Here is a 72,089-nt window from a genome sequence, read left to right on the forward strand (position 1 = left end):
CTATTTAATGTGCATTTTGCTAATAGAATGAGAACCAAGTTCACATTAAAATATCCATAACACATTAAACTTCATGACAGGAGAGGCACCAATACATTCTCATCAGATGCTAGAAGCTGAGTAGATAGCACAACAAGGTGCCATTTGTTAATATTTATTAGTGAAGGAGAAAATGTTTGTGTAAATTAACTGCTCCAGATGGCATCAGACTCCCTTATTCCACTTGTCTCATCAGGACAAGACAGACAAAAAGCCCTTTGAACACAAGTTTTTTCAGCTTCTTACACTAGCAAAAAAACCCCAAATCTTCCAGCCAGTAGAAAGTAATATTTGAACAACTATCTGTCCTAGGATTTATGTTTTACAGAGGTGTACAGCAAACAATGTTTCATGAGTACTGCATCTGGTTAGGGAACCTATTCTCGGCATTTCAAAATTAGTCACCAAATGGCACAACACACTGCGGTAGACTTCAGTGAGAAGTAGCATGGTCCCCCACGCAAATCACTGAGCTGCAGCTACAGCATTATGAATCTCATTCCATTCCATTTAATTATTGCATGGACTTCAGCAAGTTATTTTAAATCTCTCCTTTTATTTCTGCTCACACATTTCTTTATACACACTGTAGAGGTGGCAGGGTAGGTGGGTAAAGGGTAATATAATGGTAGATAATGTTTCTACCAGGAATAAGGTTTCACTTCTGGAAAAAAAAAAAAAAAAAGCTGTCAAAGTGTAGCCTTTGTAGAATGGGAACTGCTGTCAAAGCACATTAACATATACCAGCAGTGTGCCTTGCAGTTCCAAATTTTTGGTACTGTGTTTATTCACAGTACTCCTCTTTCCCTCAGGTTTAGGTGTGCTCATTAAGAACAGGGTCCAGGGTTTTTGCTGTTCCTTATCCTGGGCATAGGATCTTAGAATAAGACAGATAAAATAAGCTTGACCCAGGTAAGACAAATTGTCCTAAAAATGGCAAAACCCAAGTCCTGCATAAAAAATCTACCTCCTACCAGACTGCAAAGCTTCTCTGAAGCATAGAAACCTTAAAGCTGTTTTAAAATGAAAATTTCTAGAGACCAGGACATGTTTTTCCTCTGATTCATACTTTGAAATAGCTTTATTGTTTCATTTCGGAACTCTCCCCTTGCCAATCCCTGGCCAAAAAGCCAGATTGAGGCAGGCATCCAGTGCACAGTATTTCAACACAGAGAGTTAAATCCCATGTGTTCATGACAATTACTAGTAAAGTGTCATATCTGCCCCTGAAAATAAGTGTACTGCCATTCACAGGATAGCACAGAAAGCTTTAGTGTTCAAAGAAAAATATTTTTTCCCAAACAGCAAAACAGATCTTAACACAAAGTATTAATTATTTTACAGCCTAAATTATAATTTATCTGAAAACCTTTTAGAACACATTTTATTTAATAGGGAAACAAATAAGCCATCTCTCCACTTCTGCATTTTACTCACACTTGCAGACCCAAAACAACAGCAGAAAAGCCAAGTGTAAGACTGTTAATTAGTTGGACATGTGTTTTTCACTTGATCTGAATTTAGACAAGAATGCACCATTTTCTCTTTTTATGCCAGAGTACATTTTGTCCATATCATTGCAGTGCCAACACAAACACACTCTTAAGTATCACTTAAGAGGGAAATTACATGCAACTTTAATTTCCATGCACCTTTCAAAAGCACAACTAAACCAGAAAACACCACAGCAACAGGAACACAAACCATACAGCCAAGAAAAAACACCTAGCCCCTAGCTATTTATAAACATAATAACGCTTGAGCACTAAGAAGCAAAAAAGTCTGTATCTAAATGCAGGTACCAGCTGAATATCATAAAATGGCCATCGCTAGAGATATCAGCATAATTTTTCATAGGACATAAGTACATAAATGGCTTAAAATTATTGTTTCTCCTCTTGCAATCTTTTTTTTTTTTTTTCTAAGTCAACACAACAAAAATAGTCCCCATATCTCACCATCACACTTTTCTAAGCAATGAGGCTTTCAAGGGAGTGAATAAAAATTTTTCAGGCTCACAAGTTCAGAAGGTGCAGGGCTATCTGCCTTTTCTCCTTAACTAATCAACATGAACAGCTTGGGGCAATCAAGTTTCCTACAGATAAGGAAAGAAGTGAGTGGATACAGGAGTTTGGTTGCCCTTGCTAGTTCCTAGAAGAGGTGCTTTCAACAGCTAGTACTCAAGGTTCATGTTGCCCCTGAGAACATGATATTTGGATGTACTTACCCTCTCTATCATTGCAAAGGTGTTTAGTTTTATCTATTTCTATCCATTTACCACAAACAAGTACTTTTTGTCTCTTTTCTGTGCCCTCCCCAGAACTCTTCCATGTGACACTGAAAGTACCTGGTTGTAGTTCAGAAGAACAGATTAAATCATCCTCCTGAGCCCAACAGCTCTACGGTAACAGTGGAGAAGCAGCATGGGCAGGGAGGCTACTTACAGGTAGAAAACCCAAAGGGATGATTTCCCAAAATAGCCACTGATGGGACAAGCACAGGTTGGAAACGTATGTTGTTCTCCAGTGGCTGGAGTTCATCAAGGTTTTGTTATTATTTCTTACAACAGCAGCATTCTGGGGATATATGACTTAGTGGTACCATCTTCTCCTAATACCAAAAGCTAAGGAGAAAACCCCAATCTCCAGTTGCATACAGTAGCTTGGACAAGTGCAAGACCCAGCCCCAGCTGCTGTTCTTCCTCTCTGTTCTGGAGCACAATAGGCACAGGGAGAATGCATCTAGGATAGGTCAAAACAGGTACTTTGGATGAGTCAAGATCCAAAAGCAGAAGAGGTGTCCTGAGTATAATGTTGGGATACTTTTGGACATTTTTGGACATACTATTTTGGACATAATAATCACTTTGGTAGTATCATGGTCTCTGGTGACAGGGTCAACTTCATAGTCCTTCGGGCTTCCCCATGTTATTCTTTCATTATTTTACGAACATTTTGGTTAAAAGTTGTTATGGCTGTGCCACCACACATATGGTAGAGGCTGGTGTGTGACACAATGAACTGCTGTGTTGTGCTGGACTCTGAGCAAGAAAAAGTCACCATTACCACTGTCTCCATGCAGTAAAAAAAGGCTTCCTCACAGAAGTGAGCAGATACTGCTGCCCTGAGGCTTGCTTTCGCTGCCGAGCCCTGTAACATTCATGAGACAACAATATTCCACCATGAAGTGCAGCACAAGCATCTGCAAGGACTTAATTAGAAGCAAGGTGCTATCCGGGGCAGCACTGATTCAGCCATGCCTTCAGACTTCACAGATTCTGCCTTTGACAGAAAGTCCCAAAAGCGTCCAATTTTTCCATCTTGGCACAAGTATTTAATCTAGACTGATTTCTCCACTCTAGCACTTATTCCACTTTCCATCAAACTGATTTAGCAAATTACAGTATATATGATAAATCTGGTTCTTCTATTGCACATTAGAAAAAAAAAAACAACCAACAACTAAAAGGATTTTCATGGTAATTATTGTATGATTAAAGTATCTAGCTTAATCACCAAACTACATTTACCTCCTCAAGAACAATATTCCTCCTGGTAGAGGATAGTAACTACACACATAAGACTTGCTTTCTTTTCTTTCCTCCTCATGCAATGTCCTGACCAGTGATATGCAAAATCTCTTCCTGCAAAAGTAAGGTAAGGTCTACGGTTTAAAGACACCTCCTTTAAATTACTGCTTTCCCCAGGCATGCTTCAAAAATTATGTGGTAATAAGATATAACTGGTAAAGTTCACTGAACAGCTTCTTAGGGATGGGTTCTGGGGATCCAGAATATTTGAAGTCTCTTCAGAAACTCCTCCAGCTCTGTGTAGATTCAATGGAGTCTTGTTTTCCCACAGTTACATTTGCTTAATAACAAAATCTGAGATTTGACTTCAACAACTGAAACAAAACTGCTTGTGTTAAAGGAGGGGAAAAGCACTTTAAACTTCTTTCTAGTCTGAAGGTTCGGTGACGTCAGGGGGGGAAATGCCAGTGTAAGCTTGTTTCCTCTGAAACCGTTCTCTAGCAATATGAATAGGCCAAATTTTACTAATATCAGTATATTAGTCAAGAGTATAAGTATACCTTTTAACTACTTGTGTATTTTGGAGACTGCATCTGTTAATGCTGTAAGGATCTTCTGGTCCTAGTAAGCTGTAATTTAACGTAAATTACCAATTTACAATGTGCTTGAGTTCATGTTTTCCAAACAGCAAAAAAGATTAAAGTCAAATAATTCATTTTGTCCTAATGTTAGTCTGTGTTATCATGTAGTACTCCTCAACCACTTACATATTACATAAATATGTAGCTGTAAGCTTAAAACAAGAGATTAAAATAGTTCTCAAATTTATTTAATAGCAGAAAGCTCTCCAACCATAAATTTTTGATCTATTTAAAGAGTAGCATGTTCTTTCTTACAGGGGTAGCATTCTTTTGAATCAGAGCTCCTTTTAAAGCAATCAAAGAGCTCAAACTTAATCAGAGCTCCTCTTCTGCAGTGGTGGTAGAAAACAGTCCACCAGGGTCCTGCTTTACAGGAACATAAAATAGTCTGGGCTAGCCCTCTACCATATGAAACTCCATTTGGGCTTAAATGAAGTTCTACAAATAAGCAGAAAACTTTCCATTCCTATTAAATGCAAGTTCCTGTCCCATCCATGCCAGACAGTACTGGAACTTTCTGTATTTCACATCCAGAAACAGCACTTCTCTACAGGCAGATCTGGTGCAGCGCATCTGAAACAAAGTTCCTTCTGCAGTCTATAGGAAAACACTTCAACAAGCACTTGAAGATCTGAAAGGCAGGTGACTGTGATGACTTCAACTGTGATTAGCTATTTGCATAATTAGCTTTACTGATCATAATCAATTTATGCAAAAAACAGTGTCCTGGATGTCACAGTTGCTCCAGGGATAGTCTATGTGGGCATTGAAGGGTCAAGTACACATTCCTGTTTCCAGGAAAGACTAAAATCAGGGTTGTTCATTAGGGTGAGGTTCACTGAGACACTAATCACAAAAATAACTTCAGGTCTGGCCTCACAGGTCCCATCCACAGCTCTGTGTGAGGTCCTGATGCTTCATCTGGGACATGGTTATAGTGTAAGGTGATTACCAAGTGTGGCCTCATGGAGCATCACTGCCCAAAGCCACCAGCATAGCTAATGCACCATCTCCCATCATAGTAATTTGTACTTGATGTCTGCTTAGCTAACTGCTCCACTAACTTCAGGTGTTTGCATAACTGCACTGGTTACAGAGGCCACATGATTCCCTCAGGACAGCTGACAAAGTCCTGCTCATACAGGAGGGAAAAAAAATAATAATTAAAAACATCTTAATGAGATCAAACCTCAGGGCGTTTCCCAGTCCAGTCTCTTTTACGACTGCTAAACATGACAAGATCATAGAATAGGAACACAGAATCATAGAATAGTTGCTTCTAGGAGGCGATCATGGAATGCATTGCTTCTAGGAGAATCTGCTCCATGATCTTCCCAGGCACAGACCCAAGACCCTAGGGTCCTCCTTTCTATCCTTTTGAAAATGGATGCAATGTTTCCCTTTTCCCAGTCACCAGAGACTTCACCTGACTGCCATGAATTTTCAAATATAACAGAGAGTGGCTTAGAAATACATCAGCCAATTCCCTCAGGACTCAGGGATGCATCTTATCAGGTCCTGTAGACTTATGCATGTTCGGGTTCCTCAGGCGGTCACGAACCTGACCTTCTCTTGCAGTGGGAGGGACTTTGCTCGCCTAGCCTCTGTCTTGCAGTTCATCCACTCAAGAGGTGTGGGAAGAGATTGCCAGTGAAGACTGAGGCAAAAATGTTGTTGAGTACCTCAGCCTTCTCCTCTTCCATTGTTACCATTTGCCAGTCATGATCATTGGGGGTACACTTTCTTTGACCTTCCTTTCTGGTGGACATACCTATAGAAACCCTTCTTATTATTCGTGTCCCTTGCCAAGTTCAGCTCCAGCTGTGCCTTGGCCTTCCTGACCCTATCCCTACACAACTGGGCAGCATTCCTATAGTCTTCCCAGGATACCTGTCTCTGCTTCCACTGCCAGTATCTTTCTTTCTTGCCCTTTAGTTTGACCAGCAGGTCTCAACTTATTTATGCTGGTCTCTTGCCTTCCTTTCCTGATTTCTTACACCTGGGGACCAGGAGCTCTTGCACTCTATGGAAAGAATCCTTAAAGATCTGCCAGCTCTGTTCTTCTCCCTTGTCCCTGAGGTCGGTTTCCCAATGGGTCCTATTGACTAACTCCTTCAACAGATGGAAGTTTGCTTTCTTAAAATTCATGGTCCTGGCTTTACTCTTTGCCTGTCCCACATCCCTCAGGACTGCAAACTCCATCAAATTGCTTGATGCAATGATGCATGACCACTGCAGCCCAGGCTGCCTCTGATCTTGACATAACCAATTAGCTTACTTGTATTGGTGGCCAGCAGGTCCAGTAACACATCCCTTCTGGTAGGTCTGTCTATTACGTGGCTCAAGAAAGTATCCTCAATGCATTCCGGGAGTTTCCTGGATTGCTTACAACTCGCTGTGCTACTTTTCCAGCAGATGTCGGGGTCCTGAAGTCCTCCAGCAGGGTGAGAGGCTGCAAGCACAATGCCTCCTGTTGCTGGAGTAAGAAGGCTTCATCAACAGGCTTCCCTTGATAAGTGACCTGTAGTAGACACCATCCACAAGGTTTCCTTTGTTGCCCTGGTCTCCAGTTCTTACCCATGACCTTTCAGCTTGTTCATGGTTATTCTTCAGAGAGGGGTCTTCACACTTTGTCCATTTCTTGCCATAGAGATCAATTCCTCCACCCCCCCTTCGTCATCTGTCTCTTCTGAACAGCTGGTCACCATTGATAGCCATGCTCCAGTCATGGGATTTGCCCCACCAAGTTTCAGTAATGGCAACTAGATCTTAGCTTTCTAGCAGCACAGTGGGTTCCAACTTCTCCTGCTTGTTTGAAGATTGTAATGGGAAGGTGATTCACCTTTCTGGGAATGGTCTCTACCTGCCAAGGAGAAGTCCATCAGGACCTAGTGAGGTGGAAAGACCTGTGTCAGTGACTGGAACTCTCGACAACAGGCTGGAGAGAGTAGTCCAGCACTTCCTACTTCCTTATTTATTCTCTGAGAACTCACAGGTCCATGAGAACTCACAGGTCCACGTTCATCTTTCCAAGCATTATCCTTTCAGGTCAGTGGTGGTGAGAAAGGAACTTATGTCCTTGGTGTGTAACAAGACCCTTCTCCCTTCCCCTCCAGCCAGGACAAGCACGGAGGACAGCCTGTCTCTAGCTGCCCTGCAGTTTCACTTGGAGGCAGCATGAAAAATCCTCTCAGACACTGGCATGGGAGTTTTGCTCAGAGCTGTATTGACAGCAGATCTAGGGTGAGGAGGAGTTTCCCCTGGGTCACCTTGGAAGGGAGCATAAGAAGGATCAGCAACGTAGTGTGGCTAAGATATTGCAGCATGTTTTGCCCTGGAGGGAGCAGATTCACAATATCTGTGGCATATTAATCTCTCTGGATTCTGCACAAGGCTCACCCTACAGTATCCTAAGGCCTGAAATAGCTTATTCCTGCTTCAGTCTCCTGTTTCGACATAAGGCACATGAGGAAAAGTTCACAAGGTGCATCAGACACGGAGGTGCTCTTAGAGGTACCTTGCCATTCTCGCTGGTGACACTCCTTTCCAACTCTTCATACACTACTGGTCGTTAAACCTTAAGGCATCAAAGAAAATAAGAAAGGGAGGGTGAAGTTTCTGGGGCTTGTTTGGATTGGCCTTCTCAAAGCAAACAGTAAGAAAGAAGTAACTTGATACAGAATTCAGTTACATTCCTGGAAAATAGAAACCACTTAACTATTTTACAGGGCGGCTGTTCCACATTTTGCAGAAGTTTAGCCCTAATATCTATGGTAGTAATGGCAAACACTGCCTTGTAAGCAAGTCTATCAACTCCAAGAGAATAGAACAACACCACATTATCTTCTAAAACCATCAAGGAAAGCAAGAGTCTCTTATATTTGCTTGAACACAGGCAAACACTTCTCTTTATTTAACATAGATCTAGTCTTACAGTCCAATTGTGAATGCCTTCCTGGAGAACACTATGTGCTATTCAGGACACAGAGCTCCTTAAAAGTTTAACAAAAACCTTTTTCATGGATTTTTTTCTTTGACTGAAAACTCCCTGCTGGGGGCCATAAAGGTTTGGTGGGTGGATAAAATGCTCAATGCAAAAGAAAATGCTAAACATGTGAAAGCAAGAGATAGACAAGTTTCCAATTTGTCTTACAAAATTCTCAACATGTCACCCATTTAACCTCCAAAATATTCGAGGGATTTGCTTATTCATAGTCCCCATGCTTTTCTACAGCTTTTTCCCAGTTGGCACTGATTTAACTTATAAATTTAAATACTTAGCTTCAACCTACATGCACAAACACAACTCCCAAATGAATAAAGAGCACATGTCTTCAAGGGCAAAGCAAGTGGGATGAACTGTCCTAACACAACAATGCAAGCTTCTGCATTTTCCTCCAGTCTGGGGTCCCAGCTAAATTTGATACCTTGACAAAAACATAATCTACCAAAACAAGTCCAAGGTTTTCTGCTCCTTGAGTTGAACTGATGCATGAGAAGACGTTCAGAAAGAACTAGGTCTGTACAGTTTGCAGTGAGGCTTGGAGGGACAAGGCAGGGAAGATCTTCCTCTCTCAAGGATGAAGCAGTTTCTTCGGCTGTCTGGTAGAACTGCACTGTCCCCGTGTGGATATAGGTGTAAGTAGCTTTGTGTCACACTGCAGTAACATTTCTCTCATTATCCATAGGAACACGTCTGCCAGCACTAGGTACCTTCACAGCACTATAGCTGAATCCGTGCAAGATATTGGGACAGAAAACACATGTAACACAACAACCCCGCTCTTACAATTGTGAAAATACAACCTGTGTGTGAACCAGCCTTTACTTGCTGGGATTAGCAAATCACAAAGAGAAAGTGATTATTACTATTGCACAATAATTCCTAGATGTGTCACTGAAAATGAACACCAAAGCTCCTTTGAGGACTGCTTTGAGGCCATATGAGAGGTTTTGTACTCATACTGCTTTGTATGTGCCAAAACTAACTGTGTGAGTGCAGGAACAGTAGTGAAACCTCTCAAGAAAATAAGTACACATCTTGCTAATGGCACTAGGAGAAGTAATTCATCATGCGTTGTTCTTGTCTTCCCTTCTGGTGAGGATGCTACCTTCCACTTTTTTTAACTGTTTACTTTTTCTTCTTCTTTGTTCAAAAACTGGCATACTTTGGTTAGATGCTTGGTGAGACGTGTGCACAGAATTGAATTTTGATGTAATGTGTTTGTCTCAGTAGCCCCAAGATGCACATTTTTATGCTAAGAATGTCCAAAATTTTGTTTACTCTTTGCTCTGTTGCACTTAAGAGGGTATCAGTCTCTGCAGGACCCATGAAGCAGTCCTGCTCAGCAGAGGTAATAAAAAGCCAGACAGCTCTGTTCTGATTTAACACATTCCAAGAGGTGTTATTTTCATTTCTGTATATGGGATGGTAAAGAGGAAGGAGACAGAAATGTGTGGGTTTATGTGGCTTTGTTATTTTAAATACTCCATGCTACATCATCTCAAGATTTCCTTGTTTCTAGCATGCTGACATTTCACTACCTACAGTGAACAGGAAATCAGCAAGAATTATTCTGTTTACTTTTAGATATGGAACACACATTGCTCATACTTGAATGGCAGCATCATAAAAACATGTGGTAGTTGCAAAGTTTGACTGCGCCTTATGAACATTGACCTCAGCCTTTTTAATGACAACTATATGCTATCGACTGCATGTCACTAGACTGGCATTTAGCCAGGATGTGTTACAAAATGAATGGGAGCCGGAGAAGGAGAGTGGAGACAATCATTCCCCAGTGTTTTCAAGATTGGTACCCGTGTCTTCTGAGATAAAATACAGCTCAAAAGTGATACATTTTGAGGTGCAGGATGAAAGTGGAGAAATAAAGAACAAAGCACCCCAAACACTGAAAAATTAATATAGAATGCATACATGATTTGAAGACTGACTCCTGCATTGCAAAGTCTCTGTGTTAACCCTATTGCTAGCTAGATAGTCATTACTCAGAAAACTGATAGTAGCTGGTATTATAAGGGTCTGTTTCCTCTGCTCTTCTAAATATAGCACAGCTGAAGACGGAATGGCATGTAACATCTCTATTCCGGAGGATGTGGCTGCTATGTATCTTTCCTTATTGTGCAAAAGAAATCCACATCTGAGAAGTCATTCTGGAGATTCATAATTGTATCCAGATGATCACAATTTGGGGTCTGATTTTTCCTGTCTTCACAATACATAGTACTTTAGTCGTTCCTTAGGATTATACTTCTGGCGTTCACAGTCAAGAGTCCAGGCATCTACAAACTGAATTAAATCTCAGCTCAAGAGTAGATCTGCAAAAGTGCCAAATTTGGTTTCTAAACTTTCATCTCTACTTGTGATTTTCAACCATAAACCAATCCACCGTGATTTTCTACCCAAGATGATAGATATACTAGATGATGAACCTAGTGAGTTAAACACTTGGTCCAAGTTCCTATTTCAAATCAAGTGAAACAAGGATTTGAATGCAGGCTATGTGTACCTAGTTTGAGTGCATCATCTATCAAAAGACCAACATATCTTCACCTGTGTTCTTGGCTGCACAAATCTTGGATGCACAGATGCTGTTTGGGAGCTCAGGGTCTTGGTGCTGTAAGCATGAGAACAGTGAGCTTGGGAATCCTGCACCAGAGCCTTCATCAACTGGCATTGTGAGCAGATACACCAAGAGGGGGTCACATCTTTCTATGTCAGCCCACTGGCAGAAAATTTAATACCTATAAATTAAGGAGAAGTTAATAATACTGTTTCTGAGAAAGTAATTGTTGACTAAATATTAGAATTCCACATTCAGCTACCCACTCTGGCTCTACCTACTCTGGCTTGGACATAAAAGAGCATACACAGAGTACAGATGCTGAAGTGCTAGGAGCACTGCACATCTATTGAAACAGGGTTAAGAAATCATCTCTAAAACCTAGCACCACAGTCTTGCTACAGGATATCCTGTTTCAGATGACGCACTGGTGCTGCTAAGTCATGGCAACACTGTGCTAAAGTGCCACCCTTCTTTTACAAAGGGAAGGTTGCATTCCTTTAAAAACTACTTAAGAGACACCTAATACAGTATGGTTTGCTTTTATTATTCCAACTGTGTTTTCTCCGATTGAATGACAGCAAAATTCTGACCAAGAGGAAAGGCTCAACACTGCTGATTTGGGTGATAACGTAGGATCCATTGGGCAGTGGTTTAATTCACCATCTTTTCCTAGTGACCTTTTGTGTGCTCCCAGATTACGTTCTTAAACCTTCCTTTCCTACAGCTCCTTTTATATAAACTTCAGTGTTGCCATTTACCTGTGTATACTGATGATTACCCACTATCCTTCTCTGAACACACATATACAGGCAGATGAGCACTCAAATACTACCATAGTGGAGGCTATTTGGGAGCTTACATAAAATTGGTGTAAGCAAGAGAAGACGCCTCTTGTCCTTTGCATAAAGCATGCCCTGCAGGACTATGGGAAACACTGGCAGGAAAAGTGATACTTCGCTTTAAATTCTTTAGTTATTTTAAATATATGCAACCTGAGGATAATTTGCTGCTGATGGAGCTATTTTTAATTGGTGCGATGGTGGCAATATTGGACTATTAATCCAGTGTCAGGAATAGCTGTTGTTCCTGTAGATAATAGGAAGAAAGGCCCCACAAGAGTCTACAATACAAGACTGCTGGTACACACAGCTGTTTAGGTACTGGAGTCTTTCTGAAGTGCAAACTAACAAGAATTCACTAAAACAATGTGTTTAAACTAGATTTGCAGAGGGGAAAAAAACATGGGGTTTGCAACACAGAAAAAAATACTTCTATATAGGACTGCTAATTCATTGCATTCCCTGGGAGCTTGGACCTCATGGCTGAACGGTTTCAAGAGAAACAACTGTGGGAGTAATAAAAAAAAGTATTTTTTAAATACTTCCAAAGAAACTGTATTCCAAAAAATGAGTGGGAAGGTGTCCAATATCAGTTACCTAGATGGGCAGAGTGGAGCCAGCAAAAGAGAATAAAAGGGGCTTAGAGAAGTTACAAGCCCAATTTGAAGTGGCAGAGACTGCAACAGCAGCAGCAGGCATCTCGAGGCTCCTGCAGCAGCCGGTGCACCCATGGGCAGCTGCGGTGCTGAGGGATGCCAGGGAACTTTGCTACTGGTGAAAAGGAGTCATATAAAGCTACAGCAGAGATCATTTACTGACAGAGTCCTTGGCTCCAGAATGGACTCATGTGAGCCTCCTTTCCTACTGGGACATCATTGAAAAGCAGATGTGGGAGCAGATGATCTGCTCCCTGTATTGAAACAGCTGCCTCAGCCCCTATCCCTGCTACTTGGTTTGATCACTTCCTTCAGACATGTCCCATATATAAAATGCAGTTAGTGTTAAAAAGAAAACTGTAACACTGGTGGAGACTTTGTGTCTTTCCTTCTACACTCCCCCCAACTGGAAACCCCATACTGGAGAGAAATCGAAACGGTGGCAGTTCTCTTCACAACTGACTTTGACATGAAGATTTCAGTTAAAGAGGACAAAAATGCTGCACACTGTTGACACAAGCAGAGGAAATAAGAATAAGAACAAAACAGGCAAGGGACCATTTTGGTTATACAAGCATACAGGCTGAAGTACAGGCAGGAGAATAAATGAGGAGACAGGACAAAGAATGGGAAGGTTAAAGCAAAACAACGCAACCATGTGAGACAGAGTCATTTAAGAATTCTGCAGCCTGTTTGCAAAAAGAAGAAGGATAAGAAGAAGATCCTGGGAATGACACTATAGTCCATTAATTTCTTTCTAATAAATCTGTTGTGTTGAAAGTCACCTCTTCTTTGCCTTTAAATTCAGCCTTCATCTGCTTCCTGCAGCATCCAATATTAATTAAAATAAAAAAAGTATGTGACACAAGAACACGGGGGAGAAAGGAGGGCAAATTTTGATTATAAATTTTTTAATCCCTCCCACAAGTTGTTTGGAGGCCTTCACTTGCATCAATACCAATCTTCTTGCAGAAGAAATAACTATGTTTGCTTCATCTCTAAGTCCTAATTGCTGTAAAAGGATTTTAAAAGGTGTTCCTTTTGAAGTGTGCGTTTACATTTTGGAAAAGAGTAACTCCTGTGCATAGCCCCAGTAAAACAGCTAATCTTCCAAGCAGCTAGTCAGATAAATTCTGTTAAATCCCTTGGCAACACCTAGAAGCCCCAGTAACAAATGAGCGTGAAACCGCTACTACTAGAAATGCACAGAGCCCAAAACCAGTCTCTTTTCCTTACAATTTGAGTCTGCATTGTAGATTGCAGGCATTGCTCAGTATGTTTCTTTCTATTTTTCCAAGCACCTAGAAGAAAAGGTTAAATTGAGGATGATGGAACTTCTGCCATTTGTCAGTGCAGTCCCTAAAGAGCAGGGGGCTTTGGCTGTCCAGAGCATCTGGTGTGCCTGATCACCTCAGCCAAGGAATACAGTACTATTTTCGAGCTCTTCTGTATCACTTTCACACAGGATAAGACAATTCACTGGAGTGCAGGGCAGCAATTCCTGTGCCCTCCGATGTGCCAGTCCCCAGGAGGTTACAGTTCAGACTGAAGTGTGGGACAGTGGGAAGAGTGAAGCTGGTATGCAAGACAGGGCATTCTCCTACAAAGATCTTTTTCTTTCTAATCATGTTTTATCTTCTCTGCTCCTTTCTTCTTCTGCAGGACATCTATAGAGCAGTATACTTTCCACACGCTGCTGAATTCATTTAGGCAATCAGTTTTCTTGTCTCTGCACTGTTTTGGTTGCTGCTAGAGGTAGAAAGGCCAAAAGGCCATGAGAAAAATTACTCTCACAACATTTCAAGCATTGCTAAAACAAAAATGTATTTACATTTTTGAAAATACTTACCCTTTTAAGATGTCTAGTCTGATTTTGGGGGCCTAAGTTACATAAGTCAGTCAGGGATATTTTTGTCCATTCTCTTCTCTTAATACTAACATGGAGAACAACTCCCTTTTGCTGTATGCCACATTTATCTAGTCAATACAAGTACAAAGCGGAGCAAAACTGAATGAGAATGACTGAGTTTTCTACTAGTTTCAAATTGGTCTTAAAGCAAGACAGCTGCTGAAAGGCAGTGAGAAGCCAAATATATGGGGATCTGTTCATACTCCTTAGTATCTCTGTGCCATGTTTAACCTTGAAGGTCCAAAAATCATATAAAAGCAAGATACTTATGCTTACTAAAACTTGTACAAAGAAACTTTTATACTTACAGATACAATATAAAAATTAGGTGAAGTAAGGTAGGGGAACTGCCACAGGGAAAGGAGAAAATAAGAGTTCTGGTCACAGTTCTGTTCTTCCCCACTGCAAATTTGATCCTTTTCCATAAAATTTGTTAAAGGCATTCTCAAAGAGCAATATGTTATTCATTATGTACCCTGTGACCTCCTGCCATGTCCCCTTTAACAGAAAGCTTTCACCAAAGAGGCAATTTAATTTTCTAAAGCCATTTACTTTTTTTACACTCCCTAAAATGAAGCATGTTGTTTTAGGCACATTGGTGCAAAGTCTGGATCTGTTTATTAGACTGAAATTAAACATTTCAAGTCTGCACAAATAAAACTATTTCAAGTTTTGGCAATGACTTTGGATGAATAGGAAGGGGTTTCCTAACCACAAAAAATGTACAAGTAGTTACTTTAATCTTCTATAAAGTCAGAAGCAGTTTGTGTGTTGTAAGAAAAGCCACTGCTGGCAGATGAATAATTGTTTAGTTCCCTCATCTGTAATTACAAGCATGATTCAAACAAAATGTGACCATGTCTAAAGGCCGAAAATGTAATAACTGAAAATTTCTGAAGGATCACATTTACTCAGTTTTAAAGCCTGCAAGTTTCCCTGACAGAAAACCCCTTGAAAGTGCATAGGTGGGGTAGAGATGCAGATAGGTTAGGCATCCCAGCATGCAGCCGATTGCATGTGCCATTGAGGTGACATGTGTGGGTTTCCCAGGGACGCAGCCACCCCAGCACCAACAAGCCTCACCAGATGCCTGGTCTGGGCAGGGAGGAGCATCTGGGGCTGCACGCAGAGACTTCCTGGGAGGAAATGGGGACCAGATGAGTAGTGCAGAAGAAACCAGGAAATTGAACAATAAAGTTAATATCATTGATGATGACGGCACAGATAGGCCACCCGCTCTGCTCCTTGGGTGCACTTCAGCAACAGGTGGAAGCCAAGGGGAGGAAAGGAGGAGCTGAAGGAGGCTCTCCTTTGGAAGAGGCTCTCCTCTTTCACACATGGTAAATGATTTCCAGGTCTGCCCTGAAGGCAGAAAAGAAACATCATGGTGGACAGGTCTGGACCCTGACTGCAGGAGTCTGGGACACCTCTAAGGTGTCTTGAAGGAGAGGCTGAGGAAGTGGAAGATATAGAACATCTAGGCTTAGATTAAAATCGTAGTTTACATTTTATTTTATCTGCTTTCAGTCCTGTAAATAAAGCCTGACTTCAAATCTCATTGGAAACCTTTTCTGCTTTCTTTTACTCTCAAGGACACTCTTGTAAATCCAACAGTGGATTGTCTCCATGTGGAGCAGATGGAGGGGACAACATAGCAGGGGGAAACACAGACCACTCAGAAGGAGCTGCACACAGGACATGCATTGCGGGAGGCTTAGGGCCAGGGGAAGGTTGCCTGCCAGCCTGCCATGGACCACTGTGCTGCAGTCCATGTACTACAAGAGTCTGAATTGCTCCCTGCAAGGAGTAATTGGCTGAGAGAGAGCCTAGGGCCCTCAAAGACCCCCAACACCACAGCCACACTCATCTTCTCTTATCAAAGAGAAGTATAAGACCAATGGACTTAGCTCTGAACATGTATTAGGGAAAACTGAGCCCATGCATTTCTCACACATACGTGCTTCCCCACACTGTCTACACTAGTAGGTTTTGAAGAAGAGAAAGCCTATAGCTGGCATTCAGGAAAGAAAACCTAGCTTAAAAGTGACTCAGGTGGCTTTCCTTTTTATTAAAGCTACAGAATAGCCTAGAAAAAGTGGAACATGTTTGAACACCAGAGGCAACCCTCTGTCCCATAAGCCCTTTCTGAAGTCCATGTGATCATCTGCTTATTCCGTGTAGATATACCACCTCTCTCAGTGAGCTCCAGCCTAAAGCAGAGACAATTCTTTCTATTGCATGACTGTTCCCCTGGGATATAAATGCTAAACCTCTCCCAGTGCTGTATGACAGTGCAGGGGTGGGAGTAGGGGTGTAAAAAAGTAAAACAAAGACTGTAAAGCTTGTTGAGGTTCTGTTTTACAGAAAATCTGTCTTTCTCTACATTTGAGGCTTGGAGGAGGTCAGATTACTACTTCCAGGCTAAGCTAGCCAAAAATATTGATAATTCAATATGAAACAGGCTTTCTTTTATGGTAAGGTCAAATACACAGCACTTTTGTGTTCCCAAGAAGCAGACACAAGAAGTGACTTCAGATTTGTAGATGCTCACTGATATGTTATGTGATTTAGCATCAGAAATATAAGCTGAACCCATAGCAGCTGGATGCAAAGCTAATAGTCCTGTTCTATCTGCCAGAGTGGTTCAGAGACATGGAAGTCAATTGGCCTTCACCTTCCAGAAACCCAGAGCATCTGATGTGTGCTAGAGTTTGGAGAGGTATCATAGGGCTATAAGCAGATCTGAGCAGGCCACTGCCTTTGGGAGGAAATAGACCAGGAGATCCCCCAGCTCAAGACAGAAGTACTCAGCTTTTCTCTTGACTACACAGAAGGTTACATCGATCACTGTAATGCAGTAACAATAAGCCAATAGATATGTAATTTTATATTTTAGTAAAAGTGGGGAATATGATTCCAGAAGAGTTATTTCTCCTAATGTCCACATGATGGTATCTCAGGCCACATGACTTGGCCCAAAGGCCCACAGCAGCATGTGTCACAGTGCAGCCATCAGTCAGCCTGTCTGTAGCATTCAAGACATTGCCAAAACAGAAGCAAGCCCAGTGGAGAGACACCAGGATGCTCAGAGCACAAGCCCTGCAAGGCAGGACTGTCCAGCCTGGATAAGGCAAGGCTTCAGGGGGACATTATTGTTGTCACCAGCCACCTAATGGAGAGTGGAGAGATGATGGAGTCAGATTCTTCTCATACATGCTCAGTGGAAAGACAAAATGCAATAGACACAAGCTAGAACAAACTCTGACTTGATATAAGGGGAGGAAACTGCACCCTGAGAATGGCCAAATGCTGAAACAGATGCTGTACATCTCCATCTGTGGAGATATTCAAAACCCAGCCAGACATACCATGAATAACCTGCTTCAACTGGACATGCTCTGAGTGGGAATTTGCATTAGAAACCCCCAGAAGTCCCTTCCAACTTTCATGACTATGACCCCATTCTGGAATTCTGAACATAACTGTTTCCACTAAAGTAATAAAATCACCAATACCTGTAAAGCAAATCATTCAACCATCATTCACTTCACTCCACTGGTACTTAGACTACTTTCCATCACCCTTTTTTCTGTCTAGCCTTTAAGGTCTTTAGAATAAGAGTAATGAGGCATTTCCAGTTATACTGTGCTTACTAAGAATTTTAAATTTATCTCCTCTCTGATATTGTATAAAGTTGTTAATCCCAGTATTTTTTGTATCTTTTCTCCTTATTTGTGGGTTCTTTAACTTTCAAGTCCATCAGAAAGACATCTCCACTCCTAGCTGTGAGATAAGCTTAAAATCACACACGTGTACATGCACCAGTAAAGAAATGGAAGATCATCTTCCATAGGTAGGAAGGGTGATAAGTGTTGATTGCAGGTTTCATTGTTGCATACAATTGACTTGGAATAAAGCACCTTGGGTGGTGGGGTTTTTTTTCTTTTTTTCTTTTTTTTAACTGCTTTGTATTGTATTTGACAGCTGCTTCTAGTTTATAGTTGCAGGGCTTTGTGGGCCATGTGTGTTCAGTGGAGTAAAACTTTTCCACACTGCTACAACTCTACTAAGAATAAAATATGTCTAAGAACTCAAAGACCCATAGTCAAGTTAATAATTCAGGTTAAAAAATGGTGATTTAATTGCTGTGCACTTTTTCTTCTTTACACATTCTCCACTTTCCCCTCTCAATCTTCTTGGAGGGTGGTATCTCTAATCCCAAGTATAGGTAAGCAAAATTTATCCATTGCTGATTTAAAACTTATAGGGCTTACTTGCTTTTCTCCAGCCACTTTGGAACAATAAAGTTTTCCCATGTCTTTATCTTTGCATTAGTTCTTCGTTTCTGTAGCTTTGCATCCATTCCTTTGGTCAGACAAAAAAATCCTGGAAAACCTCACTCTGCCAATGTAAAAGAAGTAACTTTTTTGCTCTTTCTTTTGCCTCTACTCTTTCTACTTTTCCCCAAATCCCCTCTCCTTCAGCAACAATTTCTAGCCAACTTCCACTGACTGGATTTGCCTGCTGTGCAGTGGTTTTCACTAATCTGTTACTTAGTAGGTAATTGCTAAAACAATTGGTACATAATCATCAGTGGTGTAACATCGTTGATTTCAGTTCAAGTCAAACCAGGAATTAACGTGGGCCGTTAGTTTTGCAGAAAGTTTTTCATATGCAGGTAGGTGTGGTGTGCAGTTGCCAAGAGCTTGAGACTGGTCCAGCTCCTACGGCAGATACTAGCTGTGGGGAGCTCTGCAGTGTCTTGTCATAAGAAGATTTAACTCCCTCTGGATGAAAGATTTTGGAAGCTACTTTTTTTCCAATAAGTTTATTCACTTTACCTGCTGACTATATTCAGCATTCATTTTAAATTTTCATAGAAAAGTATGTCAGTCCACGGGGCATGCTACATCTAATGATATGTGCTGTCATTGTTGACCCAATGTCAAGGAAAAGGATACATCAAGTTTGTCTGTGTAATGAACCTAAGCTCCTTTTCACAGTAGATCATTAAACCTTTTGTAATAAAGGGCTTCTGTACAATGCACCAAGACTGACCTAAAACATGGAGCAACCAGACTTGCATGCAGTATTTATTCTCACAGATGTTAGTGACCATCTCATGTAAGTGAAAATCTGAATATTTCTCTTCAACTGAAATATAATGTGAATTACAGACTGAAGTTCAGTGTCTCTAAGGCCTTTTTATTTGATACAAAAATTATTTTTGTTCTATGCCCATTGGTATTTGTTATTTTAGGGCCTGGAAGGTTTTTAACGCTAAGTCTTCAAGACTGGTGCTGTAGAAATTGGGAAAGAAGACTTGGAAGAAAGGGAAAGCTAGCAGATCATTTCAAGTTTCTGTCATTTGGCAAAAGCCATGGGGAGATTACAGATTACTCATTGTAGGTGGATAATTTAATGAAAATAACTGTTAGTTTCAATTACGTGACATCTATGTTGGTATTAAGTTTTCATGAAAATACATTGTTTAGATGTATGATAAAACTGTCTTAGCCATTGACAGGTCACATTGCCTTCACAACCCAAAAGGCTGCAAAGCCAGGTTGTTTGAAAATCCTAACAGTTTTGTGGCTCAGAGACCATGAGGCAGAAGTATAATGATATTGATGGGGGACATAGGCAACTACTGAAAGATTTAACAAAAGCCCCCTGAACTCTGCATGCACTTATCACACCAACCCAACCAGACACAAGGAACTGAGCAATTTGTAGCTGCAAATTAAAATTTGTGCTTTTGAAACACAAGCTCTGTTAAAAAAAGGGCTTCTGAATGACCCATCTGCATGCTCAAAGGATAAGGTCATGTTCTCATCCCAGTATGCCATAGCTTTGTACAAAAAGAAAAAGGGACAGTAATGCTAAGAAGTCTAATTCTATAAATAATCCAAAAGCAAGCTTTCTCAGCGAAGTGTGGCTGATTGACTATGAAGACTATCCTTTGCTATATATAGTTTAAGAATGAGTATTTTAAAAATATCAGAGGAAGATTAAAAGTAAGCTAAGTACATCCAAGCATATATTTTGAATGCAGATTTGAAGTTCAGCACTAACTGAATCCATGGACAACAGGAGACATTATCTCCTGTCCTGTAGAGAAAATCCCGGCTGAGGAACAAGCCTACAGGGAGCCAGCTGCAGGCAGCAGCGGCTGAGGCATCTGTTGAGGCCAGCAGGCTGCACAGTCAGCAAAAAGTCATGAGTGAGCCTTGGCCTGGCTTTCCACGTTATCTGCACCACACAAGATGAGGACAGCATGGTTTGAAGGAGAGACTGAGGCCCTCCAACCCCACCTCAGGACAAGCAGCAGGGTACAGACATATTGCACCTCTGGGCCTAGATCTACAAATGAAAATGTAATCCAAGCCCATCAGCAAGTGTGGGATTTTTAGTAGTAGTTTTATTACATGGCGACTTGAATAAGTCCTGGTGCAGCCACAAGTGAGGGCTTACCTTCATAATTCTCTCCAGAGGCAGGTCACAAAAGCAGATTTGAGACCATCACCAAGGAGGTCCTGCCCTACCTGCCAATTTAATCCTTGCCCTAAAAAGCTGCTCAGGGGAAGGCCCATCATGATCTCAGTAGAGCCATGGAAAGCAGTGTGTGGACAGGGCACCCTCGGACGGTGGGACATGCTGACAGGGCCGTGGGCAGCACCACACAGCACTAACGCCACCCACGTAAAATGGGAGTAGAAAAGGAAGCGGGAAAAGGAAAAAGTTTCAACAGATCCAGTTCACATGTTAATTAGAAAGTAGAAAAATAGGATTATAAAGGATATTCTTAAAGATAAACAACAGAAATCCTTTTCAAAAATTTTTCAGTCAGATCTCTCCAGAATGAGGTGCATATTAGATGAATGGTTTTGTTAAAGGCATCATCCTAAGCAACATCCAGAGGGCTCTGTATCATGTCTGAAATAAAAATCAGATCCAAACCAGGAGCACACAAATGAAACCTAGCCAAACCTCCAGGGAGATTAGCAAGTTCCCAAGTGTGCTTTTAAGTGAAGGATCATCATGCTTGCTTTATACACACCAATTAACCTTGCATGAACAGTAGCACTGAGGAAGCAGTTATTCTAGTGTAAATCCAGCGTGAGACCAAACTGGGGATATAAATTATTTTTTTACTGTAGTTTCTCAGTTCTTATACAGTTTATATAGGTGAGAAGCCCTTGACCAGAACAGCCCCACATGCTGAAGCCATACTGGAGTGTACAGAGGGTCAAGAAAGGCAGCACAGAGAGCTTTCCTTCAGTGATATTTAATGGCTGAGGCTTTGGGGACAGGGAAGCATTAGGGATAATTTCACATCACCTCCATCAGGTAATGGCTGAGATCTGTTCACAGCATCAGCAGGGAGTTCAGCAGTTGGAAATGGTGGGAGTAGGGGGTGGAGAGTTATGAGGGAGAGGGAAGGGTCTGCAACACTCAGCAGCAGCTGTGCTAGGTACACAGGAGTCAGATGTCAGGCAATTGTTTAAATGAATCAGTTTTTTCAGCATTTGTGTTTATGGCATTATCCTCTATTCCTACCACACGCCTTTCTCCTTTCCTCTAAGACTTAAAGTGTGCAGCACCGATGTAGGATCCCCTGTTGAAAAGTTAATAAACCAAAGGCTTTTTGGTGAGCCAGGTTGCCACAAGGCTCATCAGGATCTGATCAAACAGCTGGAGGCACACAGGGCATTACACCATCACATCCAAGCCAGCAGACCCTGTCACAGCCCCCTCCACCTTCCTTCTTGTCTGACTTTTTTTCCTCCTTTTCAGCAGACCCTGAGATCACAGCATGTTGCAACATTTCCCTGGGCACCACTGAGCCTACAAACACTGACCAGTCAAGACCCATGTCATGTGCATAGCACCAGGACCTGTATGCCTGGCCACAGCGGGCAACCCAGCCCACCTGCATGGCATAGCTGGCACTAACAAGCAGCATCTCCCATCCTGGAAGCACCAGGAAAATGAGATTTCTCCCTGATCACTTCATTCCCTTCTGTCAAAAGCAGGAGTGGTCCTAACAGCAGGAGTGACATCTTCTTTCTCACTCTGAAAGACCAGCAGACAGACCATGTGCTGCACACAGCAGCTCTGCCCAAGGGATGGACATTAAGCTGCTTTGGGTATCACCTGGTTCCCATTACAGTATGCCTTATTTTTTACTTTTCACTCTTTTTTTCCCTCTTTAATTAATCAACACATTTCAAAAGCCTGGGAGAAATTTTGAAGCGTGCTTACTCTCCCCATTTCTGACAGTGACAGTAAGAGTCATACCATCACCTCTGAATAAAATAGGCCCAGATGGTACACCAAAAATCAACACAGGAGCATCAAGCAACTTTTTTTTTCTTCCTAGCAGTGGTAAAATCCAGTAGCAGCCCATCAGGGTGACACTGCATGACAGATGACTGTGAGTTAGGCAGAGTGTCCCACAGCAAACACTGCCAAGCCCTGCAGGGCTACAAGTAACAGGACAGGTTTGGTAAAACCCCTCCATCCCCCCAGATGGAGCCAGGCAGGGGTTAGGCAGGGCACAGAAATTTTAACAAAGGGACCTACCTACGTAGCCACAGCAAACTCGCACAGCAGCATATGTTAATGTTTTCTTTTACAGCTATTCGATCAGCTGAAAAGGCTTTCCATTCCCCAGGAAGGTAACTGAATTCATTTGCAGCTCAAAGAGCAGACCCCGGTGACAGGAGGTGGGGTAGGAACCTACTGCCTTCAGAGCCCTGGGTCAGGCAGGGGGCTGCAGGGGACGCAGGTATGGCAGCACACAGCTATCACACATGGGATTGCCCAGGGATGCAGGAGCTGCAGAGAGGCTGAGGACAGGCAGCTGCAGGCACGGCCATCAGCAGAGGCCAATTTTACAAACTGAAACAGTAATAATAATGGTATAGGCATGACAAGCCTCATCGCAGCTGGTTTGGGACTCAGCCAGCTTTATGTTGTTTTGATTAGCCTGACATTTGGCTGGTGAGATGCTCGTATGGGCACATGTGTGCGTGGGAGGATAAACACAGCTGAGCAAATCTGGTCCCTAATCTTGCTTCTGCACAAGCAAATGGGCTTATCCTCAGCTCGGATGAGAGCTGTAGCCATCCTGCCTCCCACATCCAGAAAGGTGCAGCTGTATTTAATGGCAATGTATCACAGGAGCATTTGTGGCAATTTTGCTGATGTCTATTGCTGTAGACAAAGCTCAAATACTTTTAATGCTGGTGAAAGAGAGCTGTGAAGAAGAAAAAAAAAATGGTAAAGGTACCAAATGACCAGGGGAGAGAAAAAGGGAAAAGAAGCAACATCCTGACAGGGAAAATACAACAAATTAACTGTCAGGCCAAGATGCCCCTCCAGAAAATGTACTGCCAATGAGCTCTTTTACTCTTTTACTGCAGAAGCTAGACAGACCATTCAAATCCCATGGTTTTGTTCCTATCTTTGTTAATATCTTTGGACTGTTGGAAACACCATAGCGCAGGTCCTGATCCTATCTCTAGAACTACTGAATGTGGTTTTCACCTCCTGGACCTGGTTGAGAATTAAACTGTAACTTCTCCAAGCCCCCATGGCAGAAAAGCAGCTACTTCAGCCCCTGCAGCTACTCCAGCCCCTGCAGCGGGCACTGCAACTACCTCAGCCCCCACAACAAGTGATGCAGAAGACCAATCCATGCCAGTATCAGTTGCCCCTATACAGACAAAGAAATGGAAATAGAAAATGTCTTGTTTAGTAAAGGAGGATGAAGCAGGGCCACCACAGGAACAAGATGAAGAAACCAAACAAGAGGTAACTTCTTGATCCCTATCCCTGAAATTAGCTGCAGGACATATGGAAAGATTATGTCCATCAACAACATGCACACATTGTCAACTGGTTGCTTCAATGCTGGGATAACAGGGTTCAGAGTTCGGAGTTCAAAGGTAGGGAAGCTGATCAGCTAGGATCACTTTCTCAAGAAGGGAATATTGAAAAGGGAATCAGAAAAAGAACACAAGTCCTCAGCCTCTGGAGGCTGCTCCTGTCAAGCGTTAAGGAAAGGTATTCCTATTAGGAGGATATTACATCTTGCCCAGCAAAGTAGACTGCAAGAGAGAAAGTTATCCAGTGCCTGAGGGAATTAGCCTCAGATGATTTATTATGACCAGAATGATGCACAGTGACCCATAGAGCCCAACAAAGTCATATGCACCCAACCCACGTGGTAGAAATTTGTATGGAGAGCACCATCACCATACGCCAGCTCACTGGCAGTATTGAGACACCAATGGTGGATGAAGTGGCTCGCGATCTCCAGGACTATGAAGATAGTATCTCTACCTCTATTATCTCAGCTGTGGAAAGATTGGTCCAGCAACCTGGATTAGAGGAACCCTGCCTCCAGCCAGGTGGAGGACAGGGATAACAGGTTTACTGGACTCTGTTGAATCGGTGGCCTGGCACATCAGACCCACAGGAATATAAAGCTCAAGTAGATACTGGTGTATAATGTATGCTAATGCCATCAAGCTATGAGGGTATAGAACTGGTTTGTATTTCTGGAGTAACGGGAATACCTGTTTCATGGATACAAAGACTGTTAGAATTGTTTTAATTAATTCTAACATGCCTGAGACTTAATCCTGACATTCCAGCGATGGACAGCTTTCTACTTGTTGCATAAGGAGCTTTCTTTTCACAGAGTAGGATTTCCCCTGTTTCCATTAGTTCTGCTTTTACACATCATTCTGAAGCAAGGGGAGGATCAGGGTCAGAACATGGCTCCTTCTGGGCTACTGGTCTGACCATCACAATATGCAACCCAGAATGCCTCTGAACCCTTTCCCTATCGTCAAATCATTGAACAGTTTGCATTGGAAACGACCTTTAAAGGTTTTCTAGTCCAACCCCATTGCAATGAGCAGTTACATCTTCAACTTCATCAGGTTGCTCAGAGCCCCGTCCAACCCGACCTTGAGTGTTTCCATGGATGGGGCACCTAACGCCTCTCTAGGCAACCTTTCCAGTGTTTCATCACACTCATCATAAAATATTTCTTCCTTCTATCTAGTCTGAATCTACTCTTTTTTAGTCCAAAACCATGACCCCTTGTCCTATCTCAACAGAGCCTACTAAATGTTCTGTCCCCATCTTTCTTACAAGCCTCCTTTAAGTATTGAAAGGCCAAGATAAGGTATCCCTGAAGCGTTCTCTTCTCCAGGCTAAGAACCCCAACTCTCTCAGACTTTACTCATCAGTGTATTTACTCTGATCATTTTCATAGGACTCCTCTGGACACACTCCAACAGGCCCATGTCTTGCCTGCGCTGAGGGCTCCAGAACTGGATGCAGTGCTCCAGATGGGGTCTCACCAGAGCGTAATAGAGGGACAGAACCACCTCCCTCAAGCTGCTGACCACACTTCTTTCTATGCATCCAGGGTACAGCTGTCTTTCCAAGCTGTGAGCCCGTATTGCCAGCTCATGTCCACCTTTTCACCCACCGGTACCCCCAAGTCCTCCGCTGGGCTGCTTCAATCCCTTTATTGTACCCCAGCCTGTATTGATACCAGAATCTTGCGCTTGGCCTTGTTGAATCTCATGAGGTTTGCATGGGGTCCATTTCTCAAGCTTGTCCTAGTCCCTCTGAATGGCATCCCATCCTTCAGGCATGTCAACTGCACCACTCAGCTTGGTGCAAATTTGCTGAGGCTGCACTCAATCCCACTTTCTATGTCATTGGTGAAGATATTAAACAGTACTGGTCTCAATACAGACCACTGAGCCATTGACCACTACTCTCTGGATGAGAGGTCCCAACTAATTCCTTATCCACCAAATGGTCCATCCATCAAATCTGTAGCTCTCCAATTTAGAAAGATGTTGTTGGGGACCATGTCCAAGGCCTTACAGAAGTAAGTCCTGCCATCCAGATAGATGACAGTTACAGTTCTTCCCCCCCCGATACAGTCACTCCATCATAGGTGGGCAGTAGGTTGGTCAGGCAGGACTTGCCTTTGGTGAATCCATGCTGGCTGCCTTGAATTACCTCCCTGCCCTCCGTGTACCTTAGCATAACTTCTAGGACAGTCTATTCCATGATCTCCCCAGGCACAGCGGTGAGGCTGACAGGTCAGTAGTTCCATTTCAAAACCAGCTTTGTGTTGCCATCAGGACAACTGCAGAATCAACGCAATGTAAGGTTTGACATTGTTGCCTTCTATCTGGGAGCCTGGTCCAGAAACGGCCACAACAGTGGTGCTTCCATGCCAGATCCACAGAGACTGGCTGGCTGGCTGTGAATGAGTGTGTGCTTGCTGAAATACTTTGACCACGACTTCAGGAAGCTTCCAACAGCAATTCTTATCTGTTCCTCTGCTCAGGTGTAACAAATGGAAGGAATTTCAGTTACTCATGACATTATGATGAGCAGCTGTAAGTGTTACCAAATAAACCATTCTGTAATGGATATTATACTCCAACAGCATCAGCTGTGTCGTCCTGCTGGATACAAGCTAGTTAACTGCTCCATCCAAAATCTTTTTGGCCAGGGAGTGTGGGAGATATAAGAAACCAGTTGTTTCCATATGCAGAAGATTGACATAATCTCTCATCTACCAAAATTAAAAAGCAATTAACCACATTGTTAGGATTATCTAGGACATCTTAGAGGTACAGAACATACTGACAATAGAGTAAATGCAGAAACTTGCTGACATGGAAAGGCAAACCAAAGGATCAACTGAAGAAATCTAGCATTCCAGCAGTAAAAAAATGAAATTTAATCCATACCATACTTCATTTATTATTTTTTTTTTATTCTAGTTTACCAATGTACTGGCCCACACAAAACTTTACATCATGAATTCAATATCTGTGGGACTCTGGTGATTCTTTATTAAGTGTAAAACTGGTGCAAGGAAGACTGAACTGGATGTCCTTTTCAGTCCATTCCTGATAGGCCTCTGCACTTTCTTTCCATGGTGTCCTGAAACATTTATCTGGGGGCTTGCAAGCCACATCCAGTAGCTGATCATCTAAGATTAGGAGATGGAGCAACCTAGTGCTCATAAGAAGATCCAAGACAGTGGGTATCTACTATGATACAGAAATATGCCAGGTGTGATTTTATAACTGGATTGACAGTACATGCACAAAGCAGACAACTCCTACAGGCTGCAGCTTGCTGGGGTGAGAGCAACAGGCCCTTTTTTCATGCCTAAGTAGTGGACACCCGGGGAAGGAACTGGAGAGCAAATCAAGAAGGAGCAGGGGACCCGGTGAGGAGCCGCACCTCATCCCACACCCCCAGCCCAGCAGCCCAACGGGAGCAGCACACCCAGGTCTGCAAGGCTTCTCCCTGGACAAAGATGGCCAGCCTACACACACTGGACAGCAAAATCTAATTTTCCATGAGCTGCTGAAAATCCCTGAACCAGCTGAGCTTTAAATAAAGAGACTATATGTGCAGGAGCAGAAAGGAATTTGGAAATCACAGGTGTCCCCAGAGCAGTGCAGAAGCACAACCTCCACAAAATGGCTCAATGATGGTTAATGGCAGTTGACCAGAGCTTTATTCCTACTCTTCTTACCAAAGATGGGTCAGATGTTTCCAGCCAGATCATCTCTGATAGAACAACTTCATTTCTCCAATCATAATAATTGTTTATATCCTGTCATTATAAATAAACTTTTAAAGGATCTCTGATTTTCATTTTCTCCCTAACATTTCATTTTCACATGTACTGCCAAAACCACTAACACAAACCCAAAAGAATATAAATAATGAAAATATGTATTCCGTGTCTGAATTCAGAGTATGCTATTTTCATCTGTATTTAGAAAGAAATTATTTTCCACATGTGGTGGGTTGGCTGTGGCTGGACGCCAGGTGCCCACCAAGCCACTCTGTCACTTACCTCCTCAGCAGAATGGGGGAGGAGAAAATAAGATGGAAAAAAACCTTGTGGGTCAAGATAAAGGCAGTTAAATGAAAGCAATACCAAAAGTCACATGTGTGGAAGCAAAGGAAAACAAATGATGTTATTCTCTACTTCCCATCAGCAGGCAATGTTTGGCCACTTCCTAGGAAGCATATGCAGTATATCCAGCAGTTGCTCCAGAAGACAAACATCATAAATAATGAAAGCCGCCCTTTGTCCTCCTTTCTCTTAGCTTTTATTGCTGAGCAGGTGTCATATAGCATGGAATACCCCTTTGGTCACTTTGGGGCAGCTGTCCTGGCCATGTCCCCTCCCAAGATGGTGCCCACCCCCAGCCTACTGGTGAGGCGGGCAAAGTTGGAGGGACAGCCTTGATGCTGTGCAAGTGCTGCTCAGCAGTAGCCAAAACACTGTTCTGTTATTATCATCTTTCTAGCTACCAGTACAAACACAGCACTATGAGGCTCAGCCAGACCCAATACACATTATATTAAAAAAAAAAAAAAAAAAGTATTTAAATGCTCTCATCATTACTAAAAAAACCCAAACTATTATTTTATGCTTGACATAAAAGTAGCTGCTTCTGGACTGAACAGAAGAACCTTAATTCCATCAAGCTGCTATCACAGGCTATGCCATAAGTGAATGTCTTGACTGAATTATAGTTTTTCAGTTTCTGTGCATCATTTATTTCATCAAAGATACATCTAAAAAGAAAAGCTTGCCTTTATCCAAGAATAAATCTGAAAAAAAACCCAGAGACCTCCACAAAACCTGATTAAATAATGAGGTCTGGAAGCAGCTGACAAACATAAGAACATTCAAACAGAGCATGAATTTTGGTTGTTATGGTCCCTAGTACCACCTCACCAAGGGCCTGCAGACATATGGGTTCTAAGATCAGGACAAAGTGCGACCACACAGTGGGGACAACACTTTGCAAAAGCTGAGATGCAAAATTTCCTTCATCAGGAAAAACTCATAGAAAACTTCCAGGGAGAACTCCCCAGTCATCTTGGAAAATCTTTGCACATTACATTTTACAAATACTTGAAAAGCTGGCTTGGCAGCCTCAATAAGTCATAAAATCATAAAATCATAGAATCATAGAATGGTTTGAGTTGGAAGGGACTTTAAAGATCATCTACTTCCAACCAACCTGCCATGGGCAGGGACATCTTCCACTAGACCGGGTTGTTTAAAGCTCCATCCAACCTGGCCTTGAACACTTCCAGGGATGGGGCACCCACAGCTTCTCTGGGAAACCTGTTTCAGTGTCTCAGCATCCTCACAGTAAAGAATTTCTTCCTAATATCTAATAGAAATCTACCCTCTTCCAGTTTAAAGCCATTATCCCTTTTGTCCCATCACTACCTGCCCTACTAAAAAGTCCCTCTTCAGCTTTCTTGTAAGGCCCCCTCTGGGCACTGGAAGGCCGCTATAAGGTCTCCCTGGAGCCTTCTCTTTTCCAGGCTGAACACCCCCAGCTGTCTCAGCCTGTCTTTATAACAGAGGTGCTCCAGCCCTCTGATCATCTTTGTGGCCTTCCTCTGGGCTCACTCTAACAGCTCCATGTCTTTCTTCTGATGGGGGCCCCAGAGCTGAACGCAGTGCTCCAAGTAAGGTCTTATGACAGGGGAGTAAAGGGACAGAATCACCTCCCATGGCCTGCTGGCCACGCTTCCCTTGATGCAGCCCAAGATTCAGCTGGCCTTCTGGGCTGCAAGTGCACATCATCAGGCCGTGTTGAGCTTTTCACCCACTAGCGCTCCCAAGTCTTTCTCCTCAGGGCTTCTCTCAATCCGTTCTCCATCCAACCTGTATTGGTTCTGGGCGTTGCCCTGGCCCCTGTACAGGACCTTGTACTTGGCCTTGTGACCTTCATGAGGTTCGCACAGGCCCACCTCTCAAGCCTGTCAAGCTCTCTCTGGATGGCACCACTTCCCTCCCGCCTGTCAACCGCACCGCTCAGCCTGGTGTCATTGGCAAACATGCTGGGGGCGCACTCAATCTCACTTTCCATGTTCCTAACTAAGATGGTGACCAGCACTGATCCCAGTACAGACAGACCCCTGGGGAACACCACTTGTCACCAGTCTCCACTTGGACGTTGAGCCCTTGACCATAACTCTTTGAGTGTGACCATCGAGCCAATTCCTTAACCACCTAGTGGTCCACCTGTCAAATGCATGGCTCTCCACTTTAGAGACAAGGATGTCATGCAGGACAGTGTCAAGTGCTTTGCATGACATCAGTCACTCTTCCCTTATCCCCCTGCACTGTAACCCTGTTATAGAAGACCACCAAATGTGTCAGGTGTGACTTGGGCTTAGTAAAGCCATGTTGGCTGTCACCAATTACCTCCTTATTTTCCATGTGCCTTAGCATAGTTTCCTGGAGGATCTGCTCCATGATCTTACCAGGCACAGAGGTGAGACTGACCGGCCTGCAGTTCCCTGGGTCTTCCTTTTTTCCCTTTTCAGAAATGGTGTTATGTTTCCCTTTTTCCAGTCCATAGGAAATTCACCAGACTGCCACAACTTCTCAAATATGATGGACAGCGGCTTAGCCAATTCATCCACCAGTTCCCTCAGGACCCACAGATGAATGTCATCAGGTCCCATGAACTTGTGCACCTCCAGGTTCCTTAGGTGGTGTCAGACATGTCTTCATCCTACAGCAGGTGGCTCTTCATTCTCCCAATCCCTTCCTCTGCCTCTGCAACTTGGATGGTGTGGCTGGAGCACTTGCCAGTGAAGGTCAAGGCAAAAACGTAATTGAGTACCTCAGCTTTCTCCATATGCTGGGTAACCAGGTCTGTTCCCTTCTGGAGCGGGCCTACATTTTCCCCAGTCTGTATTTATCGTTGAGGTACTTACATAAGCTTTTCCTGTCCTTTATGTCCCTGGCCAAATTTAATTCTATCAAGGCTTTAGGTTTGCTAACCTGATCCCTGACTGCTAAGACAGTTTCTCTGTATTCTTCCCAGGCTACCTGTTCTTGCTTCCACCCTCTGTAGGCTTTCTTTTTGTGTTTTATCTTGTCCAGGAGCTCCTTGTTCATCTGCGCAGGCCTCCTGGCATTTTTGCCCAACTTTGTCTTCTCTGGGACTCGTCACTGCTGAGCTCAGAGGAGGTGAACCTTGAATATTAATCAGCTTTCTTGTGCTCCTCTGCCCTCCAGGGCTTTGTCCCATCATACTCTACCAAGAAGATAACCTGAAAAGGCCAGATCTGCTCTCCTAAAATCTAGAGTAGTGAGCTTCCTGTGTGCCCTCCTTGTTGTCCTAAGGATCTTGAACTCCAAGTCTAAACCTAGAGGCCAAGTTTGACCCTCATTTGGGCAAGGGAAAAATTTGGATTATTTTAGTGATGTCAATCAGCAGTCCTTGTGGTGATGTCCATGACGGGGCAAGGCAGTTTCCCCTACAAGCCAAGCAAGTGCACCTCAGAGCTGTAGCAAGGGACCATTTCTTTCAAAGCCCTGTACAGACCATGAGTGCATGTGGGTTTTGTCACAGGCAGTCCCTCTGAAACCTGGTACATAAGTAGAAACCCACTGTCTTCTCACAGAAGTCAACATAAATCAGTGTGTAAAACCTTCACACAGGAAGAGATACGAAGTTCAGATATATCAAAATAATGTCAGTATCACTATGAGAAAGCTGTTATGCAGTATCACCACCACTTCACTGGTGAGCTACAGGAGACAGGCTGGCCACCTTCTGCTTTATGATACCACTGCTCCCATCTTGTCCCCAGGCAGAAGACATGTCCTTCAGCAATCTAAGATATCTCATGGAATGAGGACTCTTTGTGGATGCACAACACTGTCAGACACAGTCATCAGTTACCCAATTTTGTTATTGTAATAAACTATTACTCATTTTCATATGCTTTTGATTTCAGAGTTTGAAGACAGTGCTCAGAGAAAACCACTTAACAGAGTCATTCACACCTAACCAGAAATTACTGGAAGCATTCAGGGCAATTTATTCTTGCAAGAATATCTAGGCTAATTTTGAAGTCCTAAGAAGTTCAGAGGTAATTTTGGGGATCTGTCTCTGGAAATAAAACAAATGGTAGAGCTCCAAGGCCTGTACATAGTTTCAAGATGAGTTTCTCCAGTCTGGAGCAGCATGTCAGATTCCTGTGTGACTTCACAGACAGCTCTACACAGCAAAATTATCAACTTAAGCTCATTAGGACCAGTGTGACATACAGTCGTACCATGCTGATGTCTGTACTCACTGACTATCAGAGTGGAGCAGATGAAGTGCGCACAGATCAGATGCTGCTTCCACATGCTGCTGCCATCTTGGTTTTGTAGAAGATTGCATCCACCCTAATTGCAGGTACCCTAATAAATTTAAATTGTACTTAGTTACCATGATCATTTTTTACTGTCAACAGCTTTGGCTATTTGAAAGCTTTGGGCTTTGCTGTTCTTTTACACACACTTGTAGCAGTTGTTTTGCCACTCCAATGCTCATAGTTTTTAATGGCGTGTTAGAGGAGAGCTTCAGACAGCAGAAGTCAGTAGTTTTCACTAAAGCAGCAAAGCTGTATTGACTTATGCTAGCTGAGTATCTGGCTTTTTTTAACATTAGACTGGATGAAAAACCTTCTGGGTTATCTCAAGTATGCACTTGACTTGGTTTCTTTTCAAGTAAACTCTTTGAGTTACATCTCCTTTCAGACAAAACCTTCACTCTCAAATTACGTTTGCATTAGCATATTCCTTACCAGTTGAGTTTAGGCAAATCCAGATAGATTTTTTTTTTTTTCCTTATTAGCCTTTTTTCTATCAGGCTGGCAAGCTTCTCTGTCCAGTGGCTGACTGCTTCTACTGTAACAGTGACAGTTGTGCTCTATAGTGTAAAGGACTGAAAAAAACCCATAGGTATGTTGTAAGGCTGTTGGCAGGGATCATCAAAATATAAAGGTATCGGGGTGTGCACCCAAGCCTGCACAAAGGAAAGTGGAGAAGAGACTGGCGTTGTTAAGATCTCACCTAACCGTACCTTTCCTCCAAAGCAGGGGGAAGGTATAGAGGTAAGGAGGTTCTTAGGGACACTCACAGGATGTCCTCCTTGTAGGACACAGCCAGGATGACCTGTGCGGTCCTGGCTTTCCACAGCCACTGTTGGTGCAGTGGGAGTGTTTAGAAGGCGGAAAGGGGAGATGCCAGCCATGGTGGCTTGAAAAAGGCAGAGGACTTCCAGCAGTAAGCGTGGAGAAAGTCTTTTCTGTAGCTGGCTGTTTTGGGCTTCCTGCTGTTTTTAACTGTCAGAAGGTAACAGTAACAGGCTAACAGCCTCATTAAGTCCAGTGTTTTCCTTTCATGTCTTATCCTTTTCCACTACATCTCCACATACAGTAACCTGGACTTGAAATATTAGACTTTTCAAACTTGACTGGGTGTGGCCCAGGAGCCAGATCCCACAGAGCTCTGCTGATTTATACCCACTAGAAATCTACCAAAGCCAAATAATGCCCTTTAAGTTTGTAACACAAAGGATGAAATAAAACCTGAGAAGTTAAATTAGCCGGTGGAGGTGTGCCTTCCAGTGAAGGTTTCTTTACTATTTTAATTAAACCAATCTACATAAAAACTATGCAACTGAGAGGATAATGAAAAACAGGCAACCAACATCCATGCAAACTCTTGCCTGTTCCTCCTAAGTGCAAAGAGAGGCTGGAAAGCCTCAGTACTTGGTACATGACTAACTTCTTTTTTACCTGGGCACTCACCAAAGGTGAGCCTAGGTGATATGACCCTGGGATAAAGGGACCTTCACTCCAACCCACCTCATGCAACCTGGGAAAAGGGTGCCCAGCAGCTTTCAGGAGGCAAGATAGCTGCATTTTTAGCAGTGATAGCTCCTCAGGTTGCCATACTGGAGAGGACCTGTAATCCTGTCTGCAGGGGCAGACCTGTGTCTGCAAACAAGACAACAAACCACCATACAACACACCTATACAAGGTTAAGCTTGGTTGTTGCAGCTCCATTTCTGCTCTCTGCACGTTCATCTGATCCAGCTGCTATAATGATACAGGTGGGGACTTGAGCTCAGACCCGTGAGAACACTCACCCACCCATGCCACACCTTTCCCAGCCAGCCTGTGGCCCTGCCCTCATAAAAACACCAACTGGCTCATGCCCTGCCACATGGTTTCACTTCCAGCCACACAACAGAAGCCTGACAAGAGCAGGAAAGTCAAGGGACTGGAAACTGCAGACATATCCCATCATGTGGCCCACCTCATGTCACCAAGGGGAGTGACACCACCCTCACCCATCTGGGGGCAGGGTGCAGGCAAGACCATGACATTTTACCTTCGAAGCAATAACCCAAAGTAGCATAGTAACAGGGTTGGATCCTCCTGCACTAGACTTCATAAGAAATCACAGGGCAAACAGCAAAAGGGAAATGTGAAGCGTTTACTCTTTTGCAAGTGTTTTCAAACTCAAAGATTTAGCAAGACTGACTTGAATTAAAGCCAGTGGTCCATGTCCCCCTCATCAAATCCAGATGCCACAACAAAGTCCTGTATTTATTCACAATACTGTAGTGCACCAAGTTCATGACCAGGATCTGTAACATCTAGCAAGGGGGCACAACTAACATGAGCACACAATTAGTTATCATAAATAAGCTGCGGCTAGCAAACATCATCATCATCATCATCATCATCATACATCTTCCACTACTGCAAATAGAAGAGGCAGCTGTGTGACATCTTTCAGTACTTAGCTGGTAACAGCATGGACAGAAAGAGGGAACAAATCAACTGTTGAAAATCTCCCTCTTTAGATTTGCAGCCACACTCAGTAATGTCATGTGTTGCATATGTTCTGCTCCAAGAAGAAACTGAATTCATTTCATCCCCAAGTCCTCAAGTTTAGCCATTAAATCATGCAGAGTTGAGAAACAGAAATACCGGTTTCTGTTCAAGTACTTTCATCACATGGGTTTGGACACCATCCACCACCTAAAATCAGCAAAGAAAAATCTTTCTCATTACTGAAGCAGAGCTAGTGCATCCTAATTTTGGTGGTAATAATGAATGGCAGTTAGTCGGTTACTGGTGCATGGGGGACTTACAACACATGAGGGTTCCAAATGATGCTTAGCAAAGCCTCATACTATTCTTTGCTGCATCAATTTAGAGCCTAATTAATGGTCCATATAATAGTCAAATTAACTTGCTATGAATTGTCATTATGTCCTACCATCAGGAAATGCCTTAAATAAAACATAGAGCTGAAGGAAGGACTCATTGCTAACCCTATTAGCTCATGAGTGATAATAACATGAGAAGTTATAAATCAGGATTGGTTCAACAACAGCATTAGTTTTCAGTTTTGCTGTGCAGGGAGCCTAATAAAAATGCATTTCCATAACCAACAGGAAGACAAGTTACCGAGTTAGGAAATGTAATCACTGTGGCTATCTTTCAGCAGCTAGCAAACTCTTGAGGAAAAATAGTTGTGATGTGAATTAATATGTTAATGTCCTTTGAATGAATGAAGCTCCCAGCAGCAGTTTATGAAGACAGGTGGCATACTCTGATGAAAGCCTAGAGCACTGCAGAGGTAGCAGCATTAGGCACAGCTAAATGAGAGCAAAGAAACCTACAACTCCCTTTAGGAAGCTGAAAACAAACACTGTGGTTTTAAGAGATATGGATATGTTTCCAGAAAATTGCAGGCAGACATATATAGCCTTTGAATAATGAATAAGTGCAGGTTTTCTCTGAAAAGTAATTATGTAATAATAAAGCCTTCTTGCTCAACTGACTTCCTGCGTGTACTTAGAATAAGTCCTGATGATATTGTCAAAAAATCATTGCTAACAGGTTTTATTTGGAGTAATGTTGGGGAGACAACAGCCTGGCAGAGCCAGTTAAAAATGATCAGGTCAGTAAAGACTTAATTCTGTATGGACTAAATGTTCTTGAGTGGTTTCAGTGATTTCAGGTATTGATAAGAGTTGGTAGAATAAACTTTTCTTTCAAATATTTGTTTCACAGATGGCAAGGAAAGTCAAGGAGCTGAAATATGTTGCTGTTAGCCACAGAGAAACCTTAGTAGTAAAGCCTACATGAGCATCACTCACCATCATTCCATGCTTTTTCATGCCACATTACTCCAGTTTTCTCTATTAATTGTTGTAAAACTCCCAAGCTACAGCAGTTTTGAAATTCCTCTCAAGCCTATGACTTGAGCCTCAAGCAAAACAACAAAAAATTGTTTAACCACCACTAAACAGAATCACTATGATCAAAATCCATCACTGATGCAAAACTGACCTTTCTGATTAGGAGGCATTAAAGGCTGCTGAAACCTAACAAGGAAATCCACCCATAGGAATAAACAAACAGAATCAATGCAGCACAGAGGAAGAGAGGGGAAGCCAATAAATTCTCTTTGCCATAAATAATTTTAAAAATCAACCAGCATTCACTTCTCCTTGCAGTGTGAAAGTAATAGCAGAAACCACCGCACTATCTGAGCAGACAGATCTCAGTCATTGCCAGAAGAAAATCTGTATTTGCTTCACAAAGACTGTTAAGCTCTTGCCAAACCAGTCAAAAGTATATCAGGTTAAAGAAATTGCTCCTGCTATAGTGCGGTGGCTAAAAGTACAAACAAAAGAGGTCTTGCTAGATTCGGCCTGAGGTTAGGACAACGGTCACTCCAAAGCCTCTAGTGCAACTGCTGCCAAGAGCAGTAAGACCATGTTTGCGGCTCATCTGCCTTCTACATTAAAATCATTAAAACATGAGAAAGTGGAGATGGAGAAGATGGTTTGAAATAAGAGAGGAGCTGAAATCAAATTTTGCCCAATTGCAGTCTGAGGGTTTATAGATTAGGGGTTTCTCTCAAAATAGAGGTGAGAGTAAACAAGCTACCCAAAGCAGGGCAGCTTTCTTGAGATCATTGATGTCAGCTGACTAGTGAAATGACCCTTATCTCCCCAAGCAGTGTTCCTCCAACTCTTTAGAGCAAGGGGCCACAAGCTCTGCTTTATGCTGTTTTAATTTAGAAGCATCTTGTGAAGCTAAATACATGGTGGAACAGTCCAGATCCTCAGAGGTTACTGCTTGCTCCTCTTTTCACCTCAGCATACGCATAATGCCCAAAGATGTTGAATTAACTGTCATACCTCATTTTGGCACATGAAGAAGGAAGTTAGTATCAGCAAAGATTCTAGTTTTACTCATGGGTGACATGGATTCAGCCAGGCTCAAGTTCACCGCTATATGAACACAACTATTTGTTCGCAGGGCCAGCTCAGTCCCTGAAGCAGAAGAGGTGCCTCAGTAGAAATCCAGCCACTACTCTTCACACAACTTCTTGTGGTACCCTTCAAGCCCAATTCACACAGCCTGCACCATATTCCCATCACCAGGGACCTTCAAAACCGCCTTGCATGCAGCATGGCTTATTAGGTATGAAACAGCCCTGATGTACCTCAGTGTCTTGAAGTTCTGATTTTTCTTTTCCACCACACAGCCTCTTCCCCTGCTTCCCTAGATATTGAGCAATTTGGAGCTATCAGATCATCCTGAATTCAGAAAAAGTACCAGATTCCCATTTTTTCTTTCTTTCTTTTTAAATCCCTTGACAGGCTCATAACAGGATCTTCATGATGGAGGTTAACCTAAAGTCAGCTTGAAAGAAAGTAGGATTAATTTTAGCGAGGTTGCACCCACCTTCTTGGGTTTTCAGTTTTAAGCCTCTGTGAAATGGAAAGGAACTTAGCCTGTGTACTTTAGGGCTTGAAATGAGGCTTTCTATAGCAGCTGTTTATAGAATTTACTGTCAGTTACTATAAAGCTCCACAAATCTTTCCAGAGTTTTAAGATAGCCAAGAAAATAAAATACCAAACTGTATCTGTGTTAGTTATTTCTCTATAAAAATACTGGGGGCCACAGCAATTTTGGGAAGGAATAGCTCAGGGGAGAACATCCATTATTTTTTGCTCTGCTTGCTTGTGTATAACCAGTGATGGCAGGGCTCATGCAAAGCAGAAATGTGTGGAAAAGCAGGACAAAGCTCTCCTGCAGCCACAGCACTCAGGGTGCACTGCCATGCAGAGGTCCAAATGCTTGGGGAGAAACAGGTCATGGGTCCTGGCTGGGCAGCTCCACCACCACCCGTGCCCAAATCTGAGGCAAGGAGAGCCAGTGGAAGCACTGCAATCCCCCTTGGAGCCGCAGCGGTAACCACAGAGTGCATGTGCCGTATAACAGCACACTCTTTTTTCCCTGCATTGTCTTGCCAAAGGCAGTAATGGATCTTGTTGTACAGTATTAATAACAGAACAAAATGCTGGCACAGTGGAGGTACCTGACATAGCTAGAGCTTGGCCTCTGTGACACAGTTAACCCAGAAAGACAGGTCCGGAGCACCAGCAGTGTTTTATGGTCTGTGCCAACACACCAAAGACTGCTCCAATTTTTTTGTAAGCTGTAGCTATACATCTCATTTTGGCACAGATAATCCCACACTACTTGCTCAAGGGCAGCAATGAAGAATGACATCTCTTCTTCAAGTGGGGCAGTGTAACAACAGCTCCTTCTTCATCCACATTTATCCAACAAATGTACATCTAACAAACAGTAAAGACCTTGCTCTTTAATATTCATGTCTTGGAAGTATTTCAACATTTCGCATTAGAGGGCAGTGTGTGATTCTTGGGGCATTTTTAGCCTCGCTAAGCTAAAGAAAAATAGTCAGGGCTTTGGTTCAGCTTCAGTCCTACATCTGCAAAAAAACCTTACCCAAAAAGCCACCAGACTCAAGTCCCACTGCTATGAGAATTTATTCCCCAAATTAATGGTGCTTCTTTGAAGCCCGAGCTGGAAGCATGTAAATCCCAGCACAACAATCACCCTACTGCAAGAGTCTGCAGACTGATGATGCTCTGCTAATACACCCAGGGGTGCAAATACCTGTCCAAGAGGCTGCTCATCTGGCACAGTGTAATAAAGGGTAAGTAAAGACTGGTAGGACTGAGCAGGCTCCCCTCCTTCCCCTTTTTTAATCTCTTTTTGTCTAAAAAAATAATCACATATAGACATACAGGAAAGGCATTTATTAAAAAAAAAAAAAAAGAAAAAAACTTCTGGGTTTATTCTACATTTTCAAAGCAGTGCACATAACATTTTCTAGACATGAAAGCTTAATAAAGCCTTAATTCAAGCCAGCTGACTGCTGGAAATGTGGTTGTTTATAGAGAATTAACAACATATGATAATTTGCTTCCTCCAAAGTTCATCACTTTGAACATGGAGATGAACTGGATGTTTTCTGGTCATACAGAAAATGAAAAGCTTTAAAGCATTTTTAAAACCAGGATGATTTAAAGCAAGACAAATTGTACCCATTTTAAGTTTGCTGGGTTCAGTCCTACCCTCCCACATAATAAAGGGCTCCCTTTCCCTTGATCTGAAACAGAATTTTGGCTGATGACAGCAAATACCACTATGAAAAATATGAATGTGCTACTAACTGCAGGGGAAGGAGTCTCTGACAGTTTATCGGATTTCCTGTGGTGTTTCTTTGATCAGAAAAAAAATAATTAGGTGATTTAAAGAAATCTGTCATCAAGTGAATGGTACTGCTATGATATAGTGTAATAAAATTCAAATTTAAAAGGGTTTGATAATAGGAAGAACTGAAAGCAGAAATACAGGAAATGAATATGCAGAATCCTATGATGTGGGAGTTAAGAACAGTACTAAGCAAAAATGAGTCTAAGCTGTGATACGTGAACCTGACTGCCATCTTCCCCAAAGCCTGCGGGTGTTACTTCTTCGGAGGTGGTCTGTTTTTACCACCTTGTGCTAAAGCTGATTGTAGTACTACATTTCCTTTCTCTTTTGTTTGATACACGAATAGGCTGACTCTTTGCCAACAGAAGACAAAAAAAGGAAATTCTGCAGGTATTTTCTGGAGAACTAAGGATAGAAAATGTATATATTCCCTTCTTACTGCCAAGAAACTTCCATCTCTTAGCAGCCACATTTTGCATTGTTCAATGCATATGGATTAGATACTCTAAGAAACACAATAAAAATGTAAATGCCCAGCCGTCTGAGATGTTTAATTTTAAGTAAGTTTAACTGTAAGACAGTTTATTTCCACATTCTTTCTTTTTATGTTGCACACCCTCCTCTTATGAGGAGCCAGCTACAGCCTCTATTGTACAGATTCATCCTGTGAAAGCGGAGTTACCCAGACCCAACCCAGCAGAGGGATTGGTCTTTAACGTACTCCATGTCACAGGTACCTTGGTCTACAGCAAAAAATTGCAGTAGTTTAGTAATGTCACTGCAAGCATGAGGTTTTACCCACACGATTACAGGCACACAAGCCCTGATGTAGGTACTATAATATAACTGAAGACCAGGAGCCACTCTGCTCCCTGCTGTCACAGAGCTGCTCCACCACAGCTGCACCAGGGTTAAACAGGTTGTAACTTCCTTACAATTGACACATTTCATGCAAGTTTTAGGTTTCAAGTATGTGCTATAGATTTATCACAGAATCAGAGAATCATAAAAAAGTTTGGGTTGGAAGGGACTTTTAGAGTCATCTAGTCCAACCCCCTGCTATGAGCAGGGACATCTTCAACTAGGTCAGGTTGCTTGGAGGCCCATCCAACCTGACCTTGAATATTTCCAGGGATGGGGCAACTGCCACTTCTCTGGGCAACCTGTTCCCAGTGTTTCACCACACTCATCCTAAAACATTTCTTCATTCTATCTAGTCTGGATCTACCCTTTTTTAATTTAAATACATTGCCCCTCGTCCTACCACTATAGGCCCTACTAAAATGTCTGTCTCCATCTTTCTAATAAGCCCCTTTTGAGTATTGAAAGGCCACTATAAGGTCTCCCTGGAGCCTTCTCTTCTCCAGGCTGAACAATCCCAACTCTCTCAGCCTGTCCTCACAGGAGAGGTGTTGCAGATTTATGCTGGCAGTTAGAGGGAAAACATTGCATGTCTTACTGACAGGGGATGGATTAACTTTCTTAGTAGCTGGTGCAGCACTGTGTTTTGGCTCTAATGTGAGAACATGTTGGTAACACACTGATGGTTTTAGTTTTTGCTGAGCAATGTTTATACCAAGTCAAGGACCTTTCGGTTTCTTGGACCTTGCCAGCCAGAGGGCTGGAGAGGCACAAGAAGCTAGGAGGTGACACAACCAGGACAGGTGACCTGAACCAGCCAAAGGGATATTCCATACCATGGGGCATCATGTTTGGTATATAAACTGGGAGGGTTAGCTGAGATCTGTGGATCGCTGCTCAGGGGCTGGCTGGGCATCAGTCAGTACGTGGTGAGCAGCTGTACTGTGCATCTTTTGTTTTCCTTTCTCCCTTTCCCTTTGGATTTTGTCCTTTTCCCACCTTTCCATTATAACTGTAGTATTTTCATTATTATTATTACTACTACTACTACTACTACTACTACTGCTACTGCTACTATTGTTGTTGTTATTGTTATTATTATTGTTCTTTCTTTTTTATTCTGTTTAAATTATTAAACTGTTCTTATCTCAACCCTCTAGTTTTACATTACTTTCCGATTCTCCTCCTCATCCCTCTGGGTGAGGGGGAGTGAGTGAGTGGCTGGTGGTGTTTGACTGCTGGGCAGGGTTAAACCACAACACAGGACTATACTGCTATGCAGGTAGTGCAAAGCCACCGAAGAGCTGGGGAGATGTGAATCCCACTTTTCAGTAGTTTTACAGAAGAAAAAAGAAGGTGCCCATTGCAGTCAGGAAAGTGCATCTGTCAGGAAGACAATTTTAACTGCAGTTATAGCAATTAAACAAAACAGGGAAATGCTAAGTGTAATACATGCTCTCCTTACAAGCAGTACATGTACATGTGGGGTTTCTTTATAAGCGGTGTATGTGCATTTACACAGCTTTGGCATATATACATACTTCTTATTTGTACAATATTTTCAGATCTCAGACATTAATTATACGAAAACCAGTCTCATTTGATCATAAAAGAAGCTGCTTCTATTCCCACTGTGACAGAGTAACAAAATTCCTGATAACTTCAAAAGGAAGAACAGATCAAGAAATTAGGTAACCTTTTTACCCCCTTCTAGTTTTAGCTCCTTAGATCTAATATTTATGTATGAAGATCAGCATCATGAAATAATTATACCTTTAGCTTCTGACTAACCATGAGTTTGAGTAAGTGAAAAGAAAATAAAACATGAGAAATCCATATTGTCCACCTCAGACTGGTAGGAGCAGAATGGCACCACACCCCAGCGCAGGCTACATGGCAAGTCCAGCTGGCAGCCAAGATTTCTTGCAGCTGAATTGATGCAAACTGAAGGAACGTGGCTGCAGATATACACTGTCTCCCAAAGGGCCCTGCACTTGGGGGTCTGAGATCTGGAGATACTAGGTAAAATTATTGCTTGTGCAAGCCCAATAATTAAGTCTTAATTGGGTTCTTCATGTATTCTAGGGAATACACTTATTGCCTTAGGATTTTTTTATTTTTTTTTTAGGATGATAATTTTGGCTTAGATTATAGGAAAAAATCTAAACAAAGAAATTTTGTCAAGTTGTTCAGAGAAAAAACATTTTGTATTAGTGTTGTACATATTTGTTTTCAGAGAGAGTTTTCCTGGCTCAGTAAAATTAAACCAGAGCCAAAGCAGTCAACACTGTGCACTTTCATTTCAGCTCCATTAAAGACAGCAGCTCTGGCCTTGCAGGAAGCTCAAGACCCTGAAGATACAGTATGGGTGCAACTGGAGCTCAAAGCGCTGTCAGGTATTTAGCACGCCTGGTAACAGAGGTGTTGAGGGAGTCGCAGGTGGGTTTTGAGCCAGGCTTTAGCAGCAAGTCCAAAGGCCCTACCTGGACTGCACAGGCTCTTCAGAGGTATAGACATGAGCTACAGGACCACACCAAGAGAGTCCACCGGTCCCCTAACCTGTTTGGGACCAACTGTGCAACAACCCCCTAAAACAAGTGTTCTATAATTTCTCCTGCTAAGGTAAACCTAGGGCAGATACAAAGGGAAAGAGAGTAAGCTGCACAGACCTGTAGCCTCCAGCTTTTTGTGTGGAAGCAAGCAAAGACAGGACACCACCACCACCCTTACATCCCAAGGAGCAATAATATACTGAAGAAGATGCACTGTAACAGGAACAAATTGCTAATGAGTAATATCCTCAACAAACACACAAAAGCGAAATATTTTTACAACTTCCAGTGTTATCACCTCCTCCTCTGAGATCTCTAAGGATCAATACTGCCTCCTATATGGACTATATGCACCTGTACATGTATTTATCTAGTCTGTTTCCAGTCTAATTCATAGTATGTTGCTGGCACCTTCCATTCCTCCACAATTACACCCAGAAACCAGCCCAAATCCCTGGCAGTTAAACTTGCATTTAAGCAGTAAATAACATCTCCTAGGATCAGTCCAAATACAGGCTCAATATTTTTTTGGAAATCACGGTTTGAAAGCCGCCTCAGGTATTACTTTTCTTGCATCTTTTCACCAGAGACAAGCTTAGTACAATCCCAATGACAACAAATTGTGCCAGGAACAAAGGTGGCCCATTACAGTGCTGCAACCTTTATTCTTCCTTTTGAAGAAGGAAAAACTGGCCCTTAGGCTACAAAGTTTATATAGCAGAATTTAGTCCCAGACTTCAAACAGCCGAATGGAGCTGCTGCAAGAAGGGATTATAATGAAACAGCTTCAGCCTTCTGAGTGTAGCGGGCAGCTGAGCCAGGGCTGCTACAGTGAAGTCAGAGCCCAGCATTTCATGTGACCATTGTACCTAGCTTCAAAGCCAAATGCCAAAAAGCCGCACTCAAAATCACTATTAAACAAAGTACAGCTCTGAAAATACAATGTTCTGCATAACCACACTTAAGAAAACAGTATTTTAACAATGGTTTCCCTTAACCACTGTGTGTTCTGTTGGGACACAATTCTCCAGAAAGCCATATGGATGGCACGGACCAACTTTCACTCTTGGATTTGCTGATTCATGGCTGCTGGCACAAACTAACATCACACAGGCCAATTCCTAACTTACTGCTTACTCCTCGGGCCCTTCAGGGCACGCAAAGTGCCCTATTTCCTCCCTTATTGTTTTAGATATCACCTACCCATACGATGTCTGCAGCCCCAAGTCCAAGTTTACTTTTCTTGCAATAGGGACAGGGAGAGAGATGCTGTCAGGGAGATCCAACCTACCCCCACCCCAGGTTACCTCTGTGCAATAGCTTGAACTTTGCTCTGACTGGTGGCTGGAACACAGCATACATCTCTCACCCCACAGTCCCTGCAATAACATCTCGTGGTAAGGCAGGGAAGACACTTGCGGGCAATACGCTCTTAAGCCACTTCAACAGCAGGCATCTGCACACACGCCACAAGGTATTTTCTGAACCCCATTATGGGCTTGTTTTTGATAGGCCAAGAGTGGAAACAGGATGTATAACTTCCAAACCGCATGCAAAAAAATCTTTTCCAGTCCCATTTGATGCCTGGCTTTGACCCAGCAGTTTTACCTCTTTGTACATCCATATGTTCACCATAATAAACTCTCCCACATCAGCTGGGAGCAGAATGTCATGGCATAAAAGTTAATGCTGATGGGACGTTATTTCCTCCCTCAGTTGCCTTGGGCAACAGGGAAAAAGAATGAGCTAGCAATATGTTTCTGCCTCTAATACCTATGAGTCTGACCACAAAGGATAAACAGCCAGAATTCTCTATTAAAATAAACAGTACTGACATTTAGATATCATCATTAAAGTTAAGAATTACTAACTAAAAGAGCAGAAAGATATTGGGCATAAGTTTGCCAGCAGTACGTTTAACAAAACAGTAACATATTGTGCTTTAAGTCTCCTGGCCAGCAAGAAGATGTAAACCTCCCTCTTTGGCTAAAATGCTGCAAATGGTGAGCATGTGCAGTAGACCTTTTAAAAATGAACTGCAATTAATAGTTATTGATTGAAAATCTTACTTCAATTTTATTTTTTAAATGGATTTGTTGCTCCAAATACTAAGTGGCTGACATTTTTTACCAGAAAACTAGTTCTCTGCTCACTTCAGGATGAATGCTTGGCAATGGGAAGGGAGAGGAGAGGTAGGAACAGTTCTCTCCTGGCTCCTAGAAACCTGGGACACAGGACTGGTCTTGTCCCAGCACAACACAGCCCTTGCACAACCACACAGGAGCAACAGCCAAGCTCCTGCTATGAAGAGAAGTTATTTTAAATGCAGGCTACTTTACGGATTGGTAGTTCCCACACAAAAGCTGGATCAAGCAGAACAGTCTCAAAACCAGCAGCCCTTCTCATTATGGTTTTACTCAATCAAAATCAAAGTGCTCTTCTAATTTCTGGTTTAAGAGATAAAATCCTTCATCATGAAGACCAATACCTAAAGACGGCAGAGGGCCCTCTGCAACCCTCTTTGGAAAAGCCTCCTGCTGACTCCAGCGGCAGCTGGATCAGTAAAGTTTTTAACCACACAAAAGTCAGATCATTCACCCTGGCTGAAAATCCTGAGGATGGTGGCTTATGCGATCTCAGGTCTTATTCTTGCTATCAGTGATTTGGCTTACAGCTGCCTTCAAAATACTACTTTGAATATTTTGTGTAGACAAGCAACAAAAAAATCTGATGGAGTGTAAGCAGAATACAAGTTTTAATGAACCAAATACAACTGAAGCGGTGCAATGGAAATGATAGAAACTGAAACACAGAACATACGGTGCATCATATTCCAAATGACAAGCATCTCTGAATGAATCAGTTGTTTTGCAAATAATAATACAACGTCTTCATTACAAGATCAGAGCTGTGAGCAACTCAGTACCTCTGCATTTTTCTTTGTTATGTCCTAAGTTTATACTGCTTCAGATCATGCAATTAGTTCCCAAGGAAACATATTATATTAGGAGAAATCATATGACAAGAGCTAACTGCAAGTTAAAAGGTTGTTTGCAAGCTTGACATCCAAAGCTTTCAGCCTACAGGCTCTTCCCTTCCTAATGGAAATTAATTTATAAATATTTATTTTCACATTCCAAGCTGGAGCACACAAACTCTGTTCTAGACCTTGGATTCAAAATCTTAACTACTTCATGGTCATAGCCAGACTGCAGGTTTTACCACTTCTGCAGAATGGGGCCTTCACTCTGCTTGTCCCATAGAGCTACCAGATAAACAAGTTGATACAGACCTCTCAAGGCAAGCAGGGAGGCCTTACCTCTCTACAAGGCTTTTCATAGTTATAACCTTCACTGTCAAAAGCCTTTATGGCAGACACACCAGCTTCCAGCAGGCAAGCTGCAGCCAGATGGCTGTCTCCCAGAAGTGCCATTACGACACAGTATCCCCACGGTCCCAACCCTCTGGTGTCTCCCCAGCCAGGTCTTTCAATTTCTGATTTTCCTTACCGTCTTTCACCTTTTACTTTGCTCAGCTTCTCACTCTTACTGTCAGGGTCCCCCTTAGCACCTTCCCATTCCCACTCCTGCCCTTCATGCCTCCCCCTTGCACAGGCGAGCATCCTGCAGCCCTGCTTTGCACCCTGTTTTCGCCTTCAGCTGAATCCTTAATGCCACCACTATGACCTTCCTTCAGTCAAACTGTTCTGCCCATTGCCTCCAGCCTGAGAGGAAGGACCTATCCCACGTTCTTCTTCACATGTTTTCAGAGTTGGCTCTAAAGTGGAATGCTTGATCCAAAGTGCTACCCTAACATTCATGCAAAGAGAATTACAAAACCTTATGTACACTCCACAGTTTGCTGGTATTCCTAGTAGTTTGGGTCCTCCACCTCTGCCTAAAATTTCTTTAGCAATGCCATTGCACTCAGCCTGAGCCCTAAGCAGTATCATTAGCATGGCAAAGAGATTATAGGCTTGAATCGTTTTGGAGGAAAATGCCTCTCTCTAACAGGAGAAATTGCAGTGCATCATTAACCAAAATTACTCAACAGTAGCTATCATTCCAAGGAAGAAGTACATGAGGCCACTGAAAAAAACCCCAGACCACTCAGCCTAAGCAAAGTCTTGCGCCCTTTACTGGTCATAGTAAACCCTTCCCATGCAAAAGGGGCTCCCATTGATGGGGTTTAGCTCATCAACAGAAACATGTCAAGGGATGTGACATGACTAACTGTGACAGGCTGGTCATTAGGACAGTCTTACAGACCACCAAATCACAGGCTTCAGAGACTGCAAAGCTGTGCACCTCAGAGAGCGGGCCCTTAGCTGCACGGCATAAGGGCTTTCAGCACACACACATGCATGCATGCACACGTGCAAATTTTTCCATCATCCCTGGAGCAAAAACTTTGCACTCTTCTGCCTAGTAGATTAGCTGTCCCTTGATTCCTGAGAGACAGGTGAGAAGTGTTAAATCCAAGGGAAGATCAGGGCTTAGATATGAAATGCACAAGCTCAAATCTTGTAAGATTTAGCTAAAAAAACAGCAATCTTTTTGCTTACAGTGTTCTTTGGAAGAAGAGGGGAGACCCATGTGTATGAAGTATAAATTATCTGCATCTATTAGCCTGGGGCTTAAGAAGAACCATGTCAGCTGCGTGAGTGTGGATTTCTGTCATTTTATGGTTTCTCAGGCATTTTCTGAGGCTCTACTCACCTGAACTGTGAGGTGAGCTCCATGGAAAAGGAGCAATACTCCCATTTTTAAGGAACAGTGTCCAGTTGTCAGATGACTTAAGAACTATTCCTGATATTCCTACAGACATTCTTTGTGGCCTTGGGAAAGTCATCTGATTTCTCAGGGTCATTTCTGACATACCTTTTAAAGGTGGTTTGGGTACTTTATTCACACACCTATTTCAATAGCATCATTATGCATGCAGTGAGAATCCCATCATTCCGCTGAGTATCTACATCATTAATCCTTATTTACTGGCTATGAAATCTGCAGGTTTTCCATGGTGCCAAGCATTTACAACTCCTCCTGACCCCAGCTCAGCAATTCCAAAATAGGCCTTACAAACAATTAGAAAATTCTTACATCACGCTAGGAGTTCAAAAGCAATGTGAAAGGTTAATTAGCACTTTAGAAGTGACTTCAAAGCTTGTGTGTCATAGAAAGCCAGGAAAACAAAGGTTTAGTTTTCACCAAATTATGCTAAGAATCAAAAGCAAAACAGAAGCAGGGAAACAGGAAAGGAAGAGTTAAAATGATGCTCCTAAGATCTGAGCTAGTTACGCTGCATAGCACGGAACTACACCAGATGTTGGCATGAGCACTAGGTCAAAGCAAAAATTCATCTTGCTTAATAACCCATTTTAAGCAATGTTAGTGATAAACACTTAAAAAACAAGGCAATTACAGAGTGGTCTTTTCTCTTGCTTTGAGCTAGCCTGGAGTCATTCAAGGCTCCTAACTGCCAAAAAAACTTTTGCAAACCTGAATTTCATTCATGAATAATTGAACTGATTCTGAAAATTTAGAGGCTTTGGGCAGCCTTTGCAGGACGCATTTTCTAGGTACCCTTAATAAGGCTACCAAAATGAGAAGCACAAGCATAATAGTATAGTAAGAGCTGACACAGCTGATGACTATGCTTGCAGGGTGATGAGGGCTATTGAAAAGGCATCATTTAAGGGTGAGCTCATTAAAAAATTGACAAACTGACAGTTTTTACAAGCTTTGGCAACTTTTTATATCTGAAAAATATTAGCTTTTTGCTTTCCTCCCCCCCCAAAAAAAAAAAATGTTCATTTGTTGGAGGTAGTTTGTCTGATGGTTAGAACAGTCTTATTTTTGCAAAATAAGAGTTTTTTCCTTCAGCACTACCAACTATAAAAGCAAGACAGAGACAATTCCATATAATTAACCTGCACTGCAAAGACAAAAGCCTTTTCCATTTAAAGGAAAATTTCAGATGTAACAATTGAATTTAGTAAGGAAATAGTAGCATTAAGAAAAATACTCTTTCTCAAAAATCTCATGAAAAATCTCATGTTTAAAATAGAGCAGTGGAATTAAAATAAGACAGCAAAGACTGAAGAGACATGAAAAGGACTACGAGACTTCTCTGGCACTGCCTGAGTTCTCTCATATGAAGGCATTATTCAATAACGACCTTCCATTTTGGGCTCGCATGTGCAAAGCTTAGAAAAATTTTATGACTGTGTGGATCAGTTCTGAGTGGAGTGTTGACCAATCTATAATTGTAAGACTTATAAGTTTATTTTTAAAGACAGCATGTCTGGGTACACTGGGTTCCATGCTGAGGTCTTCTGTACTGATTAGATCACCATGTAGTAATGTAGTTTTCTTCATATCTGCGTTCAGTGGCCAAAATTTTGTCCTTATTTATATTTTGAGTTAAGTAAATCTCCAAAGCTTTAAGTTTGCAGCTACGTAATTTCCAGCATCAATTTGTTAAAATATGTATGCTACAGATTTTATAAATCCTGTTATCTTTCCTTTACTAAAAACATACTGTCTTTCTGGCCAGAAGAATTCAAGATTTTAAATTCCAAAGCTATATTTTTCAAAACACATTGAGAGGAAAGTATAAACAACTTTTTTCCCCTAACTTCTAATCACAGAATTTTTATAGCAATATGTTTATTCACAATGTATTACTGTGATGAATAGTATTTTGCAATAAAAAAGTAATCCAGCAGAAATTTACTTAACCTTTTCAGTTTGAAAATATTCTGTTTATGGGGTTTGTTGGCATTTTAAAGAAAAAAATTTTGGTACAGCTTTAGCTCTGTCCTCAAAGTCCACTTGAACCAACTGCTATTTTGCAGGAAGTGATCTGTTGGGCCATAACTCATTGTCCTATTTTCTACGTAGAAATAAGGCCTCTTATTTAAGAGAACTATCCAGGTTTTCTTCAGTGTTTATCAGCTGTCTCTAACCACGTTCAATGGCAGTTTCACCAGAAAGCATTAGTAACAACAGGTTTGTACCACTTAGTTAACATGTGCACTGGCACTGAGACACTGGGGGTTCCCCAGCTGCCAAAGCAGGGAAGGTTGTTCCTGAAGTAATCTGTGTGTTGGAGGACACATTACCAGGCATAATTTTTATTTTAGTCTCAGATTTTATTTTAGCTGGTTGTTTGAAAGCCAATCCGTTCTTTGGAGGGGATTTAGGGGATGAACATCAGAGGATAAAGCCAGTCATACTATCCTTACCCACCCAGGACAACTGGCACGTTAAAGTCCAGGCACAGCCAGGGCTTTCCTGTTACTTCTGACTAAGAAAACTGCATATTTGCTTCACACACAGTCTATACGTGGAGACTTTTATCGAAACTACCGTGTAGATATAGCCTGAGATGGAGCAATTATTGAAAAATATTTGTAACTATGAAATAAGAGCTTTTGTTCAAAGTAGCCTACTTCCATTTTTTGCAAATTAAATTATGTCAAAATCTACCACAAACCTTCTTGACCCTTTGCCTCCCACAGATGATGAAATATTATAGGACTTAATGAGCACATACAGCTAATCTTCTTTCAAGAGATGTGGTATGACCCTCAGAATTATGAGAGACGTCTAGCCTATTTGGTTCCTAAAATATTTAGGATAAGTTATGTGCAATACTTCCTGGTAGTCATTGAAATACATCAGCCATCATTCTGATTTCTTGAAACAGAGAACAGATGAAAGCTCCCTGGTTCCGATTTGTTTATGACATCAATTTGTCTGAAGGCTACCTATCTTGTTGAGCAAAATCATAAACAAGAAAATTTGGTACAGTCCTAATTATCATCAACCAAATAGAGATGTCATTTGCTCTTAGCTGTAGTCTAAATACTGAAGAAATGGATAATCATAGCTGTGGAGCACTGTCTACATTTCATATCCATAGATGTTTTGTAAATAGAAAAAAATTGCATTTCAGTTATTACTTTTCATGTATTATGAAAGACACAATAGGATGGAATACAGAAATGTAGTATACTGACATCACTGTACATGGGTAGAAAGCACAGGATATCAAGTACTCTGTCTGCTCAAATCAGTCTGTGTCTCCCAAAGGTACATAAAAAGAGTAGACTCGTTTGCCCTTCAAGCTGAACCAAACAACATATGATAATCAGACTACATGGGGGAAAGCTGTGGAACAACTCTGTGTTGGGTGACATTCATTTTGTTTACAGTCACCTAAAATGTAGCTGTCCAGTCTAACAGGCTTACCTAGGTTTCCTCTACGGTGAAAAGGACCATGGACCTTCCAAGGCCTGTTCAGTCTATGCATCTTAAGAGGAACAAATTAACTTATAGAATTGGCTTTGGGTACTGCCAACCAAGAGAATCTAAGATGGTCTGCATAGGCAAAAAAATAGCTTTCAGTTGATTCCTACTTGTTGTGCCTTCATCTCTGTGATTCCCTTGCCACTTGGTTCCTCCAGAGCCACATCACATACATCCTTCTGAAGTACTTGAAGCCTATCAGACATCAGTTTACACATTTTCAGTACATCCAGAAATGCTGTGCGCAGGTCCCGTGTGCTATATAAAGATCTCACAGCTGTAATATCTGCACAGAATGGCTTTTGGACTTCGGACTCTGTGCCACTCCTGCAGCAGCAGAGAGGCTCCCATTGGCTTCATCTGTGGGAGAATGAGCCTGGATGAGAAGGAATGCCTGAGAGTTATCCTGGCCCCTAACAGAGGGGAAGATCTGGCCTATAAAATTATGCATTGCATTTTTTTAATTACTTGATCAATTTTATTTTCAAGTGTTATGATTATAAGGATACTTCAAACAACTCACAATCCTTCTCAGTGTATTACCTCACATTCCAGGAATTAGAGGAGTATATATGATTTAGGAAAGTATGAAAGTTTGCAGAACATCAAAGTGACAGAATCTTTTTCTTTTGCAGAGAAACACTATTGATTCTGTAAGGGGGAAAACCACAAAACATTAACAGGAGCCATCAGTGGTTTAAAAACTAAGTTCTGCTTTTGAAAGTTCAAAATGAGAAAGTGATTATTCAGACATCAGCTTTAAATGAGATCTTAATATATCCCAAAGCGGTTGGTTCGCAGTTAATGTTTCCTGTATCTAAAATAATTTATTCAGTATCACAAAACAACATCCAACAGCTGCTGAAAACAAATACTAATTACAGCAGGAAGATATAACCATTCACTGTGCCCCAAAATCATTAATAAGTCAACATGCACGTTCAGAGATGACAGCAACAGTCACAACAAATGGTACCCTGTCTCGTTTGTGTGTTTTTAAACTAAATAGGCTTCACCATCTGTGGTTAATTATTCTGGGATCATTGCCATTATTTTATTCAAGATTTGCTATCTGGTTTTAATAAATTAATAAAGTGTTACAAAAATCCTTATGTGAATGGAAAGAATGCATCACCACTGTTTTTACAGCAATCCCAATATTCTGTCAGCTGCTATTCCTCTTTTCAGAAGACATCATAGGTGACTGCTAGCAGACCATGTGCTTAATTACCTTACTAAGCCTCCTCTAGAAAACCGTACATGCTTACACAACTAAATCCTTACGCTCCCCATTTCGGCTTTCCCAGATGGAATGCTCTGGCTGAAGTCCTCCATACTGGATGTCTGTTTCAGACAATCTTTCTGGAATTTTTCAGGCAAAACAATTACGTTTCTTTGAGAAGGAAGTCAGGCAAAAAGAAATCACTTGAAATATGTGAACCCTTTTTAGAACATGCCTAGGATCAGAGCCAAACACGAGACCGGGACAAGGAAGGAAGGATCAGACTTAGTGATTTAAAATGTCTTTGCAGTTCCAATAAAAAACTGCCCAGACTAGGGCAGCTTACACACCAGAGGCTTCCTCCGTATGCTTTGGCTGCTCAGAGCTCCAGCTGTTGCCCCAGGAGCCTCCCTGCAGCCTTTGGCAATGGGGCACAGCCTGGGCTGGCCGGTGAGTTGAGATCTCAAGTGTTGGGCAGGTGCTAAGCACCACATGCAGAAGTCAGCAATGGACTGCCTTGGTGATCCTTGCATGGCCTGGAAGAAGCTGGGTTTGAATCAGCTGGTAAGAGAGGTAAGAGCCCCATCAGATGAGAGGCAGAAGACCCCTGACCGGGACAGGGGCTCTGCCCTGCTTTGCCAGGACTCTCTGGCTTGCTTGTTAGACACCTCCAGAAGCAACATAAATAAGTCTGTTCCTAGAAGAAGGAGTCTCGTATGCTCTTCAGCCTCAGTGAGGTTTCAGAACAGCTTTGCTGTCAGTACTGGAGAAGGTCGAGGCCTGGGCCAGAAACAAGGTATGTCATCTCATAATTAGAGATGATGTTGTAATGTGTATGCTAAATAAGGCTGCTCAAAACACTGTCATTTTGGCATTCCTTATGTAACAGACACCTAATCCTGCAGTCCTAATATCTCCTGATATCTCTCTACATAGTTTTTGTTTCAGTGCACTATTATTTATAAATAGTACAGAAAAACAGTCAACCCATGAATATTTAAGCAGCAATGGCTGAGGTCAATTGCATTCCCTGGAGAACGTATGATGCGGTAAGAGAGCCAGTGGCCCAGGGAGGAGCTGGGAACTATTTAAAAAGCATTAATTACCTGAGAAATACCATGGGAAGAGGTTGTCATTTTTCTAGCAGGTATGCCTGTGAACTTTAACTCTGAGCGCTTGGTTGTAATCTGTAAAGCGTGGACAGAGGAGAACAGGTCCTGCTCCTAATCTTGGTGCTACAAGAGCACAGAGGTTCTCACTATTAAGCAAAAGCAGCAGAAGGGATTAGACCTTCTTGTTTGAAAATTATAGTCATGCTATTCAGTCAGATCACCCCTGAGCAGAACTGAATATCCCCACAGAAGCAGAAGTTTGAGAAGTTTTTCTCTGGCTGGCTCAACTTGGTATAACCCCCTAAATCTACTAAATTAATACCAGCTGTCAGATGGTTTTCACTGTGTTCTGCTCCCTACTTGCTCTTTTTATGCCTCAGTCTAAACATTGTGCCAGCCAGGGCATCACTTATGTCAAGTACTTTGCTTTGTACCTTAAATTAGTTTGAGGTAAAAGATGACAAATCACTATCTTGTTTGACATCATGGAGTTGATTTATATAATCTGATGGGGAAAATAAAAGTAAGATTTTTTCAAGTTAGCAGTGAAAAGCAATTAACCCAAATTCTTGGGCTGTCTTAATTGTGTATTATTGTAATAGTAATAAATAAAACATATGTGCTAGATCTAGAAGGAAATATATTTTACACAGTGCTCAAAATGATCCCATCTGGACCAGCATTCTGTAACAACACTTCCTAAAATGTCAGGACTAGAAATTTATTTATACACATACACACACAGAGCAAACTGTTGTTATGCTATCATTTCTAGATTTCTAGCAATTGTATAAACAGCCATGATTTAGAACAAAATAAAAATAAGCAAATAACAAAATATCTTAAAAATTATGAAGAAAAGGGTTGGAAATGATACACAATCCCAAGAACCTTTGCAAGTGTGGTCCTTGGGGGTGAAGGTTGGATGCTGCCAATGTCAATGGGAGCTTTACCTTTGCAGGTGAAGGATCCAGGTACCACTCAAGACAGGTGGAGTCGTGCATGTCAGGGGAGGTGTGTAACACACTCCCCCTGCCATGATCCTACATGAGCATAAAGCCCAATTTACTTTCTTACTGAAACAAAGCACTGCACATAGCTAAGTAGATCTTATATTCTGTGGATAAAAATGTCAATGACGTGTCTTTAGCCTTGAATAAGAAAAAGTATAGCAATCTTACCTGAGCCCCTGGCAGCCCTTATCTCAGAGACCACCACACAATGTTATGACGTCTGCCTGGTGCTGTGATGAAGACTTTTCTGCAGCAGGCACCAACAACAGTGATTTGTTTATGTGCCCCTGCAAGGAAGGGTTATGACCTTCCCTGACTCATATCACCACAGAAAAGATAGTGCTGCTCAAAGTGAAAGCTTTGCACGAGCCCCTGTGCTTACAGCAGGAAGCATGATGAGTCCCCAGGCCTGGTTATGTTTTATCCAAGCAGCCGAAGGAGCACTTCCATAGCAACCTTATGTTCTCTCCATTTGTCACACACAGTAGAAACCCCAGCAGTTTCACTGATGAGTTGGTTTGTGCTACTGCAATACCATGTAATTCTTTCAGTCAAGAGCACACAGACTTCCCTGCAAGTTTGATCACACTGAGGCGAAAAAGTAAGAAATTTTAGCTCACATCCTGTAAGACCTGTGTAAAGTCGAAGTCCTTTCACAGGGAAGTGCAAAACCACGTGTTTTATGTGCAATTTCACCATCCACCAGACCAGCTCATAGAGTTACACTGAAGAGGAATATTTACGTACTCCAAAGACTGAGTAAATATATTACTCGTTGTGGTTTAAACAGCTGGCAACTAAGCACCACACAGCCTCTCACTCGCTCCACCACTGCAGTGGGATGGGGGAAAGAACTGGAAGAGTAAAAGTGAGAAAATTCATGGGTCTGATAAAATGAGACAAAAACAATTCTTTAGGTAAATAGGTACAGCAAAAGCTGCACACACAAGTGAAGCAAAACAAGGAATTTATTCACCACTTCCCATGGGGATGCAGGTGTTCAGCCATCTCCAGGAAAGCAGGGCTCCACCACGCATAATGATTACAGGATCCTAGAATGGCTGGCATTGGAAGGGACCTCTGGAGATCACCTAGTCCAACCCACTGCTAAAGCAGGTTCTCCTAGAGCAGGTTGCACAGAATCCATCCAGGTGGGCTTTGAATGTCTCCAGAGAAGGAGACTCCACAGCCTTTCTGGGCAGCGTGTTCCAGTGCTTCATCACCCTCAAGGTAAAGAAGTTCTGCCTCATAGTCAGGTGGAACCTCCTCTGTTGCAGTTTGTGCCTGTTGCCCCTTGTCCTGTCACTGGGCACTGCTGAAAAGAGCCTGGCCCCGTCCTCTTGACACTCACCCTTAAGATATCTGTAGACATTGATAAGGTCCCCTCTCAGTCTTCTCTTCTCCAGGCCCAGCTTCCTCAGCCTTTCCTCAGAAGGGAGATGCTCCAGCCCCCTCACCATCTCTGCAGCCCTCACTGGACCCTCTCCAGTAGTTCCCTGTCCCTCTTGAACTGGGGAGCCCAGCACTGGACCACAGCACTCCAGCTGCAGCCTCACCAGGGCAGAGCAGAGGGGAGGATCACCTCCCTCGACCTGCTGGCCACGTTCCTCTAATGCCCCCCAGGATCCCACTGGCCGCCTTGGCCACAGGGCACACTGCTGGCTCATGGGCACCTTGCTGTGCTCCAGCACTCCCAGGCCCTTCTCCGCAGAGCTGCCTTCCAGCAGGTCAGCCCCAGCCTGTGCTGGTGCGTGGGGTTGTTCCTCCCCAGGTGCAGGACCCTACACTTGCCTCTGCTGAACTTTATCAGGTTCCTCCCCACCCAACTCTCCAGCCTGTCCAGGTCTCGCTGAATGGCAGCGCAGCCTGCTGGGGTATCAGCCCCTGCTCCCAGTTCTGTATGATCAGCAAACAGAGTATCCCCTCATCCAGGTCGTTGATGAATGAGTTGAACAGGACTGGACCCGGCATGGACCCCTGGGGAGCACCACAAGCTACAGGTCTCCAGCTGGACTGTGTCACTGATCACAACCCTCTGAGCTCTGTCCTTCATCCAGTTCTCCATCCACCTCACTGTCCACTCATCCAGCCCACACTTCCTGAGCTTACCAATGAGAATCTTACGGGAGACAGTGTCAAAAGCCTTGCTGAAGTCAAGGTAGAAACATCCACTGCTCTCTCCTCATCTACTCAGCCAATCATTCCTTCATAGGAATGGTTGATGGAAACCATTCTATCAGGTTGGTCAGGCGTGATTTCTCCTTGGTAAATCCATCTTGACTACTCCTGATAACCTTCTTTTCTTCCACATGCTTTGAGATGACCTCCAGAATGAGCTGTTCCATCACCTTCCCAGGGATGGAGGTGAGGCTGGCCAGCCTGTAGTTTCCTGGGTCCTCCTTCTCACCCTTTTGGAAGACTGGAGTGACAATGGCTTTCCCCCAGTCCTCAGGCATGTCTCCTGCCCTCCATGACCTTTCAAAGATGATGGAGAGTGGCTTGGCAAGAAATCTGCCAACTCCCTTAGCACTACTTGGGAAGACAAATGCTGTAACTCGGAATATCTCCCTCTTCCTTCTTCTTCCCCCAGCTTTACTTACTGAGCATGACGTTCTATGGTATGAAATATCCTTTTCGCTAGTTCAGGCCAGCTGTCCTGGCTCTGCTCCCTCCCAGCTTCTTGTGCACTTGCTCACTGCCAAAGCACGGGAAACTGTGAACTCCTTGATTTAGAGTAAGCACTACTCAGCAACAACTAAAACATCAGTGTGTTATCAACTTTATTCTCATACCAAATCCAAACCACAGCACTGTATCAGCTACTGAGAAGAAAATTAACTCTATCCCAGCTGAAACCAGGACATACTCAAACCTGAACTCCTACAAATCAGTGTTAGGCTTGACCAAATATTGAACTCTGAGAAACTATTACTAGACCAAGTTAACACAAGTAAAGCAGTTTACTGGACAGCAGTCAGCATACACCCAGATATGCACTTGCATGTACAAAATAATGAGTTATGTATCAATATTTTCACAGTTACTTAAAGAAGCTGCCAAGAAGATAAAAGACTGAAGAGGAAGCAATGTTTTACAAGTGAAGAAGCATGGTGAACTTCTGAGTATGAAGATGAGTGTGACTTTGTAACAGAAATTAAACAATTGGTTACATTCATCTACATAAATCAGAACAAACTCTAATACCACAAGGAAGAACAGGTAGGATCTAAAAATTACTTAAATCAAAAGTAAAATATTAAGGAAAATGATAATATGGGAGCAAAGAAAAGATGGGTGTAAGGGTATGAAAGTGAAAATTACCTCAAATAAAGTGGAAGCAAAACTGAAAGATTTTATGCATTTTAATTAAAGCAAAAAGGCAAACTCTATTTCGAAACTTCTAAGGCTCTCCTCTGAAATGTCAGCTTTGGTAGCAAATATTTTCCATAAACTTCTCTAATCAACGGAGACACAATATGAGTAGATAGCAGGAAATTAATATCCATTAAAAGAATAGGGAGATAAAGTGAACTGGGCAAAATTATCCATGTTAGCCAAACCTTAAAGGCATTTGAAGTTTCAAAGCAAATTAGGAAATGCAACCTAATGAAAGAGAGAGTAAAAGAGAAACTGGAGAACACAACTGTGTCAAAGGCAAATCTAGGCTAGCATATTATTTTTACGTAGGAAGGAAAACAAGCTTCTTAAAAAGCAAGCAAAGTAAATAAACTTCAATAAATACCAGCTACATCTTGTGGAAGATTACTTGCTCAATCAGAGAAGAGATTATCACAAGAACTGTTATGAAGATGTGTGAGCAGCTGCAGGAGAGCTGACATATAGCTGTGCTATAAGGAGAACTGTCACCCTGGAGGGGCAGGCCCCTCGCATTTGTCTTAGGGCATCCACGTTATTCAATATTCTTATTAATGGCCTTGAAGCAAAGGATATAGTAGTTCACTGGTTAAATCTATCAGTACAAATGTGAAGAGCAGGAAGAGAGAAGCAGCAGAATATGCTTCAAGAAGCAAGAGGTCTCAGAGCCTGATTAACCAAAGCACTGAGCCCCCTGCCCACCAAAACTGACACTTCTAGCTCAGCATTTCCCTGACCTCACAACAACAGGATGCCTTCCTCTTTTGTGAAGGAAGAAAACATCCCCAAAAGGGTTCCCAGCCAAACAGCTGGAATCAAGGAGGGTGGGGGTACATTAACCGAACATGTGAAGAGAGAGGTAGGCTTGGAATGTGTCAGCAGTTTTGCAAAGACAAGTCCTCCTCTGCAAACCTTTTTGAGTTTTCTGGATGGATTGCCAAGTGGCTGGAAGAGGATATATGACTGACAGATAATCTCTCTCCATTTGTAACACTTTCAGTAAGGTCATTCACCAAGGACTTCTAAGGGAATTGCCATGTGAAAGGCGGGGGAGATTTTCTCAGCCCCAGTTGTTTGATCTATCAGTGCCCCAGGAAAGTGGAGACCCTTGTGCCCAACCAGTCTGCCACCATCCCATTACAGGGACCCCTCACTGAACAGCCCCACTGGATCGGAGGGCAATTCGACTGCCTTGTTCAGGGAAACACGCCAACAGTATTACAGGGGTCTTCCCACCTTGTTTAAATGTGTTACCCACTGCCAGCAACTGCTGGTGCCCACAAAGGGCTCACACTAACAGTTTACGGAATAACACTCTTTATTATAAAATTGTGACAAATTAAGGTTCATGATTGCCAGTGATAGGGACTGTCTGCAAAAACAAGCTTGAAGTGATATACAACCAAACTATACACAACGAAAACATTAATAACTAATAACAGCTAGTGTAAGTTAGTTATTTAATGCACAAGACAAAGTTCTTACCCAATAGTTGTCCCTACGGGGGACAAGACAGGTTCAGCCCATCGACTGATCCCAGAAGTTACGATTGAGTCTTCCCTAACTTTTCCCCTCATTCATTCACGTTTTATACTTTACTCTCAGGTGGAGCTTGAGTGACTCTAGTCATATATTCCTTTATTATTGATTGGTGTAAACTTCTCTCACTTTTCACTTAAAGACATAGTTGGTAAGAAATAGAAAGCACATGCTCAGTGAGGGGTGGTCATACTTTGGACACAGGTAACTGGGATGGAGGTGTGTGTTAGTATTATAATGAGATTATAACAAGCAAGGTTCATCTAAGGAGAATGATTTATTTTGCCACAGTTGTTGGCTCACCGATGGACATCTCTTACATTTCACATTTGACAGTTGCTGTGCAGCCTATCGGCTGTATGGCACCACCAAGTTCCCAGTCCTGCAGGGAGCACAGCAGAGCCTGGCCAGGGGCTCTCCACTCCGCTCCACCTCCACTGCTCCTCTAGGACAGCAGGTTGCGTTGCCTAGGGAACCATGGTGGAGTAGATTCCGTGCATGCCAACCATCCTGAAAGTGGTAACTGTATTTTACCCTTTAAAAGTTGTTATAATACTACATCTTCTGTTAGGTCCCAGTTTTCCCTAATTCCCCCCTCCAAGTGATTTTCCCACAGGAAGTCAGTAGCCATAATGTCAGAGGCAAACAGCTTATGTCATGGAGGGAGGTGGCAGGCAGAGTTCTTCAAGTGTCTGTGCTGGGACTTGTGTTCAACAAATTTAGAGTCATCTGGGAACAGCAATGTGGTGATAAAGTTTGCTGATGCTTATTTATCCAGGGTAGTTGAAAAGGTCAATTTTCAACAGTTTCAGGAGAACCTCATGAGACTAAATGACTGGATAATAACACAGATGAAATTTAGGGCAGATAATCATAAAGTCAGCCCCAAAGGAAAAAAAAAATTATTCTGATTACAGATGTCAGACGATAGTTTCAAGCTGACCATTACTATTCAGGAGCAAAATTTTGAGGTTATGATAAATAGTTCCATAAATACATCAGCTTAGTGCTCAGCAGCAGTTAAAAGAGCAAACTAGATATTAAGAATTATTGGGGAAGGAACAGAGAATAAAACCAAGAACATCATTATGTCCCTGTACAAATCCAAAGTTTATCCACAAATTGAATGTTCTGTGCAGTGCAGTTCCACTACTCTCATCTTCAGCAGGACATAATAGAATTAGGAAGAGTTCAGAGAAGGGACAACAAAGATGCTCAAAGGGGTGGCTTGTTTCCCACTAAGAAACACAAACTTTATTATTTATTATTTCAAAATCTGCAGTCTGAAAAAGAAATAACCGAGGAAAAAATGATAGAGGTCCACAAAAGCATGATGGCCTGCAGAGACAGAGCCACAGTAACTGGCAGACAACTCAGAAAAGGCAGTGGGGGGTGGCTGTCCAGGAAGGGCATTGTAGCACCAAACATAGAAAGAGCAATCTGGCCAACCGAGGTCTGAAGGATAATGTCTCATTAAATCAAACACTATAGTTGGAGAAGAGGTGACAAATTTCTGGGCATGCCCATCCTTCTTCAGCGTATTTGGCATCTACCAGACTATACATCTGGCAAGAAAATGTCTCTTTCAAGGCCAGTATTGAAATGTCTTAAACATTCCCACTTTCCTAGTTATTTGAATGAATTTTTTTGTTCACAGAGCACATGTGTCAGTTGTACTGTCCTCACGGTGTCCATGTGCTGGCTGAAGCCTAGATGGTTTAGCTGAAGTGAGAATGGAAGCACTGAGAAAGATGTCTCAGCCTACAGACGGTCAGTTCTTTAGGACAGCTTCCTATATCATCCCCACAACAACTTTTGTCTTTTCAGTGTGTTGGAATGACACATACACCATAACACATGGAATCACAGAAAGGAAATCACTGCAGTTACTAACAGACAAAACCAAAGACATAAATTCATCTTTGTAGCACAGTTTATCCTTTTGTCTGCTCTCAAAAAACTATGAAAGCCCTCTACTGAATCACTTTTACATACCTCATGCAAACACAAAAGCTATCTACTCCCATGAGTTCTGGGGCCTCATCTAAAAATACAGGTATATACAAGCTGCAGACATGCTGGTCCTTCAAGCTGAAACCGACTTCACTTTTAACTGCATGTCGTTATTTTTCCCCAAGGCACAACATACACATAGAAAGGATCCCGCTGCACACCCTTCTCCGGCTCATTGCATAAGGAACTGGAGCCTGTGGCTCAGCATTTCGTACCTCTGTAGCACCTACGATGGCATGAACGCTGGTCAGTGCAAGAAAACCTTAGTCACTTCTCATTGAGTCTCAGTTCGTAGCTTAGAGATTTTTTATCACTTAGAGATTTGTTTTCATTTAAAGGAGAAAAAAAGGAAAAAAAAAACCCCACAGGAAGAATGCTTCCCACTGTAACAGGAGTCCTTAATAGGGGAAACATAGCAGGGCATCTGTATGTTCTCTTCTTTCTTGTGGGCAAGATATATATGTAAGTGATATTATTCAGAGGTGTTTGTGCATCTGTTCATGCTGCTATGTTATAGGCTGATAAGGAAGCAATGCAGCAATCCATAAGAAAGGGAGGTGAGCTCTCATCTGAGCCATGTACTATGACTGTATCCTCTTTGATTTACAGTCCAGCCCATTCAATTCTTATTACACACAGTCTGGAAGTACTCTGTGTCTTCCATCCTCTGTAGCAGTCCAGTGGAACAAGAGCTTTTTATCTTACCGTGTCTCCCCCTGCCCTCCTAGAAGAGAAATCTGTAACATCAACAGAATGACAAAGTATCTGTTAAATGAAAGGTTCCTGAGTAGGGGTTATTTGTTCTCATGCTTATTATTCCATTATTGGAAATGAAATACATTTGCCATCTGTTACCTCAATGACCTACAGAGCATGTCAGTAAAGCTCTGCCCACACTGACATCACCTGTGATCGACCTGGAAGTCTTTTTCAAAAACATCAACAGCAAGACAAGAAAAAAAAGAATGCCTGATAAAATTAGTGGAACTGCCAGAACACGCACCGGGGACACAGTCATTAAAATGCTGCAGAATTAATTTCAGTCTGGAAATTACCCATGACCTAAATGCCTTTTATAGATTAACAAATCTAATGCTTTTTTGCCTAATATCACATTAAAAGAAGTTTTCCATCATTTTTAATCAATTATTGCAAGCAAGCAAGCATCCAAACATCTGATAGCATAGCCTCAATTCTCTAAAGCAAGGTAAGCACTTAATTTTACTCACATGAGTAGGTCTTTTAACTTTATACATATAAAAAGCCCAGGAAACCAACTACATTCATCTGCGCTTGCAAAATCAGAGCCAAGGATCATCACCAACCTTCTCTCCTCACAAAGAAAAATATGTCCCTTCTTTTTGTTCCAGAGCACTTGTGGTGGAGACTGGTTGATTTCTTTGTTGTGAGGTCAGGGTTGGGGAGCAGGAGGTAGGATGGAATGTGTGGAAAAGAGAAAAAGAATAAAGTAAACATTTCACAACAATCCCCAATGAAAGTTACTACAAGACATGCCAGCACTGCCAGATGGACTGGGTAAACATGAATTTCAACAGATTTTCCTCAGAGATGTCAGCCTAGCTTGCAAAGCAATTTCATAAAAGTTGCTTGTTTATGGTTTGTCTGTATTACATCTCAGCAGCTTCAGCCTAGATATGGTCCATTTAATAGAAAGATCACAAAGCAAACAATCCATTTCTTAACTAAAAGTTAATTCCCAGGATGCAGTAGAATGACACAAGATACAAATTTTATCTTATTCTGCCTTAGAACTATTCCTGAAGGTTTATTACTTTTCCTCCTTTCACATGTTAATTTGAAATTTAGTGTTACCCCAGAAGGTTAAGCAGCTGCTGTGCACAATTATGGGAATGATTATGTATCAGCAAGGTGCAGTGATTTTTATGCATATTATATACAAGTATCAATACAGCACTGGCCCAAGACGTGAAACTTCAAGCAAGTAAACTGCATCATGGTTAAGTAGAAATCAATCATTATATACAGGGATTTAGATACTGCATGCCTGGTCAGGACTTCCTGGGACTGCAGCCCAGCAGATGAAAGCACATACACTAAAGCATTACCTGAACCAGAAACAACCACAGTACATTTCTGAAAGCAAATATTTACTAGTTGCATCTGAACAGCTGATGTATCCTTCAGACCTGCAAGCCTTTATTCTGGGTTCTTACCACTAATAAATATGTCAAGACTAGATTCTTTCAGGAGAACAAATATAAACATAGGCTTATAAAAGAAGCCACAGGCCTGTTGCTTTAGACCTTATTAATGAAGTGGAATAGTTTGGCAGCCTGGGAACATATTTCACAAAAATACCCAATGCAAGCTGAATGTTGGGCTGCATACAGTTACTGACCTCTGCTCAGTTGAAACTGCTTTTGCAACCAGTTTTCACAGTAAAGCAACGTGCGGCCACACCAAAGTCCTCAGATATCCCTGAATAAAGTTTCCTGTCCATTCAGCTCAGGCTGCAAGCACAGTACAGGAATCTCACGGGTCCCTCACCTGACTCTTCCAGGAGGAGCTTGCTAGCCAAGCATGAGAGCCAACTCTTTTTTTATCTTCCACATGCACTGGACAAGAGGCTCTCACACAGCGTGTTCCACATCTATTCCATGTTTTCATTCTTTCTCCCTTGCACAGACAAATGATACACAGACCTTCACCATGAAAAGCTCAAAGCAGCCAAGCATGGTAATGAGCAGAGGAAAACAGCAAAACCCCAAGCAGCTCCCTGCTATTTCAGCACAGCCAGAGTTACAGCCCCCAGACCTCCACCTGAGCTGTGTTCAAAATGAGGGAGAAATCTACTACTGAGGCTGAAAAGCCAGTATGTGCAAGGTAGAGAACAGCAAAATTAGAATTGGATTTGGAGTGTAGTGGGACATGAATATTTTTTCCTAGCCAAGACAAGTCTAATGTTTTGGAATTGTTTCTCAGCTTGATTTCAGGTAAAAAGCTGACATTCTGAAAATTACTATTGGCTGAAAAAATTTCTTCTTTTAATATTTTCCAAAACTTTTGTTCTCATTTTGCCCTTTTCATTTTAAGAATTTTTTCATATAATCTAATATTTAGGGTGAAAAACTGTTTTGCACTAAAAAATAAAAATACAAGTTTTTTCTGTAAATGAAAAGAAAAAAAATGGACAACTCTGGACAATTCTGAAGTTTTTACCCAGAACTATCTGATTGGATGGTGCTGTTAAAACAGCCCGTTCCTTACAAATGTTTTTGCTCAATCAGCATTTCTGATTCTTGTCATAAAGGACATTCCCTCATGTCTTATTTACTGCCTACTATTCAAACTGCACTCAGATGACATAATTGTTACTCTCCCACTGGGCTTTGCTGTGGTATTCCTCATCTGCACTGCCCCTTCCCAGGCTCTTCAGGAGTCTCATGTACCCTTCTGCCTGACCTTGCCCAGCTGTGACCCTCTCTTCTCCACCACACTCAATATAGTCTTGCCTCAGTTACGTGTTTTCCTTTAGCACCGTTGTATTGCCACAGCTTCACTTCTCTGCTCATCACAAGACTATTTTTAGCTCTCAGCCCAGGCTAACCATCACTTGCTGGGCTTGCTGTCCCCAGCCACTCATGCCTCCAATTTGATGCGTGTCCCGTCCTGCAATTCACAGGCAGGGGCAGGCAAAACCTTCTCCGGGCTCCACTGACCCCCTTCAAAAATAAATACGTAAACAAGTCAGCTTGGGACAGACTCCTAACAACCATAATTTCAGCCCATGCAGTTAAAGTCTGTCAAAATAATAAGAAACTAAAAAGTTCTGATGGAAAGCATTACACAGCCTTAATAAATAATGATTTTTTTTATTGCTGAAGGAGGAGACCAGCTTTCTACAACATGAACCTGAGTCCTCTTCTTTGAGGGCGTGTGCCCATCTTTTACCTCTCTCCCCACATCAGCCTGTTGTGTCGCTTCCCAATCCTTTAGTCACTCCTGTTCCTTCCCACATTTTAGGCAAATGCCAGGTCTCATCAAAACAAGCCAAGGCCTGACTGACTGTCCTTTTCTACAGCAAAGGAACCCATTGTGCTGTTGCAAGGGCAAGCTCAGGTATCCAAGAAGCCATGGCAAGTCATGTCCACACTTCTATTTATTATTAGTTTATGGATTTTAGGATTATAAACTAACTTGTATTTTGCCCCAGCATAAAGATTTCCTTCTAATTTAAAGTGAGTCTGTAAAGCAAATAAGCATCATAGGCAAAGGTTAATGGTGGTGCAGACTCTAGAGATGCATAATTTAAAGGATTTGGTCCTGGGTAGGTCAAAGACTTCACATCTCAAAATCTGCCTACAGGTTGAGCAGCTGGAAACCATGCTGCTGTTGTGGAAAGCGAAATTACTGCAGGGAGGAGACAGACACGTACTGGACAGGACCAGAAAGGCCTCTTGCACTGCTGTCCACCAACGCCAGCATATTCTGGATTCACTGGCTTTGCCCAAGGGAAAGAGATCAGCCTCTCATGGCATGTGGCAGAGGAGAGAGAGCATTACTGTCCCCCCACATGGATATAATAGCTCTTTCAAATGATGTGCAGAAAGGGGGGGAAGGGAAACACATAAAGACATCTGTACGTTTGCTAGTAAGTCACCTAATGTCCTGTCACAGGGGTTAGGTGGATTTCCACGTAACAGTTAATCACAGAAGCACCCCAGAAGCAGCACGCGGTAACCAAGGCGGACAGGAGCTGCAGCTCACATGGGAGGTGTGCTGTTTGCCATGGCTGACACAGCTCAAGCTACAGCAAAGCCTGAAGCAGCTCCAAGGGTCCATTTCTGCCAGGCATCAAAAAAGCCCAGAACCAGAGGGCATCCCTGGCAGTACGCAGAGAGAGAGGCTGGGATGGAGGAACAGAAATCTGGAGAAGCGTAGCCACACCTAGCATGACAGGACACTGGCAGACTTGCAGCCCGTCCATGTCACAAGTCGCTTACAGAGCCACTTACAGGCCCTGGCCAAAATGTGGTGGCAGCACACAAGGATTCGGAGGAATCTGCAACCTGGCAAGGACTAAACCACTGTCAGCTGCCCTTGTCTGGGAATACAGTAGCAAACGTACCACAGCACAGCTGGTGACCTGGCACTAGCTAGGAGACATAACCGTCTCAGCAACTTCACAATTTGCTGCTACATTCATTAGCAGGTGTCCTTGGGGGTGATAGAGAAGAAAAATAACTACTCTGGGCTATTAGTTGTTATCTGATTTAATTAAAGAACTGCATAGTTGTGTGCTGGTAAATAGACTGACGATGCTAAGCATCCACAGAAACTGCTCATTCCCACACCTTCCTTCACACCTTAGGAGGGTATTACAAGCACATTTTGACCAAACAGTTAATCATCTCTAAAATGGAAAAGAACTATTTTACTTCATGAACTAGATCAACAATTGCAAATTAAAAGTGTGTCAAGGAATTCTGATATACTACCAAAAACCTGAAACTCAGAAAGAGTCTGTTCACCTAGAATAGCACTTGAAAACAATCTCCAGTGTACAGTTGTACAGTAAGGGCCATCAATTAGTGATGGAAGTAATTGTTATGAATTTAAGGGCTCAGATATGGCACATTAAGATGAAAATGTAGCTAAGACAGCATGAGTAATGTATTACAAGAAAAAAAAACCCAAAAGTGTAAAGACTCAGCAGGATGCAAGCTTTAAAGCAGGATCAACCCTCTGCATTAAGCCTGGTATGCACCAGGACCAGGGCAAAGTAAAAGATAATCACAAGCAGTATTTACAAAACAAGGTAACCTTTTAGAAAACACTATTTCCACTGCTTCATTTTCACTACTAAGCCTGAGGGCTTGCAGGTCAATGTTCTCCTTTATGGCGAACCAGTCTCCAAGTGAGCAGGACTCAGATACTGCATCTAGAAAAGAGCCTGTTGCTAGCACTGACTCCTGCACATCCTCCACCAACCTGCTCCATGTCCTGCCAAGCGCAGCACTAGGGTCAGTCACTGGGAGGACTGAGCAGGGCCAGAGGGGGTCAAGCCATCCCTTGACACCTCACAACAGACTGAACTAGGCAACAGATGAAGAAGCCATGGAAATCCAAAGACTGAATAAAATCTAGCAAACATAGAAGTAATATTGATCCATTCCACTGGCTGACAGCAAGCTCTTACTGGCACTTTCTCCCTCTTTATAAACACAATTGTTACATTTAAGAAATTACTTTATGCCGTCCTGTCCTCTGCCTTCCCACCACATAATTTTTCTAATCACCCAGTTTGCACAAATTGCAAGGAGCTCTGACTGATTTAAAAGAAAAGCAGTGCATATCAAAATAGTTAAACTGTCTTTGCCTTGTTTAATGTTTTTTAACTGCTTCATTGCATGGTATTAAAAACTCCGGATTTGAGCCCATTAGCTCAAAACAGCAGAAAACAAACAAGCAATAAGCTTTGTCAGGGTAAGACGCAGACTAAAGACCACTTTGTTTCTGTCAACCATGCAATTTCCAAGCAACATGCTATTTGTATGCATTTGGTGTGCTTCCTTTTGCTTCAATCAGTTTCAGATCACGTTGGTGATTTATGAGATGTTACACTTCGAGTCATGCTAATGTGAAAGCACTTGAAGAGTCTCAGCTGCAAACCTACACCAACAATCTCTTTTCTTAAAAAAAAAAAAAAGTGTGACAGGAATTGCATTTAAACAGATAGTCTGAAAGCTATGGAGACATTTTACAAGATGAGCCAAGCAAACAGCTCACAGTCACCAGAAGACACAGTTCCACTCTTTTCCCAGAAAAAAATGAAACAGGTATGGGGGTTTTTTTCCCCCAACTTAATTTGCTGAATCAGCTCACTGTGGGGTCAGGAACATACAAGCCAACTCAAGGGGGACTGAAGCATGGCAGACCACATAGCCAGCAGGCAACTGCCCCAGAAGTAAAACCCTTTTTTGACAGCAATGACCTGATAGATGGGCTCTGCAGGGTCCATGAAACTTCGCGCCAATTTGTATCTCAACCCCAGGTTAGCAGAGATAAATATGGCCAGTGAATGGATGAAAAGATAAGGGTCTTTCTTCCTAACAGCATCCTCTGGCTGATCCAGGAGGATGCTTGATCACACAGTACCAGAAGTTCTTTTCCTGGGCAGTATTTAACTTCTGAAGGTAACTTCACAACAACTTCTACCACAAAGCAATAGCTAAGATTGCTGTCTCTCACCAAAATATCATTTTTGAGAAATAATGGTAAAGGGACAAAACTAAATGGACAGTAAGTTTTTGAACTATGATGTGCATGACTACCAGCATCAGACTGCAAATCCTTCTGGCCCTTTGTAATGCACTGTTCAAATTAGTGTTATTTTCCTGTTTTCTGGTATAAAAGGCCTGAAGTAAAAACAACAGGAATCACAGTGGCACAAACTGGCACTGGATGAGCACAACAGGACCCATCTAGGGGAAAAAATACACTATGGATTCTCAAATAAACATATCAGAAACAAAGTAACTTTGTAACTGCAAATGGAATTTATGTTTGTAGTTGCATAAGGGGGAAGTCCACTTCCCCAGCCCGACTGCTGCAGAACTTAGGACTCACTGATCAGTCTTTGAGAAGGATCTCATGACAAGGCATTTCAAATTAAAAACTTGAAAAATATTCTTTTATAGGTATATGAGATTTGACCTTAGCTCTTCATGGTCCAAGTGTGCTTTGCAACTGAACGCTGTAAGTCACATAAAGAGCCCTTTTGGAACATTATTTTCTTTGTCATAAAATGCAAGAGCATAACTTGCTAGCAGCAGCCTACAGCATATGCATGTTCACATGAATGTGCAAACATTGAAAACTAATGTAGAATAAAGCCCTAACTTGAGTGAAAAGTCTTCAGATTCATTCCTGTCATCCTGCGGATAGTAAAAAAACCTCAGCATAGATCATATTTTACAAAAAAACCAATGTGGTTCCTAACATCCACCTACATAAAAAAGAAGAACAGAATAAGCAGAGTTCCCCACTCCTGCCAAGAAGGAATCCCAAGACGGGTTACAGAGAAAAAGATAACCTGAAGTTTCTCGTGGAGATCTGCTCATTTGTATAAATCTAGTTGAAAAATGATCCATTTCTGTGCTCCTGCTCCCACATTCTTTGTTCCCTAAGCAAGTCACAGCTCTACAGACAGGATTTGGGGCTCTTTATACCCACCCTGTGATACCTTTAGAGACCAGATAGCTTTCAGTGAGCCTGCTGTCACGACCAAATTGAAGTCCATACCTAAACAAATACACACATGACAAGGACTAGAGAAGAACTCATCAGCACATGTTGCTGACTCACATCAGTTGACCTAACACTGTCCTTCAGACTCATTTCAGACTCCAATGTCCAGTTCCTGCCATCCCTTTCAATTCTATGCCTTGGTTGGAAATTAGGGTCACTTTCCATTGTGGCCAAATTTGTTTCAATGAGGAAAACAGCAGGACAAGAAACAAACTCAAGCATCCTAAAACACTATCTCCAGGATTATCCAATTTAAATGTTAAAAACCAAACCAAACATAAGGTGTTTTGATTCAGGAAGATCATTAATAATTTTTGAACTCTTTGGTTGATCTGTGCTCTTGGACCTGCAACCAGATTTCAACCTCCTTTCAATCACCTCCCCTTATGAAAACAGATGTAATATAACACAAGAGTGTTCAAAAAGAGTAAACTGGGAGCAAAAGGCACAGAGATTTCCAGGACTTACTGCAGCTGAATTTGAGAATTCAGTTTTTACAAAAACCAACATATCCTTACACTCTTTTACTCTTTACTCCCTCAAGTATCTCCAAATAATTTCAATCTGTAAACTTCACTGGTCTCTCTTCATTTGCCTTCACACCGTGCTACAATTTTGCTAGGCATTGATGCTGGCTTTCATACCAAGCATACTATTTTGAGAACCTCAGACCTCGAAACAGTGGCAGGATATCCAGAGCTTAAAAATCAGTGTCCCCTTCTAAAGCTCAGTACTGTTAATCACAAGCATGATAGATTCCAAAACTATCATAAAGTCAACTCGGCACAGAATACTGAAGTTATTGTTATGAATCCAAACCTCACCAAATCTACCCATAATATAGTCCACCGGCTTGCAGATACATGATTAATAGAAGGTCATTCTGTTATTTAACTTGAAATTCACAGAAAATATGTGAATATCTATAATGAAAAACAAGAAAGAATTTGAAGAACAGAAGATGTTACAAACCGTTAACAAAACATGCAGATGGAAGAAGGAATGGACACCATAAATATGTCAAGCTAAGAAGTGACAAGACAAGCTCAAGGGGAACCAAATGTTTATTGAGACTGAACAGAAAATCGCTGGAAGTACTCGTGAAATCTCCTAATTAACACACTAAGAGATTCACTCTGGAGCAAAGGAAGCCCCCTGCTAACAGCCCCCTCCCCACAGACCTGCCTGGTGAAGAGAAAGAGCGCTGTACCTTTCCATGGCCACGAGGCCCATAAGAACCGATGAGGACTAAGTGTGACCAAACGTGTGTGAAGTGCCGCGCCGCGTGCCCGGCGCTGTGCCGGCTGTGGCATTCACCACACGCACCCATCCCCGCAGAGATGCGAGCGATGGCGTCTGGGCGGCGTGTGAGGCTGGCCCGCGCGCGGGTCACCAGCCCGCCGGGAGGCAGCAAGAACTATTTCACATTTGGACTAAGCCCACCTGAGTACTCTGCCTCCCCCAGCAGCCAGGAACAGAAGTATGGGTCCAAAAAGAATAGCACTATAGTGATAATTCCTCAGGATATTACCTCAGCTCCCAAAATTTTGTACCTACGGGCTTTCCTGAATCAGTTTGTGTATTCAAAATATTTCCATTGATTTGCCCAAGGCCTTCTTGAACCATTTTAGTCCAGCTGATACTTGCTTTGCTTTGCAGTCCTCCATCAAGCTGGTTTCTTATTGCTATTACAGAAGACAAATCTGGATCTCCATGGCTCCACCCATACTGAGCAGAAAAAGAAGCATGGAGAAGCACGGTGGAGACACAGCCAACCTGCATGGATGTGAACCAAACCAACATAGTTACATTGGCTACCCTGTTTCACATTCTTTGAACTTTTAGGACTTACTTCAGCATCTTGCTGCTTCACTTTCATGTGGGTGAGAAACCTGGCAGGAGAAGAGAGAGACAACGACTCTCATTTTGCTGTGAGACTTGGCTGGGGTTTGCGGTTCCAGGTGAAACCTGAACAAAAGGAAGACAGCCCCACATCATGCACTCCACGCACTTCAGACACCACTGCCAACTTTTATCCTAACCAGCCTCAAAGCAAGAGTATTCAGACCTGGTAG

Source organism: Falco biarmicus, chromosome Z (genome assembly GCF_023638135.1).
Source record: "Falco biarmicus isolate bFalBia1 chromosome Z, bFalBia1.pri, whole genome shotgun sequence".
NCBI lineage: Eukaryota > Metazoa > Chordata > Aves > Falconiformes > Falconidae > Falco > Falco biarmicus.